Source organism: Dromiciops gliroides, chromosome 3 (assembly GCF_019393635.1).
Source record: "Dromiciops gliroides isolate mDroGli1 chromosome 3, mDroGli1.pri, whole genome shotgun sequence".
Lineage (NCBI taxonomy): Eukaryota > Metazoa > Chordata > Mammalia > Microbiotheria > Microbiotheriidae > Dromiciops > Dromiciops gliroides.
The window spans coordinates 414144622-414216710 of record NC_057863.1 but is presented as its reverse complement, the minus strand read 5'-3'; positions in this window follow the sequence as shown (position 1 = coordinate 414216710).

Below are 72089 nucleotides of genomic sequence, written 5' to 3'. Positions count from 1 at the left end.
AGAAAAAAGTGGGGATAGAAAAAGAAGGTGAAGGAAGGGTCTAATACTGGTGACATAATAATTGTGTGCCAATGCTTCCTAAATCTAAGAGGAAATTAAAGTGGAGTGCTGGAGTCAGGAAGATCAAATATCTAGAATATAAGGAACTGCCTTAAGTTGTTTTTAGGTAGTTGGGGATTGGGTGAGCCGTTTGTGGTATATGAGTGTAATAGTGTAATAGAAAATCATTGTATCATAAGAAATGATAAAATAGACCATTTCAGATAATCATGGGTACTATGAACTGACATAGAATGAAGGGAATGGAACCTGAAGAACAGTTATACAAAGATATTAGCACTGCAAAAAAGCACAACTTTGCAATTCTTAAGGACTCTGATCAATCAATGCAATATGTAATCATAGTTTCAAAAAGAACTATAACAGGGAAAGTTATTGATACTTAATTCTTGACAAGAAGGGGATGGATACATGATGCAGAGAAACAGACACTGTCTGTTTTACTAAACTTTGTTGTACTTTATTTATTTATTAGAAGGGCTTTGTTGTGGCTTTTCCCACACTTTTTAAAATTTATTTTAATTGGTAGAGGCCATTTTGAAGCAAATGAGTTTTCAATCATGATGCCAGCTCCCCGCCTCCAGGAAGAAAAGAGGACCTTGAAACATGTTTTGAATGCTTAAAATAAAAGATAAGCAAGGGAAAAGGGAAGAAAAGCTAAAGAGGACAGTTTTTTTTTTGGAAAGTAATAGAATGTTTTATATGCATTTTAATAAGCAAAAAGCTTAAAAATATTGACTGAAATACAGAATTTTCATTTTGTGTTCTGCTGTTCGCATGTAAGTGCACTTCTTGGAGTATTTAAGTCCAGAATAAATAAATTGATGTAGTTAATTAACCAAATATAATAGGGAAGAGCAACTGATATAAAGTAAGTCCTGAAACTTTGCTTAATTGCACATGAAGAGGACAGCACCATTCCGGTGGGGGGGTCATGAGGTATACTATTAGGAGAATGGCCAACCAAAGAGTACCTTTTGAGAGCAATAGAATGTGCTGGATCTAATTGTATATGTCAGTGTAGGTTGGGGGAAAGGGTGAGCCCAGAGGGAGGAAGTATTACATTTAAATATATGTGAACATATATATTTATGGGCATATTTATTTTAATAGACTGTGAACTCCATGATGGTTAAGAGTATATTTTATTTACCTCATATCTTCCATATGCCTTAGTTGGCAATCAATATATGTTTTTCTTTAATTTAATGGATATTATATGATACACATATTGAATATATTAGTTATTATAAGGTAAACAGTTTAATACAATTTGGTAGAAACTAAATAGGCTGATTTTATTATTGTTCATTCTGCACAACTTATTTGACAATCCATTCTCAAACTACTCAAACCATAAGCCACTCTTCCAATCAAAATTTTCAGGTTTCATTTAGGAAGTACTTTTTTTTTAGTTAAAATGAAATGTGCCAATTATTCAGAGTGGAGTATATGCTATTGACCATATATAATGAATGACTCTTTGACAGTATGTTTGTAATTGAAGGTGATAAACTGCTGTCAACATCAGTATATAAATAGGAATCAAAAGGAAAGAAGCAGGAATTTGTTGACGAATTGAGGGGAGTCTTACGTTGTTGTGCTATTTTTGTATTCAAAAAATTACTTTCACTCGCTACAGTGCCTGGTAGTCACTCAATAATTTTTTAATTGGATGACCAAAAATCAATTGAATGATTACCACAATGGAATTGTTTATTAAAAATTCTATGTGATGTCTGTCTCTACTTGGAGATGGCATTTCCCTAATACCAGACACAAAATTCTTCATAAGCCCACAAAACAAAAAAACAAAAAAACAAAACCAAAACAACAAAAAAACCTGATTCTATACATTGTGTAACACAGACCCCATCTGCTGTACTTCTGCTCAAATTCTGCTACCTTTATTATCAGCATTTTCTTATCTACATCCCACCTTCTGGATGTGTTCCCTTGATTTACCTTTATATCAAATCACTTTCTAGAGACAGATCTCTGACTTTGCATTAAACAAATCAACTTCTATAATTTCTCAGTGATGAGAAAAATTTCTGATCTTGGGCATACCCAATCCCTAACTGAGAAATGCTGATCTTTGCCTTCTGTAGGCCCTCTTTAATACTCTATGACATATACTTTTCATAGCTCCACTCTTGGATGGAACAATACATTTGGGTCTTCCGATGCATAATTTGTTACATTGCTCACTCTCTCTCTCTCTCTCTCTCTCTCTCTCTCTCTCTCTCTCTCTCTCTCTCTCTCACTCACTCACTCACTCATACACACACACACACACACACACACATTTTAAATCCACATATTAAAACGAGTCCTTTACGTGATTTGATTGACTAAGAAGGCTTACAAGAAATGTTCCTTTGTTAATGGGTATTATAATTATAGTATTTTATCCTCTTGATTTTTCCACTCTGACAACTTATATACATTTTTAACACATTTCAATATAATTATACCTTTCTTATTCTTTCTCTCTATTTGCTTATCCGTTCCTTGTAAAACTGACACACCTACTGATTTGGGAGAGTAAAGAGGCTTCATTACGTATTCCACCTTATGTCATGTACCTTTAAAAAGTAACAGGGAGTAGGTTGGAAAGACTATAGAAGATTCATGATTCAAGACCTCCTACCTTTAACCTCCTACTGGGACAGAAAATCCCAACAACTCTTTCTCAATGGATAACAAGAAAAAAAAGGAAGATTTGTAATAAGTGATGCCATTCATTAGCTGAGCTGAGGTAAAAAAATAGGTATGAGGCAACCCAACTTCAAATGAATAGCTAAAGCTAACTTCTCACAATTTGCTTTAGCTGACAGATATGTAGATGGAAAGAAAAGGAAGCTGATCAACAATGAAGCAATATATATATTTTTTTTCTCAAGGGCTAAATGAAATATAGAAATGCTTCAAGAATCATTATTGCCCTTCCATTAAAAATTGGGTTATCACTTTCTCTTCAGTTGTCTGTAAGTAACTTGGTTCTTCTTCGGAAGCTAAGGCCACATTGGGGTGAATCTTCAATTCAGCCAGTGACTAGCACCAATACAAACAAGTCTCTCCTCATCCATTTCCTGAAATGGCTGTCTCTGAGCTCACTTGCATTTCCTCTGCTCTTATCCTTCATGACTATGAGGTTATGGTCACAGATGATAAAAATTAATGCCCTCATTAAAGCACTAGGTGTAAATGTTGAGCCATTCTGGCCTGGATTATTTGCAAAGGCCCTGAACAATGTAAACATTGCAAGTCTCATCTACAATGTAGGAGTTAGTGGACCTACCCCAGCAGCTGGTGGTGTTGCCCCTGCTGGAGGTGCTGCTCTTGTTGGCACATATTCCTCAGCTGAGGAGAAGAAAGAAGAAGCAAAAAAAAAAAAAAAGAATCCAAGGAGTTTGATGATGACATGGGCTTTGGTCTGTTTGACTAAATATTTTTTGAAACATTAAATAAAAGGCTTAACTCAACTAAAATAAAAAGGGCTATCATACCACAAGAATGATTTAGTAATAGCTCTCTATCAATGTATTTTCCAAATAATGGATTTCAATGGACAGTGAATAAACAAAGGAGAGCTATGAGTTAAGCATTTTGTCTCTTCTGCCTCATTTTCTGTAACATCCCTATTTTTCCTCATAACTAAATAGGAGCCCTTGGTATGAAGACCAAATGCTACTTGATATCTAGTTTACAATATGTTCTTAGGAGATTTAATCCTATAGACAGACCTAAATGTGACCCTATCATTTATTTCTGAAAAACCTGTTAATGGAGTGAGTTAATTTTCTACATAACAATATTCCTTTTAATTGGCCCCTCAACAATACTCCCATGACTTTGGAAATTAAAGTATATCTAGTTGGTCAAAATGAATCCTTGGTCAACTTGATGGTCATAAATTGAATCACAGATATTCAATTAAGACTCAAGGAAATAGAAGAGTTCTTTGTGATTTTGTTGCACAAAATCTCTGGGATATGGAAAGAAAATTTGAAATGAGGAATAATGATGAGAGGATTATTTTTAAAATATGAATGTATCATTTATTAACATTGAAAAACTTGAACCTGGTAATTTTATTTTTAGACAAAATAATATCTCTTTTTTTTGTAATAAGGCAGTTTAATAGGAAGATCAAGTAACTGGAATTCAGAGAATTTGGGTTGTAGTCTTGCTGCACAATTAAGTAATTGCATATACAATTCTTGAATATTCTATTTAAGCATTCTGGGACTCACTTTCTCAGATTAAGGTAATATCCTAGATAAGCTCTAAGGTCTCAAACATCTCTGACATTTTATGAGTGTCCCATTTACTTGCACCATAAGCGATATGGCTAATTTAATTGTAGTGAGTTCATAATTGAGATCACTGCAGGCCAAGATCCTTAATTATCCTCAGACTTTCAATACCCCATCTTTCTAATGTGCTAGGACTGACATCCCTAATTGTCTTCATAAATTATATTAATCACAAGGTAAAAAATTTATCTGAACCAGATTTGAATTTATATTTAGACTAGTTACCTGTCCTTGGCTATACAAATGCTTAAAGCATTTTATGCTAATTATTTCTTTGAAAATTACCAAAGCATATACTATGGCTCACTATATTAAGATTATGCTAATACTTCAATGGATGCGTGATTTCATCAAGGTAGTCATTATTTTTGTTCACATTTTTTTCCTATAAATCTTTCACAAGGTATCTACCCACTATAACAGAGAACTGTGTCTCATTCTTTTAATGTCTGAATTGATTCAATATTACTTTTTCTTTTCAATGTTATTTTTTCCAATTAAATGTAAAAATTTTTTTTTTGATTTCCAAATTTTTCTCCTATTCCCCTTCCCCCTCCTGCAGTATAAAAGTATACAAGACTACAAATGTTGATTTACTCATGTTTAAGTGTCCTCTAGTCTCTTCAGTTAAGATATAATGTAACTTGTTCTCAATGTACTCTAGATATTCTTTAGTGGCTTAAGAAAATGCAGTCATATGTTATTATGTAGCAATTTTACAGTAAACTTATTTCTTGACCATCACTTTTGCATTGTGGAACCAGAGTACTAAAATAAATATTTCCTAAGCTGAAAGAACCAATCAGCATTTGGTATGATATGAATTATACTTCTTCAAAAAGGTCTGAGAAGAATCCCAAACTGGCTGGCTGCCAGGTATTTCTTTGACCCTGTTACCATCACTAAAATACATGTCCCCCACTATATAGTTTTGCTGTCTATTTCTTCCTGTAACTTACTTAACTTCTTCTCTAAAAATATGGATGCTGCTGTGCCACTTGGTGCATAAATATTTAGTAATTAGGTAAATTTTTGCTTTGCTACCCCTGCTTTTTTTTTTCTTTTTTACTTCAGCAGAAGCATAATATATTCTGTTCCAGCCTTTTACCTTTACTCTTTGTAGCATTCTGGTTTATAAACAATTTTGCTGTCTGCTTTCATTTTATAGGAGAGTTATTCACATTCACATTCACAGTTATGATTACTCACTGTGTATTTTCCTTCATTCTATTCCCCCCCCCCTTGTTTGTACTTTTCTCTTCCCTTTCCCCCTGTTCCTTTTCACTAGTATTTTGTTTCTGTCCACCTCAGTCAACCTGCCTTTCAATCAGCCCCATCTCCCTTTTATCCTTTCCCCTTTCAATTCCTAGTTTTGCCCTCCCTTATATCAATCCCACCCCCTTTTTGTCCTTTGCCCCTTTCCCCTCCTAGTTTTACCCTCCCTTCTATCAGCCCCCCTCCATACCCACACACGTTCCTTTCTCCTTTCCTTGTTTACTTCCATATAGGGTAAGATAAAATTCCATACACAAATGTGCATATGTTTTTTTTTTCCCATCTTTGAGCCAAATCAGATGAGAGTAAGGTAAAAACAATGTTCACCCCTCTCTTCTTTCCCTCTTTTGTAATAGGTCTTTTGTGCCTCTTCATGTGATGTGATTTACCCCATCCTGCCTTCCTTTTCCTCTTCTCCCAGTATAATCTTTTTTGTTTCCGCTTAAAGTTTTTTTTTAATATCATGACATCAAAAATTAATTGATACCCACACCTTCTATCTGTGAACTCCTCCTATCTCCCTTAATAAATGTACAGATTTCAAGAATTATAAATATCTTCTAATGTAGGGATGTAAACATTTTAATCTTATTGAGTAACATTTTTCTACCCCTTTTTACCTTTTCATGTGTCTCTTGAGTCTTGTATTTGTAGATTGAATTTTCTGTTCATTTCTGGGCTTTTCATTAGGAAAGTTTTACAGTCCTCTATTTCACTGATGCCCATCTTTCCCCCTGAATGCTTAATTATTTTCTGGGTAGAACATTCTTTTTATGGGGAGGTAGTACATTATTTTGTGTAATCACAGTTCCTTTACCCTCCAGAATATCATATTCCAAGCCCTCTGGTCCTTTAATGTTGAATCTGCCAGGTCCTCTGCATTTCTGATTGTTTTTTCTTGATGTCTAAATTGGTTATTTCTGGCTACTTGCAGTATTTTCTAATATACTTGATAGTTCTGAAATTTAGCTAAGATATTCCTTGGTGTTTTCCTTTTAGGTTTTCTTTCAGGAAGTGACTGATGGACTCTTTCACTGACGACTTTTTCTTCTAGTTGTAAGACGCTGGGGCAATTCAACTTGATAATGCCCTGAAATATACTGTCTAGGCTCTTTTTTTGTCATGATCCTCAGGTAGTCCAATTATATGTAGGTTGTCCCTCATAGATCTATTTTCCAGGTCTGTTGTTTTTCTGAAGAGGTATTTTGCATTTTCTTCTACTTTTATATTATTTTGTTTCTGCTTTACTTATTCCTTTTGTCTCATTGAGTCATTAGCTTCCATCTGTCCAATTCTGATTCTTAAGGAGTTGTTTTCCCCAGTAAGCATTTGCACCTGTTTTTTCACCTGCTTTGCATTTGGCCAATTGCAATTTCTAATTGATTGTTTTCCTCAGTCCATTTTTGTCCTTCTTTTTACAATCTATTGACTCTCTCTTGCATAACTCTTATTTATTTGCCCATTTTTCTTCAACATGTCTTATTTGATTTATAAAGTTCTTTTTGAACTCTTCCAGGAGGGCTTTTTGGTCTAGAGACCAATATTTCTTCCCCTTGAAGGCTTCACATGTAAGCATCTTATAATTGTTGACCTCTGAGTTTATGTTTTGATCCTCCTTCTCACCATAATAATTGTCAATGATGAGGGTTCTCTTTTACTTTTTTCATGTTTTAGCCTCTTTTTGCCTTTTAAGGTTGAGTTCTGCTCTTGGGGTACAGCATGCACTGTCCAGAACTTCTTTTGTTGGGGGCCAGGTGTCAAGTCACCAGCTTTCTGCTCTGAGGCATCAGCAGCTTGCAGTTTGCTCACTGCATTGGAGTGGCCCAGCCTAGTTGGTCCTCTAAGGTAGACAATACCCTAGTTGGCAGATTGCCTTCTGTGTTGTGGCTCACAACTGGCCTGCTGTGCCACTGTCTTGCTGAGCTAGGACTATGGGTCCTCAACTACTGATCTTGTGCTGTGCCCAAGAGCTTTTTACTGGCTTGCCCAAATGCCATCGACACTGAGCTGTGCTCCCCTTTTATGCAAATGACCTTTCCTGAAGATCATTCTGGTTATTTTAACTTGCAAGATTGTTTTGCTCTGTGTTTTTTGTAGGTTTTGCAACTCCAGAATTTGTCAAGTATCTTAATTTAACATTGTTTCTGAGGGAAATTTGTGAGAGCTCAGGCAGCCTCCTGGGTTCACTTCACAATCTTCCTGGGTAACCCTTTGAAAGATGCTGGATTAAATAATCTCTAACTTCCCTTTAAGATCTAAACCTATGATAGATGTTCCAGGGATGATTGAGGGTTAGAATCAGAAGTTTAAGGTTGAGGAGAGAGGCAAAATCTCAATGTGCAATTTCTCAGGAAAGGTCCTTTTCCTAGGTGACAAAGTTTCAACTGTTGTGTGTTCCAGGAGCATTTTCTAGGAGATCTTGTCAGATCTGTTTCTTTACCTCAAGTATCTCTTCATAGATAGCCATAACTGTGTGGTGATTAAAAGTATGAGAGACATAGTTTTGGGGTAATTTAATCATTTTATTAATAAGACTGACAGGTTATTACTAAAAGGCAGTCTACAGCTATCTCTCTTGGACTAAAGACCATTATGGGCCAATTTAGTATTTCTTCAAAATAATTTGAATTAAAATACAAAAATTAGTAAGTTGTTCATATCCTTTGATCCATATTTTCTTTCACTTATGCTTTCTTCTATGGTCCTTTTTCTGATGTATATGTATTCTTAAGATTTGTTTTTTTATTATATTAATTTTATCTGGTTCTTATTAATGTATATATTAGGTTTTTATTTGTTTCCTTATGTGATTATTAGACAAATCAAAAGGCAGTGGAATATTATAAAGTGAGCATAAATTCATTATAACATTAATGGCTTTCATGCAAGAAGAAGAAATTAAAAAAAAAAACATGACTGGAATAAAAATGGCCCAGTTATTTGTTAAGAAAATTACCATGGGTAGACAATATCATGCTACATTTGAAATTTCAGACATTAAAAGATTTAACTCAGGTCTTCTTGACTCCATGCCAATGTTCTATCCACTAAACCACCTAGCTGTTGTTGGCTAAAACCTAGTATCATAAATTTAAATGTCCTCTTACTTAACTGTCCTAAAAAAAACTACTATCATAAATTAAAATTTCCTCTTTACTATTCTATCATTTTAAAATAATAATGTTTCACTACTTCATGATAACTCTTCTTGACATTTTTTTCTACAGTCTCTATTTAGAAGCACAAATGTTAACATGTATATTAATCTGGTCTATTTATAGTTAAATATATGTTTAATATGTTAACAAGTTGAATTATTATGTTGCTATATCCTCTGGTTATATTATATGTATGTATATATCTTCTTTTTTTTTTTTTCCTTTTGCAGGCAATGAGGGTTAAGTGCCTTGCCCAGGGTCACACAGCTAATGTCAAGTGTCTGAGGCCGGATTTGAACTCAGGTCCTCCTGAATCCAGGGCTGGTGCTTTATAAACTGCACCACCTAGCTGCCCCCATATATCTTCAATATTCATTAGTAATATTACACTTATGATTTTCTTTCTCTGCTTTATTCCTTGCTAGCTTGGTTATTAAGTATTAGTACCTGTCTAACAGAAGAATTTCAGTAAAATGTCTTCTTCCTCTATTTTTCCAAATTTTGATTTTAAATAAAATTTGTATATATCTGTCTCAAGAGGCTTACCTTACACCTCAGCATTTCATCTATACTTTGTTGTAATTTACTTCCTAAGATAGAATTAAAATCTTTATATGCTGTTTTATTAATTTTGTTTTGTTTGTGAATATTTATTCATTCCATTAATTTTGAGTTTATTGGTCTATACTTAATATATTATATATTTTAAAATTCTTTATTTTTCCCATCCATTATAAAATTTCTTTTCTTACTTTTGATTGTAGTAATTTGCCTATATGTGTTTATATGTATGCATACATGTATACACACATACATGAATAGTTGCTATTTGTAAGGTGGCTAAGATTCTAGCTAGGCTTTCTAAAAATCTAATGAGTGGTCGCCAATGAATTAGAAGCTTTAGCAAGAGTTTAGACTTTTAAGCATTTATTGAGGAGTATAAGAATTTGGTGAGGAGAAAGAGGCCTAGATGGCTGCATCTATCTATCTAAAGGAGCCAGCATTTCAGCTCCACTTGAATTGAGGTTCTAGGTGAAAGAGAGAGAGAGAGAGAGACAGAGAGAGAGAGACAGAGAGAGAGAGACAGAGAGAGAGAGGCAGAGAGAGAGAGAGAGAGAGAGAGAGAGAGAGAGAGAGAGAGAGAGCAAGCGAGCTTTCTTCATCCCACAAGCCTCCTGTGAAAACTGGAAACATCCTATCCACACACACACAGCTCCAAGCTAATTGGCTGGTGGCCTTGATCGGCAATCCCCACAAGCAAATGTCACTTCCTGATGCCAAGGAACTGACCTTCCAAGCCACATGGCTTGTCCTCAGACACCTTATCCTCATGGTGGAGCTTTCCTACAGTATCTCTCCAGTAGGGGATGTCACTCCAATTGTCACATACATACATGTAATTTCTATATGTACTAACACATTTTGAAACAATTATAAGCAGATACTTTGAATTAGTTCTTCTTCCTCCTCTATTTTCTTTACTGTGGGGGAAGATATACTTTATCAGTTGATGTACCTTGATTTTATGAAATAGTCTTAAATTCTGGTCCTTCTTACATCTAAACAATACATTAATGAAGAAACTACTAAATTCAAAACAGAACCAACAAAACCCCCAAACAAAAGAGAAATTAGTGAACTAAAGAACTTTTTTTTAAAAAAGGTATAATAGGGGGCAGCTAGGTGGCATAGTGGATAAAGCACTGGCCTTGGATTCAGGAGTACCGGAGTTCAAATCCAGCCTCAGACACATGACACTTAACTAGCTGTGTGACCCTGGGCAAGTCATTTAACCCTCATTGCCCTGCAAAAATAAAAAAAAAACAAACAAATAAAAAAGGTATAATAAAATGCCAAGTCAGTAGTTAATCTGAAAAGGAAAGAGAAAATCTATTGCCAGATATTAAAAATTAGGATGGAGAGAAAAGAACAAATATTAAAGAAAAGAAAGAAGGTATAAGAGAATATATATGTGGTTTATGCCAACCACTATAAGAATATAAAATAAGTTTATGAGCACCTATAAAGAAAAAATAAAATATCTGAAAAATATATTCAATGGGACTCTACTAGACTACCAAGTAAATTTTTTTTTTAAGTAAAAACCCTCTAGGATCACATGAATTTGTCTATGAATTCCATCAGATACTTTAAGAAGTAATTCGTTTGATATGAAAACTACTTTTAAAAGTAGAGAATAATAGAACTTGCCTCATTTTTCTATGAATTAAATTCAATTCTGACATACAAACTATGAAAAGAGAAAGCAGTATAAATTATTAATTCATTTTAATGCAAACATTAAATAAAATACACAAAAGAATAAAAACCATGACAAAAGTATCTATTTTGAGAAAATCACATGTAGAACAGGAAGGCAAAGATGGTTAAATAATGGGAAAAGAAAAGAAGCATTTATCAAGTTCATATTATGTACCCAATGTGCTAGGTACTATGCTAATGACATATTATCTTGCCTTGGAGTAGACTTAAATTTATTTAACAGTATGTGGGTGTTGTTCTTGGCAAGGATAATTGAAAGGAGCACCTAGGCAAATAGGAGAGAGTAGAATGAACAGAATTCCCCATGGTCAAAAATCTAAAAACAAAACAACCAAAAAATCAAGTAAGAAAGAATATCCAGAAGGGAAGGTGGTATCAATTTATACACCGAATTCAAGAAGGATGAGGACCCAAGAAAAACTCTGAGTTCTCTTTTGAGCACGTTGTGCCCTAGATATATCTATCCAAGTGGAGACATCCAGCAGAGTTGATATTGTAGAACTGAAGCCTATAAGAGTTGAAGAACAGATATATAGATTTGTGTGTCATATTCAAAAAGATGCTAATTAAGACCATGGAAGGTAATGAACATTTTTAGCTAAAGAACCTGACTTCAAATCCATGATTTGTTATTTATTATCTATGTGACTTTGGAGTCCCTTGGACCTCCATTTTCTGATCCAGAATTTAAACTACATCTCTGCCTCTAGATACAGGAGTCTTTACACTATTCCACTATGGTTTATAACACCAGCCCACTATTCAGGCACTCTATGTTATACCACTGTTTTCCGTTGGACATATGTTTGGTATGATGTCTCTTTCTATCTGGCTTTCAAGGTACTTCCTCTTCCTACAGTAGATAGATTTCATCTAGTCTGTTTAGAAAGAGCAAGTATCAGGCAGATGAAGCCCTTTTAGTTCCAATATAAGGTATTAAAATCATGATTTACAAGTGTTTTATTTTTTTAACCTTTCAAATAAATGACATTTAGAAACGGAAATTATATATAATTTGATTAACCATATGTCTTACATAAATTTATAAAAAAATACAGAACAGGGTATTTTGGTGTTCTAAAGTTAATTAATGAAAGTATTAATCTCTAGAACATTATTCAGCATTACACAGAAGTAATGAAATAACTGAACTAACAATATTAAATTAATACATCAATAGAAGGGAACATAACATTAATTTAATGCTAATGATGATATAACACCAGTAGTTGATATGTTAAAACATGAAGGAATCTATAGTATTTAATGTAGAGGGAAATTAAAGATATATTAATATCTTGTTCATCTCTAATTTTAATATTTTTTAATGAATTAGGCCATGAAGTAATATCAAAATAGTAAGAATATAAAAAATGAGTCCAACCTCAGACACTTGACACTTGTTAGCTGTGTGACCCTGGGAAAGTCACTTAACCCCAACTGCCTCACCCAAAAAATAAATAAATAAATAGATAGATAGATAGATAGATAAACAAATGAATAAATAAGGAAAGTTAACATGCCAAATTTCTAACTCGAAAGAGAGTTGTAAATTTAAACCTAAGCACTGGGAATCCAAAAGTAGCTTCCCTGTCTTTGTTGGAGAAGTGAAAAGAAAAGAAGATAATCTATGAATGAAAGGAGAAGACCAAAATAAACTTACCTTGTGGGAATCAGGTAAAGTGGCCCAAGTTATTGAACACTTACATGATTATTATAAAAGAACAAAAATAAGAAGAACAAAGCCCTCCAACAGCTAACACATTTTCAATTACTTAATATATTGACAACATATTCAACTATGAAATTTTCATTCTGCATATTATTAGACATCACAATATATAACTACCACAGTAATAACAACAATAACAATAATAAAAAATAACTCACGTATAAATCTGAACATATTACACAGAACTGATTTCAAAACAACTTGGTGAAGTAGGATGTGCAAAAATTATCACAGTTCAACTGATGAAGAAACAGACACATGGAGAGATTAAATTGATTGATTCAGGATAGAGCCATAATAATTAAATGAAAGAAATGGAACTTAAAGTCAGCTGCTGACTCTAAATCCAGTCTTCTTTCTACAATGTGTCAGTCATCAAGTACTTTATCACTAAAAATATGAGAAAATTCTTAATGAAGGGTCTTTCTGCTTAAAAATATATAGTAGCAGGATGGGTAGTGGTGGCAAATTTTAAATCACTTCACTGGATATAAGGAATAGAGCAAAACCGATTATTTTAGAAAGCATAGATCTTTTTCTAAAGGGTCACTGTTTAACATTTTTATTTAAAGTTTGGAGTTCCAAATTTTATTTCTTCTTCCATCCCTTCCCTCCCCATTCCCTGAGACTGTAAGCAATCAGATATGTTATATATATATGCAATTATGTAAAACATTTCCCTATTAGTCATTTTGTCCAAGAAGACTTGAATAAAAGATGAATAAAAAAAGCAAAGAAAAAAATAGCATGCTTCAGTCTATATTCAAACAATAGCAGTTCTTTCTCTAGAGGTGGATAGTATGTTTAGCATTAGTACTTTGGGATTATCTTGGATCATTGTATTGCTAATAATAGCTAAGTCATTCACAATTCTTCATCAAACAATATTGTTGTTATTGTGTACAGTATTCTCCTGGATCTGTTTACTTCACTATGCATCAGTTCATGTAGGTCCTTCCAGGATTTTCTGAAATTATTCTCTTTGTCATTTATTATAGAACAAAAATACTATATTATAGTCATATTCCACAGCTGGTTTAATCATTCCCCAGTTGATTGATATCCCTTTGATTTCCAGTTCTTAGTCACCCAAAAAACTGTACAAATAGGTCTCCCCTTTTTTTAATGTATTTTGTATAATAACCTATCAGAGGTATTGTTGGACCAAAGGGTATGCAGAGTTTTACTTCTTCTGGTTGTCTCTATGTGATTAGCTCCTTTCTGCCCAATTCTGATTCTTAAGGAGTTATTTTCCCCAGTAAATTTTTGCACCTACTTTTGCATTTTTCCAACCGTATTTTTAAGGCATTCTTTTCTTGTTCAAAAATATTGACTTTTTCTCACATAACTCATTTCTTTTCCCAATTTTTCTTCTATATCTCTTATTTGATTTATAAAATCCTTCTGAGCTCTTCCAAGAGGGCATTGTTTCCCCTATTTATTTATTTATTTAGAATTTTCCCCAAGTTACATGGATAAAGAAATTTAAACATCAATTTTTAAAACTATGTGTTCCAAATTCTCTTCCTCCCTTCCCCCTTAAGAACTCAAGCAATTCAATATAAGTTATATATGTGAAGTCATGCAAAACAATTCCACATTAGTAAAGTTGTAAAAGAAAACAGACAAAAGAACTTTAGAAATAACTAACAAAAATATACTTTAATCTGTATTCAGCTATCATCAGTTCTTTCTCTGTAGATGAATTGCATTTTTTATAAGTCCTTCTAATAGAATCCTGCTCATTATTTGTTACAGCACAACAGTGTTCCACCCTAATATCATTCAACAATTTGTTCAGCCTTTCCCAAAGTGATGGGCATCACCCCTTGGCCTTAGTTTCAAATTGCTCTACAGAATGTTTGAATCTATTTACAACTTTTCTAAGTGTATTAATGTCTCATTTTCCCCATATCCCCACAACATTTGTCATTTTCCTCTGCTGTTCTATTTTCCAATCCCATAGGTATGAGGTAGTACTCAGAATTGTTTTGACCTTAATCTTTCCAGTCAATAGTGACTTAGAGCTTTTTTTCATATGGCTATAGGTGACTGATTATTTCATCTGAAAACTTTGTCTTTTGTTCATCTATCAATTGGGAATGGCTCTCATTTTTACAAATTTGACTTAGTTCTTTATGTGTTTTAGAAATAAAGTCCATCAGACAAACTTGCTTCAAGTTTATTATTTTTCACAGTTACTATTGCTAACTATATTACCATCCATCCTATTCCTTCCCCTTGATATTTACTCTATTTTCTATCTTCTTTTACCCTATACCTCACCAAATGTGTTTTGTTTCTGACTGCTATCTCCCCAAATCTGCCCTCCCTTCCTTAACCCCTCCCCCCCTCAACCCCATCCCCTCCAACTTTCCTGAATGGCATGATATATTACTTTACCCAATTGAGTGTGTATGTCATTCCCCCTTTGAGTCAATTTTGAAAATAGTAAGGCTCACTCACTTCCCCACACCTCCCCTATCTTCCCATCCCAATTATGTGAGATAATTTTCATCATTTCACCTCTTCCTTTCTCTTTCTCCAAGTATATTTTTCTTCCTCCTTAATTTTATTATTTTAAAGAAACCAACATGGAGCAGTTAGGTGGCACAGTGGGCAAAACACTAGCCCTGAACCCAGGAGGACCTGAGCCCAAATCTGGCCTAAGACACCTGAAACTCACCAGTTACCTAACCCTAGGTAAGCCACCCAGCCCTACAAAAAAATTAAATAAATAAAATAAATTATTTAAAGATATCATCCCTTAATATTCTACTCACAACCGTGCCCTCTGTCTAAGTAGCTTCTATTCAGCTGCACTAATTATGAGAAAGTTCTTATGAGTTAGAGGTATCATCTTCCCATGTAAGAATGTAAACAGTTTAACCTTTTAATATCCCTCATGATTTCTTTTTCCAGTTTATGTTTTTATGCTTCTCTATGGTTTCAAATATTCTATTCAGTTCAGGTCTTTTCATCATGAATGCCTGAGAGTCCTAACTTTCATTGAATTCCCACTTTTCCCTGTAAAAGTTTATACTCAGTTTTGCTGGTTGTAATCCCAGTTCTTTTAACCTCCAGAATATTATATTCCATGCCCTCTGATTCTTTAATGTAGAAGTTTCTAGATCTTGGGTTATCCTGGCTGTAGCTCCACAGTAATTGAATTGTTTGTTTCTGACTACTTGCAATATTTTCTCCTTGATCTGGGAGGTCTAGAATTTGGCTATAACATTCTTGGAAATTTTCCTTTTGCTATCTCTTTTAGGAGATGATAGGTGGATTATTACAATTTCTATTTTACCTTCCATTTCTACAATATCAGGGCAATGTTCCCTGACACTGTCTTGGAAGATGATTTCTAAGCTCTTTTTTGATCAAGGATTTCAGGTAGTCCAGTAATTTTCGAATTATCTCTCTTTAATCTATTTTCCAGGTCAGCTGTTTTTCCACAGAGTTATTTCACATTGCCCTCTATTTTTTCATTCATTTGGATTTTGTTTATTGTGTCTTTATTTCTCATAAAGTCAGTAGCTTCCATTAACTCAATCCTAATTTTTAAGCAATTATTTTCTTCAGAGAACATTTGTATCTCCTTTTTATTTGTCTTTTCAAGCTGTTGACTTTTTCCCATGACTTTTCTGCATCACTCTCATTTCTCTTTCCATTTTTTCCTCTACCTATCTTATTTTATCTTCAGAGTCCATTGTGAACATTTCTGTGGCCTGAGACCATTCATATTTTTTTCTTGGAAGCTTTGGATGTAGGATCTTTGACTTTATCTTCCTCTGAGGATGCATATTGATCTTCCTTGTCAGTATCTTTTCCTGTCTGCTCATTTGCCAGCCTATTTCTTGGCTTTGAACTCCTTCTTAAAGAGGGGCACTGCTTCCAAGGTGTACTGTCCCAAGCTTCAGGGTGTCCCACGTGGTATGATTTAAGGAGAAGCATGTTCTGCACTCCCCTGGCCTGTGCTCTGATTTGTAAGTAAACACAGGTCTGCTTGCTCTTTAACTCAGGAACAGATTTCTGTTTCACTGTGGTTGCAAGCTCAGGTGTGCCTGTGCACCTCCCCTAATTGGACCACCACCACTCAAGACTGCTTACTGGTTTTGAGCACAGGCAACACAACAGAGTTCCACCACAGTGCCAGCAGAGACCCCTGAAGTCAACCCTGGCCAACCATTCTACCCCCTCATCAGACTTTGAGCTGAGTTCCAGAAGTAGCCACCACTGTAGTCAATTCAGAAGCTCTGGAGGCCTGTTTCTCTGACGAGGTCTGGATCTGCACAACATGGCTTGTGGCTGCATCTGTGTTTGGCACAGCCCAATTCTGGGCTCCACACTTACTCTGGTACAACAGAGTTTTCCTGACTACCTTCTAAATTGACTTTAGCTGGAAAATTATCTCACCCCATCCTTTTGTGGGTTCTGCTACTCCAAGAATTGTCTTATGGCACTACTTTGAGGTATTTGGAGTGATCATGTGAAGAGGCCTGGAAAGTTACTACCAAGAGGACTTTTTGATTCTAGAGAGCAATTCTTTGCCCCCTTTAAATCTTCACATGAACGAGTTTTATCATTGTTGTCCACATTTGGGTTTATGTTTTGATCTTCCCTGTCACCATAGGAATTGTCAATGGTAGGGGCCCTTTTTTGTTTTGTATTCATATTTTTATTTTTATTTTAGCTTCTTTTGTGCCTTTTTAAGGTTGAGTTCTGCTCCTAGGGTACAGCATACACTGGCAAGAGCTTCTTTTGTGGAGGGACAAGGGTTATCAGCTTTTGCACTGAGACATCAGAAACTTGCAACTTGCCCACTGCACTGGAGTGGCCCACCTTGGTTGGGTCTTTTGGGGAGTGGATACCCCAGTTGGGAGATTGCCTTCTACATTGGGCTAGAGGCCTCACAACTAACTGGCCTGCTGTGCCACTATCTTGCTGAGCTAGGACCATAGGTCTTCAGCTGCTGATCTCTGCTGTGCCTAAGAGTCTTTTCCTGGCTTGCCCAGAAACACTTTGCAATTACCTGTGCTCCCCTTTTACTCAGATGATTTTTACTGAAAATATTCTTGTTATCTTAAGTTGGAAGATTGTTTAACTCCATTTTGTTTTGTTTTGTTTTGTTTTCAGGTTTTGCAGCTCCAGAATTTGTTGAGAGGCTGAATTTAATGTTGTTTCTGAGTGAAATTTGGATTGCTCAGGTGGCTTCCTGGGTTCACTCAGCCATGTTGACTCCTGGGTATGCAGAATTTTATAGCCCTTAGGAAATAGTTCCAAATTATTCTCTGGAATGATTGGATCATTTCACAACTCCATGAACAGTACAGTAGTATTCCTGTTTTTCTACATCCCCTCCAACATCCAACATTTTTTTTGAGATGTTAGCCACTCTGATAATTGTGAGGTGCTACCTCACAATTGTCTGAATTCATATTTCTCTGATCAATAGTAATTTAGAGCATTTTTCCATATTATTGTATATAGATTTGATATACTTATCAGAAAACATTGTTCATATCATTTGACCATTTATCAATGATTTGTGTTTTAAAAAGTTGACAAATTTTTCTAAACATTTGAGAAATGATATCCTTATCAGAGATACTTGTTGCAAAGTGTTTTCCTAGTTTTCTTCTTTCCATACAATTTTAATTTCATAGGTTTTGTTTGGTTATAAAATTACATTTTTTAAAACGTATTACTTTTTAAACCTAAAATATTCAGGCTTTAACTGGTTACCTGTTATGAAAAATGTAAAATGAAAATGAATGTCTATGATTTTAAGGTAAAAATGTTAATGTATGTCTAATGACTTTATTATAATTTATTTATTAAAAAGACTTAAAACTGTGAATTCATCATTACAGGGAAGATTCAGTGAGGAACTCTGGCCACTACATATCAACCATTTGTCAGCATTTTCCATATGTAGAGAGTTTAATGGATTATTGAAAGGCTGAGTTGCTTGCTCAGAGTCAGAGGGAAAAAAAACAACAAAGATGGGACTGTCTTATAGGTTAAATTATCTAATATGTTGTGCCATGAAATAATGCAAAAAAATTCCACAAATTTTGCTCATTATATTTCATAGGAGGGGAAGGCTGGGTAGCAAAGGAAAATACTTACCTGTAAGGCTTCACAATTTTGCAAAGGTCAATGTTTGTTTCTCTGTTTGTTTCTTTTTCTGAGTGACATTCCTGAAGTATCTAGTGCCAGAAAACTAATGCTTAATGTCACTCAGAATTGCAAGTTTTTAGAGGGCATCTTTGTATCTTCCTCCTGGATTTCTATATTAGCAATAAAGACTACTTTGGAACTTATATGAAAGTATTTTAAACATTTTAACAAACTTATTTCAGACTCAGTCCTAATGGTCCATAAATATAGAATTGCAATGTAAGCATAATTTAAAATGATTTTCCCTGAGAGAAAAAAAAAGTAATATAATCATGTGAATCATCTGTTATTTAATTTTTATTTATTTTAAGGTTTCATTACATATATGGAGACCAAAGTTAGAAATACTATGTTATATCCATTTCTTTATTCATAAAATATTATTTGTAGTAGGATAACTTTTTTGGTGAGGCAATTGGGGTTAAGTGACTTGCCCAGGGTCACACAGCTAGTAAGTGTTAAGTGCCTGAGGCTGGATTTGAACTCAGGTCCTCCAGAATCTAGGGCTGGTCCTTTATCTACTGGACCACCAGCTTCCCCAAGGATAATTTCTTCTTAAGTTGTTTTTTCTTACTTCTGTCCATATGTAATATTTGAATTGTCATAATCTAACTACCCCATATAAAATTCAGGTAATCAGAATATGGAAACTTTTGTAAATATTTTTACATATATAAACTAACTATCATTCCAGCTTAAGATAATTTGGAAGGACTTCAGGAAAGTTCTGTCTCATTTGAGTGAAAGGGGATTATAGCACAGCATGAAAGGTGTCTATGCAAGTCAGGGGAAGGCTCTTGGCCATAGCACAGATCAGCAACTGAGGCACCAAGCCTTCTTACTCAAAATTGTGAGTCCCCTCCCCCATCTCTAGCAGAGAAGGCAAACTGCCAGCTAGACAACCACCTACAGGATCGGGGCAACTAGGCCAGGCCACATCAGTTCAGAGAGCAAGCCAAGATGGTGAAGATCCCATGAGTCCCAGAGGTCTCAGAGCAGAAAATCAGTGATCAGGCACCTGGATCCCAGAATAAGAAACTTGGTACAGGGCCCCTTTTCCTCAGGAGAAGAGCTCAAATTTTAAAGTCATTAAAACTCCCTAAATTATGAGCAAGAAACAGAAAAAAAAACAACCCTTACCTTAGGGGGCTAATATAGCAACAGGGAAGATCAAACCACAAATTTAGGCAATGTCAACACTATCAAAATACCTACATATGAAGCCTTAAAGTAAAAGATAAATTGGTCTTAAGACCAAAAAGCCTCCTAAGAAGAGCTATAGAAGGGTGTAAAAAAGCAAATAGGAGAGGTAGAAGAAAAATTGGGGGGGGGGGGAATGAGTTATGCAAGAAAATTATATGAAAAGTGTTCTGTAATTGTGTCCATAGAGTTTGTGGGTTTATCTAAACAAGTAGACTCCCAAGTATTTTATATTGTCTACCATTATTTTAAATGGAATTTCTCTTTCTTTCTCTTGGTGCTGAGCTTTGTTGATCATGTATATAAATGCTGATGGTTTATGTGGATTTAGTTTTTATCCTGCTACTTGCTACAGTTGTTGTCTCATGTAATTTTTAGTTGATTTTCTAGGATTCTCTAAGCATACCATCCTGTCATCTGCAAAGAGTGAAAGTTTTGTTTCTTCCTTGCCTATTCTAATTCCTTTAATTCCCCTTTCTTCTCTTCTAAAACTAACATTTCTAGTACAATATTAAATAATAGAGGTGATAATGGACATCCCTGTTTCGCCCCTGATCTTATTGGGAAGACCTCTAACTTATCTCCATTACATATAATGCTTGCTGATGGCTTTAGGTAGATACCACTCATTATTTAAAGGAAAACACCACGTATTCCTAAATTCTTTAGTGTTTTCATTAGGAATGGGTGCTTTATTTTCTCAAAAGCTTTCTCTGTATCTATTGAGGTAATCATATGATTTTGGTTAGTTTGCTTACTGATATGGTTGATTATGTCAATAGTTTTCCTAATGTTGAATCAGCCCTGAATTCCTGGTGTAAATCCCGCCTGGTCGTAGTGTATTATCCTGGTAATCAGTTGCTGTAATCTCCTTGCTAATATCTTATTTAATATTGTATCATTAATATTCCTTAGGGAAATTGGTCTGTAATGGTATTTCTCTGTTTTTGCTCTGCCTGGTTCTGGTATCAACACCATATTTGTGTCATAAAAGGAATTTGGTAGAACACCTTCTTCACAGATTTTTCTAAATAATTTGAAAATATTAGAATTAATTGTTCTTAAATGTTTGTTAGAATTCACATATAAACCCATTTGGCCCTGGAGATTTTTTCTTAGGGAGTTGATTAAAAGCATGTTCAATTTCTTTTTCTGATATGGGCTTATTTAAGGACTTTATTTCCTCTTCAGTTAACCTGGGCATTTTGTATTTTTGTAAATATTTATCCATTTAAAATAATTTAGATTCTCAAATTTATTGGCATACAGCTGGGCAAAATAGTTCTTATTTACTGTTTACTGTTTCAATTTCCATTCCATTGGTTGTGAAATCACACACTTCATTTTTGATACTGGTAATTTGAATTTATTCTTTCTTTTTTTTTAATTTTAATTTCTTTTTTTTTTTTTTTGGTGAGGCAATTGGGGTTACATGACTTGCCCAGGGTCATACAGCTAGTAAGTGTTAAGTGTCTGAGGTCAGATTTGAACTCAGGTACTCCTGAATCCAAGACCTGTGCTCTATCTACTGTGCCACCTAGCTGCCCCTATTCTTTCTTTTTTAAAATCAATTTAACCAATTCAGTTTAACCAATGGTTTATTTATTTTATTGGTTTTCTCATAAAACCAGTGCTTACTTTTATTGATTAATTCTATAGTTTTCTTGCTTTCAATTTTATTAATTTCTCCTTTAATTTTCAGAATTTCTAATTGAGTATTTAATTGGGGATTTTTAATTGGTTCTTTTTCTAGTTTTTTAAGTTGCATGCCCAGTTCATTGATCTCCTCTTTCTCTTTTTTTATTAATGTAAGCATTTAGAGATATAAAATTTCCCTTAAGCACTGCTTTGGCTGTACCCTATAGATTTTGGTATGTTGTCTCATTATTGTCATTGTTTTGGTTGAAGTTATTGATTGTTTCTATGATTTGTTGTTTGATCCACTCATTCTTTAGAATAAAATTATTTAGTTTCCACTTAATTTTCAGTCTACCATTCCATGGCTCTTTATTAAATGTAATTTTTATTGCATCATGATCTGAGAAAGATGAATTTACTATTTCTGTTTTTCCACATTTGACTATGATGTTTTTGTGCCCTAATACATGGTCAATTTTTTAATATGTAGCATGTACTGGTGAGAAAAATATATATTACTTTTTCCCCCATTCAGTTTTCTCCAGATATCTATCATATCTAACTTTTATAACATTGCACTCACCTCTTTAACTTCTTTCTTATTTATTTTGTGACTAGTTTTATCTAATTCTGAGAGGGAAAGATTCAGATTCCCCCACTAGTAGAGTTCTTCTGTCTATTTCCTCCTGCAAGTCATTTAACTTCTCCTCTAAGAATTTGGATGCTCTACCGCTTCGTGCATACATGTTTAGTTTTGATATTACTTCATTATCTGTAGTACCTTTTAGCAAGATGTAGTTTCATTCCTTATCTCTTTTAATTAGATCTATTTTTGCCTTTGCTTTGTCAGAGATCAGGATTGCTACCCCTGCTTTTTTTACTTTAGCTGAAGCATAATATATTCTGCTCCAGCCTTTTACCTTTACTCTGTGTGTATATGCTTCAAATGTGTTTCTTGTAAACAACGTATTGTAGGATTCTGGTTTTTAATCCACCCTGCCATTTGCTTCTGTTTTATGGCACAGTTCATCCCATTCACATTCACAGTTATTATCATTCGCTGTCTATTCCCCTTCATTCTATGGACTCCCTTTGTACTTTCCCCCTGTCTTTCACCCTATCCCTCCTCACCAACATCTTGCTTCCTTGCCTCTTACCCTTGCCTCCCCCAATCCACCCTCCCTTTTTATCACCCATCTGCATTTTCTATACCTTTTTCTCCCTTGCTTTTTCCTCCCTTCTGTCAGCCCCCCCCTTTCCCCTTACCCTTTTACTTCGCTAAACAATAAGCTAAGTGTCTTTATCCAAATGAATGTATATGTTATTCCCTCTTTGAATTGAATCTAGTAAGAGTAAAGTTCAAACAATGTTCACCCCTCCCTTCTTTCCCTCTCTTGTAATAGTTTTTTTTACCTCTTCATATGATGTAATTCACCCCAATCCACCTGCCCTTTTCTATTCTCCCCATAAACTACTTTTTAACCCTTTGATTTTCTTTTTATCATCAAATCAAAGACAGTTGATATGTATACCTTCTGTGTATAATTCTTCTGTCTGCCCAAATATATATATATATATATATATATATATATATATATATATATATATATATATATACACTTCTCTGTTCCAATGTAGGAATGTAAAGTTTGACCTTACTGACTACACTCTTTCCCCTTGTTTATCTTTTTTAACTTCTCCTGATTCTTATATATTATGATCAAATTTTCTATTGCGTTCTGGTCTTTTCATAAGGAAACCTTGGAAGTCCCCTATTTCACTGAATGCCCATCTTTTTCCCTGAAAGAGAATGTTAAGTTTTCGGGTAATAGATTCTTGGCTGCAATCCAATCTCCTTTGCCCTTTGAAATATCATATTCTAAGCCTTTCAATCCTTTAATGTTGAAGCTGCCAGGTCATGAGCAATCCTGACTGTGGCTCCATGATATTTAAATTGCTTCTTTCTTGCTGCTTGGAGTATTTTTTCCTTTACCTGATAGTTTTGGAATGTGGATACAATATTCCTTGGAGTTTTCCATTTGGGGTTTCTTTCATGAGGTGATCAGTGGATTCTTTCAATGATGATGTTATAATCTGATTCTATAATATCAGGGCAAGTCTCCTAGATAATTTCCTTGAATATGGTGTCTAGACTCTTTTTCTGATCATGGCTTTAAGGCAGTCCAATGATTCTCAAATTGTCTCTCCTGGATCTGTTTTCCAGATCAGTTGTCTTTCCAATAAGATATTTCACATTTTCTACTATTTTTTCATTCATTTGATTTTGTTTGACTGATTCCTCGTGTCTCAAGGAGTCATTAGCTTCCAATTGTCCAATTTGAATTTTTAAGGCATTATTTTCTTCAAAAAAAAAAAAAAAAAGATTATGTTCCTCCTTTTCCATTTGGCCAAATGAAATTTGTAAGGAATTGTTTTCTTCAGTCAATCTTTGTGCTTCTTTTTCCAAGCTGCTGAATCTTTTTTCATAATTTTCTTGTGTTGCTTTCATTTCTCTCCCCATTTTTTCTTCTCCCTCTCTCAATTAATTTTTTAAATCTTTCTTGCGCTCTTCCAAGAAGGCTTTTTGGTCTTGAGAACAATTTATCTTCCCTCTTGAAGTTTCACATGTAGGCAATTTGGGAGTATCGTTGGCATCTGAGTTTGTGTTTGGTTCTTCCCTGTTGACACAGAACCTCTCAATGGTGAGAGCTCTTTTGTGTTTCTTGCTCATATTGCAGCTTATTATTATTGTTATTTTTAAGTTGAGGTGCCCTGATTGGGTACCAGGGTCACTGTTTCAAGCTTCTTGTGCTAGAAGATATGGGCTGTGATGCTGGCTTTCTACTCTGAGGTCTCTATGGCTTGCAGATTTCTCACCACCCTGAGCTTGCTCCTTGTGCTAGCTCCTGGAGTATACTGGGATGACCCATCTTGGTTATGCCCTTCCTGTGGGTGGACCCATAGCTGAAGTCTTTTAAATTATTATAGGTTGGAAAATTGTGTCTCTCTGTCTTTTTCTAGGTTCTGTAGAGGCTTGATTTAATGTTATTTTTAAGGGAAACTTTGCAGAGCTTAGGCAGCTTACTGGCTTCTCTCTTCCATCTTGGCTCCACATCCTATGCAAGAATATTATGAAAAAAAAGTCAACAACATGTAAAAGAAAGCACAAAAAATGACTAAAGAACTCATTAAAATGCACTTGGCCAAATGGGAAAAAATACATATTGAAGAAAACAACACTTTAAAGAGCAGAATTGTAGGTCAGCTAGGTGGCATAGTAGATAAAGCACTGACCCTGGATTCAGAAGGACCTGAGTTCAAATCTGGCTTTAGACACTTGACACTTATTAACTCTGTGAATGTGGGAAAGCCATAACCCTCATTGCCTTGCAAAAAAATAATTACTACTATGACAATGACTACAACTACTACTACTACTACTACTACTTCCTCTTCTTCTTTTACTAGTACTATTACTACTACTAATAATAATGTAATAATTATAATAATAATAATGCCTTAAAAATAGAATTGGGCAGGTAGAACCTAATGACTCTATGAGACATCAGGAATCAGTCAAACTGAATCAAATAAATGGAAAAAAATGCCTCATTGTAAAGGAAACTAACCTAAAAATAGATGCAGAAGAGATAATTTAAGAATTATTGGACTACCTGAAAGCAATTATAAAAGAAAGATCCTAGACAACATATTCTAGGAAATCACCAAGGAGACCTGCCCTGATATCCTAGAACCAGAGGATAAAATATTCATTGACATAATCCACCAATCACCTCATGAAAGAGACTTCTAAAGGAAAACACCAAGGGATATTGTAGTCAAATTCCAGAATTATCAGGTGAAGGAGAAAATATTGTGAACAGTCAGAAAGAAAAAAATTCAGTATCATGGAACCACAGTCAGGATTGCACAGGATGTGGAAACTTCAATATTAAAGGATTAGAGTGATTGTAATATGATATTCTGGAAGGCAAAGAGCTTGGATTTCAACCAAAAATCAATTACCCAGCAAAATTGATCATTGTCTTTCAAGGGAAAAGATGAATATTCAATGAAATAGAGGATGTTCATGCTATCCTGATGAAAAGACCAGAACTGAAAAGAAAATTTGCTCTTCACATATAAGGCCCATGAGAAGCATATAAAGGTAAACAAGGGAAAAACATGTTATTTAGTAATGTTAAACTGTTTACATCCCTACAAGGAATGATGATATTTGTAACTCTTGAGAATTGTATTCCTATTAGACCAGATAGAAGGAGTACACATAGAAAGAGGGTGTGGGTATAAGTTGACTTTGATGTGGTGGTATAAAAAAATTAGGGTTGAAAAAATAGAGTATATTGGGAGAAGAAGTAAGGGGTGCAATGGGGCAAATTATATTACATGAAGAGGCATAAATGACCTATTACATTGGAAGGAAAGAAGTGAGAGTTAAGCATTGTTTCAACCTTACTCTCATCAGATTTGGTTAAAAGAGGGAATAACATACACACTCATTTGGAGAAAGAAATTTATCTTACCGATATGGAATTATAAGAGTAAGGGGAAAATGGGAGGGTGCTGATAGAAAAGAGGGAAGAAATAGGAGAATGAAGTGGGAAGAAAAGGGAGGGGGGCTGATTAAAAAGGATGGCATATTGAGGGAGGTTGTGGTCAGAAGCAAAACACTGGTGAAGAGGAACAGGATGAAAGGAGAGAGAAAAGTATAAACAAAGAGAAAATAGGATAGAGGGCAAATACAGTTAGTAATCATTATTGTAAATGTGAATGGGATGAACTCTCCCATAAAAGGGAAGCAAATAGCAAAGTGGAGTAAAAACCATAATCCTACAATATGTTTTAAACACACAGACACACACACACACACACACACACACATACACATTTGAAGCAGAGAGATACACACAGAGTAAAGGTAAAATGCTGAAACAGAATATATCATGCTTCAATTGAAATTAAAAAAAAAAAAAGAGCAGGGGTAGCAATCCTGATGTGAAACAAAGCAAAAGCAAAAACAGATCTTAAAAGAGATAATGAGGGAAACTATATCTTGCTAAAAGATATCATAGAAAGTGAAGTAATATCAGTACTAAACATATATAGACCAATTGTTATAGCATCCAAATTCTTAAAGGAGAAATTATGTGAGTAAAAAGAAGAAAAAGCAAAACTATACTAGTGAGGGACCTCGAACTCCCCCTCACAGAAGTATGTAAATCTAAACACAAAATAAATAAGAAAGAAGTCAAGGAGTTGAATAGAAATTTAGAAAAATTACATATAATAAACCTCTGAGAAAATAGAGGATAGAAAGGAATGGACCTTTTTTCTCAGTGGAACATGCCACATACACAAAAATTGACCATATATTAGGTCACAAAAAACTCACAGTCAAATACAGAAAGGCAGAAATAGTAAATGCATCCTTTTCAGATGATGATGCAGTAAGGATAGACTAAAATTAATCAGGAAACCAAATAATCTCATTTTAAAGAATGAGTGGGGCAAAAAATAAATTGCAGAAACATCGATAATTTTATAAAAGAGAATGAAAATAAGGAGACGAGATACCAAAATTTATGGGATGAAGCCAAAGCAGTTCTTTGGGGGAAATTTTATATATCTAAATGCCTACATGAATAAAATAAAAAGGAGTTCAATGAATTGGGCATGTAACTAAAAAAAAAAAACTAGAAGAAGAACAAATTTAAAATCCCAATTAAATACCAAATTAGAAATTCTGAAAAACAAAGAGAAAGTAATGAAATTGTAAGAAAACTATAGAATTAGTAAATAAAACTAAGAGGTATTTTTTATGAAAAAAACAAAATAAAATAGATAAACCTTTGGTTAATTTTATTTAAAAAAAGAAGAAAACTAAATTATCAGTATAAAAACTGAAAGGGATGAATTTACCACCAGTGAAGATGAGACTAAAACAATAATTTGGAGTTATTTTCCCAACTGTATGCCAATAAATTTAGCAACCTAAGGAAATGGGTGAATATTTACAAAAAAATAAATTGCCCAGATTAACAAAAGAGGAAATAAAATACTTGAATACCACCATTTTACAAAAATAGAATTTGAACAAGCCATCAATGAATTCCCTCAGGAAAAAAAAAAATTCCAGGGCAAGATGGATTTGAAAGTGAATTCTACCAAACATTTTAAAAACATTTCATTCCAATAATATAAAAATTATTTGGGAAAAAAAAACATGCAAGAAGGATAATACACTAGGACCAGGTGGCATTTATAGCAGGAATACAGGGCTGGTACAACATTAGGAAAACTAACAGAATAATTGAATACATCAATAACAAAACAAAACAATCTTATGATTATTTAAGTAGATGCAGAAAAAGTTTTTTGACAAAACCAATGCAACCAAGATTAGAAGCAAAACAGAAAGTTAGGAAACAATGTTTTACAACTAGTGTTTCTGAGAAAGGATTCATTTCTCAAATATATAGAGAACTGAATCAAATGTATGATACAAGTCATTCCACAATTAAGAAATGGTCAAAAATATGAAGAAACATTTTTTCAGATGAAGAAATTAAAGCTATCTATAGCCATTTGTGGGAAAGTAATGGGTTTCTAGGGGACCCAGGCTTCCCAGAATGCACACTCAAGTGTTCCTCACTTGAGGGAGCTTTGCCTGTCCTCCATTCAGAGTCTGAGCTCCAACTTCACTGTCTCTGGCCCAGCCTTAAAAGAAGTAAGGTAAGGCTCACTTGGAAGATTAACGCATTGTTGGTGGAATTGTGAACTGATCCAATTATTCTGGAGATTAATTTGGAACTATGCCCAAAGGGTTATAAAACCATACATACCCTTTGGACCAGCAATACCACTACTAAGTTTATATTCCAAAGAGATCATAAAAAAGAGAAAAGGAGACACATATACAAAAATATTTATAGTAGCTCTTTTTGTAGTGGCAAAGGAAAGCAAATTGAGGGGATGCCCATCAATTGAGAAATGGATGAACAAGTTTCGGTGTATGAATTTAATGGAATACTATTGTGCCGTAAGAAATGATGAGCCGGTAGATTTCAGAAAAACCTGAAAGTCTTAAGTGGACCATTGTTGAGTCAAGTAAGAAGAACAGAGCATTGTACACAGTAACAGCAAGATTGAGTGATGATCAGCTGTGATAGATAGCTATTCTCAGCAATAAAATGATCCAAGACAATTCCAAAGGACACATGATGGAAAACACTCTCCATATCCATAAAACGAACTGTGGAATCTTAATGCAGATTGAGCCATATTATTTTCCCTTTTTTTTTTCCTTGAGGTTTTTCCTTTTTTTTTTTTTTTGATGTTTTCTTTCACAACATGACTAATGTGGAAATATGTCTAACACAAATGTATATATATAAACTATATCAAATTGGTTTCTATCTTGTGGAGGGGAAAGGAGGAGAAGAGAAAATTTGCAACTCAAAATCTTATAAAAATGAATGTTGAAAAGTATATGTAACTAGAAAAAATACTATTAACATGAAAAAATAAATTCCTAAATGACTCAACTTTTGTTAGAAAGCCACAGTTAAAAAACAAACAAAAACTGGTCTATTTTATCACAAATATGTAAGATACAACCCCATTTTTCAGGAGTATTCACCTCACTAATTGCTTTCTTTCATTTATATATATATATATATGTATATATATATATATATACATATATATATATACACACACACATATATATATGTGTGTGGGTGTGTGTGGGTGTGAAATTTAAATTTATTTATTTATTTAGAATTTTTCCCAAGTTATATGTAAAAAGTTACATTGAATTTTTAAAACTTTGTGTTCCAAATTTTCTTCCTCCCTCCCTTTTCACCCCTCCCTAGGAAATCAAACAATTTAATATAATTCATAATTTTTCAGTCATGTAAAATATCTTCACATTAGTTGGGTTGTGAAAGAAAACACGCAAAATAACTTTAGAAAGATGAATTACCAAACAAAATTGTACTTGATTCTGTATTCAGAAACCATCAGTCCTTTCTTTGCTGATGTTTTGCATTTTTCATATGTCCTTCTGATAGCATTCTGCTCATCCTTTCTTTCACAATTACTATTGCTAACTGTATTACCCTCTATCCTATTCCTTCCCCTTGATATTTACTCTATTTTGTATCTTCTTTCACCCTATCCCTCATCAAAAGTGTTTTGCTTTTTACTGGCCCATCCCCCAATCTGTCCTCCCTTCCTTCACAATGCCCCCCTCATCCCCTTCCTTTCCCACTTTCCCTCAGGGCAAAATATATTACTATACCCACTTGGGTGTGCATTTCATTCCCTCTTTGATCCAATTTTGATGTGAATAAGGCTCACTCCCTCCACTGCTCCTTCCCTATCTTCCCTTCCACTCCTTATGCTTTTTCTTGTTTCTATTATAAGAGCTACTTTACCACATTCCACCTCTCCCTTTCCCTTTCTTCCAGTACTTTCCTCTTACCCATTAACTTTATTTTAAAGATGTCATCATGAATCAGCTAGCATCACTCTTATTTCACTTTCCATTTTTTCCTCTACCTCTCTTACTTTTCCCTCTACCTCTCTTACTTTATCTTCAAAGTCCTTTTTGAGCTCTTTCATGGCATGCAAACAATTCATATTTTCCTTTGAAGCTTTGGATATAGGAGCTTTGGCTTATTTATATTCTTATGAGGGTGTATTTTGACCTACCTTGCCACCAAAGAAGCTTTCTGTGATCTGATGCTTTTTCTGCCTGCTCATATTGCCCACCTATTCCTTGGATTTTAATTCCTTCTTAATGTGGAGAGCTGCATCCAGGACACACTGTCCCAAGCTACAGGGGGTATCAGGTGGTACATTTTAGACTGTTTTTTAGCCCACCTCACCTGTAAGTAACCACAGGCCTGCTTTCTCTTTAATATGGACACAGAAATCTGATTGAAATCTGATTCTTTATGGTCGAAAGCTTGGCGTGCCTGTGCCCTTCCCCCACTGGGCCTCTGCCACTCAAATCTGCTTCCTGGGCAATATATTCTGCCTTTGCCCTTGCAGAGGCCCCCACTATTTTCCCCAAGGCAACTCCTGGACCCCCTCAGTGGTCTGTGAGCTGAGTTTCAGAAGAAGTTGCTTATACTGAAGATTATGAGGTTCTGGATGTGCTGCCTGCCTGGGGCTGGATCTGTGTCATGTGCTAAGCTCATCTCTCACCTTGTACAGCAGACAATCCCTTCCACCTGTTTAAGCTGATTTTGGCTGGAAAATAGTCTCACTCAGTTCTTTTGTGGGTTTTGTAGCTCCAGGAGTTGTCTTAAGGCATTTTTTTTTGTAGGTATGTGGACAAATTTGTTGGGAGCTCAGGAAGTCACAGCCTTTCCTCCACCATCTTGGCTCTTTCATTTTATATGCAAAATATTCTTTGTGCAAATTGAAAATTTATATGAAAAATTATGTTTTCCTACTATGTTATGGTGTTATTTCAGAGATGCATTCCCAAATCATGGTTTTAGGAGTTGATGGCAAAGAGAGGAATCTTTTCAGCTATGGAGACTTATCAAAGATCACTCGACAGTGTGAGTACATTCTTTCCTTTTCTGGCTCTCTCCTAGTGACTACAAGCACAGTGGCAACAGCCCCCTTCATCATTTCTTGTAACACAATTGTATGTCAACATAATCATATGCCAAAACTAGTTTAGCCATTCCCTAATTGAATTTCTACAATTTCCAGTTCTTCACGACCTCACAAAAAGAGCTAAACCAAAAATAAATGGATTGAAAGGTAATAGATAGACATACACACACACACACATACACACATACACAGAGTGAGAGAGAGATAGATTGATATATGGGTATTTTTTTTTCTTTCTTTGATCACTTTGGGATATAGATTTAGTAGTAGTATCATTGGGTTAAATGTTCTACAATTTTATAGCCATTTAAGCACAGTTACAAATTGTTCTCTAGAATGTTTGGAGAACTTCATAACTCCACCAAAAGTACATTAGTGTACCTATTTATTTCTATCCTCTCCAGCATTCATCATTTTTCTCATCCATAATGTTAGCCAATCTGGAAGGTACTTTAAATTGCATTTCTCTAGTCAATAGTGATTTAGACAATTTTTCATGATTATTGATATATTTTTTTTATTTCTTCTGTAAAATATTTTGTTTTATTCCTTGACAATATATCAATTGAAAAATGGTTCTTATTTTTTAAAAGAATGTGGTTCTGTTTCATGTATATTTGAGAAATGAGACTTATTAAGATATTCACTTTGAATTCCACCCTCCCCCCAAGTTTCCTATTTTCCTTCTATGTTTGACTGTGTCAGTTGTATTTGTACAAACATTTATAATTTAATGTAATTAAAATTATCAATTTTACCTCTTATGATTCTATCATTTGGTTTTAAACTCTTCCCTTATCCTTAGATCTGACAGATATTTTCAATCTACCTAATTTCCTTATGACATCACTCTTAAAAATATGTAATTTTTTAAAAAAATCACTCTTTATAGAGATAGCTAGGTGGAACAGTGGATAGAGTTTGAGGACTGAAGTCATGAAGACCTGAATTCAAATCCAGCCTCAGAAATTTACTAGTTATGTGACCCTGGGAAAATCACTTAATTCTGTTTGACTCAGTTTCCACATGTTTAAGATGAGCTGGAGAAGGAAATGGCAAACCATTTTAGTATATTTTCCAAAAAGACACCAAAAGTTGACAGAGTCAGACACAACTAAAATTACTTCTTAATTATGTACCCATATTGACCATATCTTTGTATTTGATGTGAGATGTTGGTCTATTCCTAGTTTCTGCTAGACTGATTTTCAGGTTTGTATGGGGGGGGAGGGGTTATTTGTTTTGTTTTGTTTTTTGTCAGTTAGTTCTTTATCCCAAAGATCAAATCTTTGGGTTCATCAAACAATAAATTACTGTGGTCATTTTCTTTTTATATTGTGTACTCAATCATACAACCTGAAATCCCATCTGGTCATAGTGTTCCATCCTTGTTACATCTTGATGTTTTCTACTTGCTAATATTTTTAAAATAACATTTTTCTTTAGAGTTTTGAATTCCAATTCTTATTTCTCCTTTCCTCCCTGCCCTCCCCCTTCCCTGAGGCAACAAGAAATCAGATATCAATTATACATGTACAATGATGTAAAACATTACCATTTTATTCATTTTGTACAAGAAAACTTGAATAAAAGAAAAAAATGAAAGTGAAAAATAGCATTCTTCAGTCTGTGTTCCATCAATATTTCTTTCTTTGGAGGATAGTATGTTTCGTCAAAGACCTTTGCAATTGTCTTGGATCATTTCATTGTTGAGAATAGTTAAGTCATTCAAGGTTCTTCAAACAGTATTGCTGTCTCTGTGCACAATGTTCTTTTGGTTCTGCACACTTCACTATACATTAGTTCATAAAAGTCTTTCCAGGCTTTTCTGAATAAATCCTGCTTGTCATTTCTTATAGCACAATAATATTCCATCACCAAAACATACCACAGCTTGTTTGGCCATTCCCCATTTGAGGAGCATTCCTTTGATTTCCAGGTCTTAGCCACTACAAAAAGAGCTGCTATAAATATTTTTGTACAAATATGTCTTTTTTCTCTTCTTTGGGATGTCTTTGGGATATAATCATGGCAGTGGGATTTCTGGATCAAAGGGTGTGCACAGTTATGTAGCCTTTTGTGCATAGTTTCAAATTTTTCTCTAGAATGGTTGGGTCTACACACAACTCCACAGTGCATTTAGTTGCCAAAATTTTTTTTTGAAAATGTTTGTATTAATATTCATTAGGGAAATTGGCCTATATGTTTCTTTCTGTTTTTGCTCACTCTGTTTTACTTATCAAAACCATATTTGTATTTTTTTTAAGTGAGACAATTGGGGTTAAGTGACTTACCCAGGGTCACACAGCTAGTAAGTGTTAAGTGTCTGAGGCCGGATTTGAACTCAGGTACTCCTGACTCCAGGGCCAGTGCTCTATCCACTGCACCACCTAGCTGCCCCCTACCCTTTTCATTTTTAACACTGGTAACATATTTTCATTTTTCTTTTTGTAAAGCAAATTAACCAATGATTTTTCATTTCTCATGTAAGCAGCTTTAGTTGTATTTATTAATTTATTTTTTACCTTTTAATTTTAATACTTTGTTGCTTTTCAGTGTTCAATTGAGGATCTTTTTCTTTACTACTTTTTAGTTGCATGTTTAATTCATTGATCTATTCTTTCTCTCTTTCATTGAGTATAGACACATAAAACATTCCCTACTTTGGCTATACCATCCAGATTTTGGTATAAATTTCTCATTGTTTTCATTATGTTTAATTAAAATATTGACTGATTCTAATATTTGCTTTTTTGACCCATTAATTCTTTAGGATAAGATATTTTAATTTACAATTAATTCTTTTTCTTTCAGGGCAATGAGGGTTAAGTGACTTGCCCAGGGTCACACAGCTAGTAAGTGTCAAGTATCTGAGACCGGTTTTGAGCTCAGGATCTCCTGAATCCAGGGCCAGTGCTCTGTCCACTGTGCCACCTAGCTGCCTCCCCTTCCCCCAATTAATTCTTAATCTATTCTTCCATGGCGATTTATTGAATATTTTAAATTGTTTTATTGTTTTAAAATGGTTCTTTTAATGTTTCTGCTCTTAGGCATTTGGTTGTAAGGTTTTTTTATCGCATAATACATGACCACTTTTTGTAAACATGCTTTATTCAGCTGAGAAAATGATATAATACTTTTTGTTCTTCAGTTTTCTCCAGAGGACTATCATAACTAACTTTTCAAAAATTTTATTTCTTTCCTTTTATTTTTTGTTGTGTCATTTTTCATTTGTGTCTAACTATTCATGATCTCAATTAAGGCAGAGTTAAGTGACATACCTAAGGTCACAGAGCTAGTAAGTATCTGTCTTAGGCCATATTTGAACTCAGGAAAGTGAATCTTCCTGACTCTAGTCAAGGCAATCAATTCACTTTGCCACCTAACTTCCCAATTAATTTCCTTTAGCTTTTCTCTTATTTATTTTACAGTTTAATTTATCTATTTCTGAGAGGAGTAAATTGAGATTGCCTTCTAGTATACTTTTATTTTTAATTTCCTCTTATTTTATTTCCTCTTTAACTTTCACTTTGAGAATTTGGATGCCCTTTGGTTCAAGTATATTTGTATTTCTATGACTTCATTTTGTTTGGAACATTTTAGCAAAATTCAGTTTCCCTAATTATGTTGTTTAATCAGATCTGGTTTTTGCTTTTGCTTTTTCTGGGAGCAGAATTCCTACCACTGCCTTTTTTTTTTTTTTTACTTTATCTGGAGCATAATAGATTACTCTCTAGCTCCTTATTCTGACTCTATGTCTGTCTTTTGATTTCAAGTGTATTTCTTCTTAACAATATACTAGTGTATGAAAATATGTTTTGAATGACTACACATTTATAATCAATATCAAATTACTTGTTTCCCCAATGAGGGGTGTGGGAAGGGAGGGAAATAAACAATTTGGGACTCAGAATTTTAACAATGAATGTTAAACATTGTTTTTACATGTAATTGGTGAAAAATAAAATACTAAATTATATATATAAATGTATATACATACACATGTATAAGAGGATATGTATATACATGTATATGTATACATGTATATTGTACTGTTGCATTAAAAATAATTACTACAGATACCATTTTGATGTAAACATATTATTAACCTATCATTATTCTACCAGTAAAAGATTGACCACGTGTTTCCCAAACTTCTCAAGGTCTCAGGGTTAGGGTTAATAGAGAAATCAGTGAGAGAGCATGCCAGTTAGCATGAGCAGGAGAAAAGCCACAAAAGATCCATGTGGTCTCCCAGAGAGATAGAATGTGGTTTCTAGGAGACCAGAGAGAGTGAAAGAGACCATGTGGTGTCAGAGAACCAAGAGTGACTGGGAAGATACCCCAGAAGCCCTTGTGTGGTATTTTCCAAAGGTTTTTATCCTCTTTTGATAGATGTGGGTCATTATACACTGATCAAAGCTAACTGTGTCTTTATATATGAAACAATTCTAATTGTTAGCATCATTCAACTCTATTGGTGACTTGGCTTGAAGGTGGTCTACATTAACATGAATTCTAGGGATAACATCAGGGAAAAGAATGCAAAAGAAATCCCTCACTCAAGTTGCTAAAGGCAAAGTATGTGGTTTAATCTTATCAATCCTTCTACAATTTAGACAAAATTATCTATCTCCATTCCTTTTGTTCAGATGAGAATTGATAAAGTTTCTCAATGAGAACTAAACTTTCTGGAGTTGGGGGGGATTGATGATTTCCTTGGGTTACTAAGAAATCAATTATTAATAATTATTTTCTCACAGTATCTGTATATGTATATTTTTGTGCATATGTATGTATGTATGTATGTGCATGTTTGTGTACACACACACACATATATTCATAGTTATGATTAAGTCTGTATTTCCCTCTAACCTCTTTTCTTCTGTTTATACTTTTTCCTCTTTTTTTGAACCATCCCACCTCAAAAATCTGTTTTGCTTATGACCACTGACTCTTAATCTGTCCTACAATTTGTTTCCCTTACTTTCTCTTAGCCACTTCTATTCTACTTCCTTCTTGGGTAAAATGAATTTCAAAACTCAACTGAATGTGTAGACGTACTTTTCCCTCTATGAACAAGTTCAGATGAGAGTTAGTTTGAACATTGTTCACTCACCTCCATTTCCCCCTTCATTGAAAAAATCTTCTATTCATGGCTCTTTTTTTTGCAAGATAAATTTCCCCACTTCTTCCATCCCCTCCCTCCATCCCCCAGGACTTCTTCTTCTTCTTCTTTTTGGTGAGGCAATTGGGGTCAAGTGACTTGCCTAGTGTCACACACCTAGTAAGCATCAAGTGTCTGAGGTCAGATTTGAACTCATGTCCTCCTGACTCCAGGGCTGGTGCTCTATCCCTTGAGCCACCTAGCTGCCCCTACATGTCCTTTTAAGAATAAAATCCCCCTCATCATATTAGTTACTTCTCCCATTGCAAACATTATAGAGGACTAGAAATAAAGGTCATCAAACTCTTTGAACCTCATTTTTATTTAGATTTGAATTTAAGCTTCTTGAGGGTACATGAGAAAATTAATTATAGGGTGTTTTGGGTTTCTATGAGATCCAGAGAGCCTGATCAGGGTCTCTCTTGGGAGCAGCCCAGAGTCAGGAAGATTTCAAAGGAAATGTGGTTGAACCTTGGACTGTGAATAGGGATTAAAACTGCACCTACCTAAAAGCTTTTTCCCTTTAGAGGGTTCTTTACTTTGACACCCCCCACACACACACTTTTTATATCCTCCCCTTCCTCAAGTTTCACAATGACTTTCCAAAGCTAGTCATTTTTTTCTCTGTTCTAGGTAAAACTTTCCTCTTAAATGAAAACATTTCTAAAATTAAATTCTTTCTTTTCTTTTTTTTGTAGGGCAATGAGGGTTAAGTGACTTGCCCAGGGTCACACAGCTAGTTGTGTCAAGTGTCTGAGGCTGGATTTGAACTCAGGTCCTCCTGAATCCAAGGCCAGTGCTTTATCCACTGAGCCACCTAGCTGCCCCTAAAATTAAATTCTTTATCATCCTAACTATACCTACATCCCTGTGTCTTAGCTTCCTGCTTATATGAAAAATATAGGTTGGGGGTAAGTGTTAGACTAGATTATTTCTAAGGTTGATTATACTAAGATTTGGTCTCCTCCTATATTATATAACTAATAGGTTTCTAGGTTCACATAACTCAGCCACCAAGAAGTCTCACAGTTCTATATACAGCAAAGGAAGGACTTGAACCGAAATCTTCATAACTACAACCCTTGCTTACTACCCCTTCACACTGTACATTGTCTTTCATGTAGATATATACATAATATTTATTATTATTATTTCATATAATAATCATTGTTATGTCTGTGCTGCTTTAATACTGCCCTTTGGCAATCCAAAAGAATTTAAGACTAAGCCTAAATATCATATAACACAATAACGGAAATAATAGATTTATTCTTCTCTACTTAAATTATTATTCTATTTAGTTTCAAAATGAATTTTTTGAGAAGAAATGTCACATAAAGGATAGAAAGATGGCCTTCTAAATTGGAGGAAGCCTTAGTTTCTAGTTCTGCCTCAAATTATTTGTGTGAATCTGAATAAGTCTCTTCATTTCTCATTCTCTCTTACCCCGCCCCCCCCAACTCCTTAAATTTTATAAATTAATGGTTGTGGGGCGGCTAGGTGGCACAGTGGATAAAGTACTGGCCCTGGATTCAGGAGTTCCTGAGTTCAAATCCAGCCTCAAACACTTGACACTTACTGGATGTGTGACCCTGAGCAAGTCACTTAATCCCATTGCCCCATAAAAAAAAAGAAAGAAAGAAAGAAAAAATAAATGAATGGTTGATCAGTATTTTCAAAGGGAGTGCCAATACCTAAAATTCATCAAATTTATTAAATAATAAAACCAGACCTTTCTAATGGAGAGAGAGAGAGAGAGAGAGAGAGAGAGAGAGAGAGAGAGAGAGAGAGAGAGAGAGAGAGAATTAGGCAAATTCAGCTTTCTTTTCATATTTACTCTATCTCTTGCTTTTATTTAAGTTGTTTCTTTCTATTTTCACACCTTGCTATCACTTCTGCTCTAGCTATTTCTTTTCCTTCACTTAATGATTTTAGTGCCCAAGTCTTCTGACCTACAAAAGCAAGGAGAAAACAAGGTACATAACTCATCCTTTCCTTCTTTTTAAAGGGATTGGAAATTCAGCTCTATTAACTCATGTCCCCAGGGTTTTTAATCCTAGATTGAATTGGTGATTTGTATGTTTTGACAACACTTTTGTCTCATGCAGTTCCATAGATAGAAATTATCATGCCTTTCAAAAGAGGAATAAATGTATAATAAGTGGGAAGCAAAAGTGAAGGAAAATTAGATTAGCACTAGATATTAGTGTTCTCTGGGTCTTAAATTTATTTTGTTACTTTGTACAATTGATTACTTTTTAATGCCCTCCATAATCTAACCCCTTCTTATATTTCCTGTCTCTTACCACTTATACACCCTTTTTTACTCAAAGAAGACTGTGACATCTTGGTGATGTCATGAATTGCACTGAAATGGACTTAAGTGTGGGAGAGCTGCACCAGGTCACCAAACTCACTTTCCCAACTAGATTGCACAATGGATAGAGCATTGGTCCTGAAGTTGGGAGGAATTGAGTTTGAATCTCAATCTTGACATTTACTTAACTGTCTGACCCTGGGCAAGTCACTTAACCCCAATTGCCTTAAACATCTTGAGCCATCTCCAGTAATCCCAATATAAATATTACCACTTTACCCAGATGGCTCTGGAGAAGAGAGTGAGGCTGGTGACTTTGCACCACTTCCCTTACTTAAATCCAATTAAATGCAAGTCAGGACATACAGATGTCCACTGATGTCATGGTCCTCTTCTAGAAGGAAGGACAAACAAATACAACAACTGCACACTGCTATCCCCACACACCCAGATACAGTAACAGTAGACTTCTTGCTTTTCCTGCCACAAGTCACTTCATTTCTAAATTTTGTACATTTTCACTAGTTTTCCCCTAAGCCTAGAAGTCTTTCCCTCCTTATCTCCTTTTCCTGACTTTTCAGGCTTCTTTTGAATCCCAGTTAAATTTTTACCTTCTACAAGATAGCCTTTACTGATTTTCCTTCAGCCCTACCTCACTTAAATCCAATTACAAGTCATAACATCACCCCTATGCCCTGCTCATCTCTGAAATGAATGGCAAACAACAACTGATTCTCCTTAATACTGCTTCTTTTCCTTTGTTGATTATCTCCAGTTTCACCTGTCTATTATTCCTTAGTTATTTTCCAGTTGTTTCCTCCATTAGGCTTTGAGCTCTTTGAGAGCTAGTACTGTCTTTTGCATTTATTTGTAGCACCTGGGATTGACATAGTGTGTTTCCCATCTTAAGTGCTTTTTGAATGACTACTTTTCTATGTAAAGGTATCCCTTTCACCTTTTTAGAGTATAATCTTTCTAAGACTATTCAGGTCTTTCTTTATCTAATGCATTGTAAAAAGTAGGTGCTTGGGGGCAGCTAGGTGGTAACAGTGGTTAGAGCACAGTCCTTGGATTCTGGAAGACCTGAGTTGAAATCCGACTTCAGATGCTTAACACTTACTAGCTGTGTAACCCTGACCAAGTCACTTAACCCCAATTGCCTCACTAAAAAAAAAAAAAAAAAGTAGGTGCTTAATAAATATTTGCTGAATTAAATTGCTTAGTACATACTTTTTGTTTGTTTGTTTTGTTTTGCTTTGTTTTTTGTTTTGGTTTTCAGCACCCTGAATATCACTGTCTTTAAATGGAAAATGAAGGTGTTTTTTAAGTGTTCCTTTTAGCTCTAAATTTGTGATTTATCATTTTCTACAATTTTATTAAATAGCCTGGTTGTTGTTGTTGTTTTGATTGGCATTCTGTTAAATTTGTCATTTTCAAGGACATGGCTGTTTTTATTATATTTGTTCTATTTAATAATGAACAAAAAATAACTCCATTTGCTCATTTGCTTCTTAATTTCTATTGGGACACAAATGTTCTACCTACACAGAGCTTTGAAGCTGAGGGAGGATGTTTCAGGAATGTGCACTGAGATCATCTGAGGAACTTTACAGTGGTACAGGATTTGAAGGAACTGGTGAGTAAGACTGAGAGAAACTTATGGCCATATGTGTGAAATTATATAATTTATTTCCCAGATAGGAAAACACCCCAAAACTGCCCACTATCACAGATAGAGGAACATTAATTAACTGTATAGCTAGATTGATATTAATGTGAGTTGGGATATGGTTAAAGTCAGGGCAGCTAGGTGGCACAGTGTATAAAGTACCAACCCTGGATTCAAGAGGACCTGAGTTCAAATTTGCATCAGACACTTGACACTTACTTGCTGTGTGACCCTGGACAAGTTACTTAACCCTCATTGACTGACAAAAAGAAAAAGAAAAGGAAATAAAAAAAACAGTTAAAATCAATGTAATGTGAATTATAAAATGATACTGAAACATTTAACATAAAGCAAATTTTACATAATATGACTCTTATGAACTAGTTGAGGATTTTAACAGGCTTTTGCATTTTTAGACTGCACTTGCCTATTTGTTATGTGTGGACATGATATTCTGCTGCTAAGTTTAATAAAATGAACAAAATAATAATTTTAAATCAATTAACAAAATATTAAAATAAACAAAAGGAAGAATTTTTCATATGGAAACACTGCCAGTACAAAACATAAGGGACATGATATTATATTAGACATCACCATGGTCATAAAAATCCTATAACAGAAAGAAATGTTGAAAGGCCTGAATATATGGTATGGGATATATTAAAACACATTGAGCAAAAGGCATTTTGTTCCTATTAATCCTGGGTCTCAAAAAATCCATTTGGATAATAAGGCAGTTCCATCAAAGCTAGGTGATCTATACATTCATATTAACATTATCAAAGACTTCAAACTGAAACCTATTTACTTGTCCCAAGAGAATAAAGAAATTTAAATTCCCCTTTGAAGTTCTTATTCACTGTCTTCTTTCCCAAGAAAGTGAATAGATCTTATAGTTCTCCTGATCAACTATCTAGACCTCCTTGTTTTGATAATACCCCTCCTGTTTCCACATAATCTAACCATAGCATCTGCTTTAAGTTGAACTGGTAAACTGATTTGTATTGTTTAACTGATTTACATTTATAGTATTTGCTTTGGGTTGCTGTATCATGCTAATGAAGTTATTCTGTAACCTATTGGCAAACAAAACTTTAAAAACCCTCAGAAAGAGGGAATCTTTGAGCTCCCCTCTTTGTAAGTGTCTACAGCATAATCATGCTTTTATTTCTTCTTGTAAGAAAATAAATTAGAATTATGTTTTTTCTTGTCTGTCTCTGATATGGGTTATCCTGTAAAATAAATTATGTTCTCTGATCTGGTTTTGATATGTAGGAGATGAGGTACATTTGTTTTTTGTTTGTTTTAGTTTTGGTATTGTTTGTTTTTTTTTTTGTAGGAGATATTATAAAATTAATTTCTCTGATCTGTTCATTATATTTTTGTAGGAGACAGGCAGATTAAAAAAAAACTATATTTAATTTTCAACAATAAATAAACAAAAAGGACAAAATTACATCAGCTTTTTTTAGTAACATATATCCCATGCACATACATGCACACACAGAAACGCAGAGAATTTTCTTTTTTCTTTTTAATTTTGGCTAGATTAGTTTTGTATATTCAAAAGCTTTATTTTTTGTTTAATCATGTAAACAAAAGCATTTCTCTTGGTCTCTATCTCTTATTTGGTTGTAAACTTTTACTTAGCCATAGATTTGACAGGTAAATATTCCATACTTCTTTAATTTACTTATAACATCATCCTTTTTGACTAAATACTTTTTATATATTTGACCATATGTTGATATATAGGGTGAGATATTGGTTTATGCCTAGTTTCAGTCAAACTACTTTCCATTTTTCCCAATATTTTTTGACAAATCATTAGTTCTTACCCCAAAAGTTTGGATCTTTGAGTTTATCAAATACTGAATCACTATGGCCATTTACATTTTTTGTTCATGAAAACAGTTTTGATGGCCAAGTGAATCAGCATAATCCTTTTGGAAAACAATTTGAAATTATGCAAATAAAGTGATTAAAATATTCATACCTTTTATCCCAGAGATTTTATTATTACTATTAAACTCATATTGCAAAGAGAACTAAGAAGAAAGTTCCCACATGCAGCAAAATATTTATACCAGGCTTTTTTCTGGTAGCAATGAGAAACAAATAGATGCCCATCAACCAGGCATTTGATAAACAATTTAGAGTACATGGATTTAATAGAATATGATTGTGTTATAATAAAAGAAATATATACATATATATATATATATATGTGTGTGTGTGTGTGTGTGAGAGAGAGAGAGAGAGAGAGAGAAAATGGGTAGTTGTCTCCTCTCAATGATGACATAACAGTCAATCATACTCCTGGCCTGTTGGGTATTTTTAAAAATTTTCGAGGGGCAATGAGGGTTAAGTTGCCCAGGGTCACACAGCTAGTAAGTGTTAAGTGTCTGAGACCGGATTTGAATTCAGGTCCTCCTGAATCCAGGGCCTGTGCTTTATCCACTACACTACCTAGCTGCCCCACTGACCTGTTTTTAGGACAAAGGTCTCAGATCCCCTCCTCCCCCTCTGGCTAACAAAATCACATGGTTCAAGGAGCCCTGGTTTCAATAATGTCTGCTCCTGAATTGTGTCCATATAAGGAAGATTAAGGTCTACTCCTGAGTTATGCCCATATAAGGAAGAGGGATGGGAATACTGCGTTCTGATTAGCTAGTTTTTGCGCATATATTGTAACCCTTGAGTAATCAAAACAATGATGAAAAAGGGGAGGGTCCATTCATGTTAGGGAATAGGGTTTAAAACAGGGACTACGAGCCCCTTTCTTTGCATCCACTAACTGCACACTAGGATGTCTCCTTCTCATGAGAAGGAAGTAAAAGAGCTTTTGTCACATAGCTGCTGAGTTCCTGAGAATTATTGAGAAGAGGATGGTTTTCCTTCAAAACTGGAGGTCCCCCAAGATTTAAGGAGCTGCAGGGGACCCTCCGTGTTACTGCACTCTTCGACAGGATCATTGATCCAGCGATTGTCGGACCCCAGAGGGGCCCTCCCTTCAATTCCTTAGCATGAGGAACTCAGCAGAGACATTGCAAATGGAGGGTGGAGCACACTCACCGAAGGGGTAAGAATTTATCAGAACAGGGGAGAACCTTATGTCACAAAGGGGAGGAGAGGGCTGTCGAGTAGTTCTTGTGTGGTTTCCCTGGGGAAAAGGCATCGGCATGCCAAGCAGTGTGCCATGAGGTTTGAGTCTGTAGGTAGGAGTGCCAAGCAGTGTTCCAGGCAGTTTGTATCTGTAGGCATTGGCATGCCAAGTGGTGTGCCCGGGAGGATGGTTCTGAAGAATTCAAAGGGTTCATTAGAGACTGCATTGAAGGAACTAATTGAGATGGAGATTGCCACCTCTAGTGATACAGAAAAAGAAGAAAGTATATCTCCTGAAATTCCCAAACACAGCCCTTTGGGAGCCAAGCTAGAAAGCTGGGATAAACTTGAGAGGTATAGAGGAAAATGCAAAAAGAGAATGATAAAATATTGTTGCCTATTATGGGCTGGGGTTCCTCTTGAGGGAGGGTCAGTCCTTTGGCCTAATTTTGGGTCTAATGAAAAACAGGTATTTCAAGCTGTAAATGTATATGTGAATCATAAAAAAAAAAAATCAAGAAGAAGGGGAATATGCTAATTTATGGCTTTCTGACACTAGCCTGTTTCCCATATGGAATGAAGAAACTAAGGACATGGAGAATAGCTCAAAGTGGAATCCATTAGAGTACTTGCCCCCTCCCCCCCCAGTTGTGAAAGCATCTGGAATACAAAAGGGGGAGAGGGCCTTGAATTCTATGACCCCCTAATCCCCTGGAGCCTTTCCTAAACCACATGGAACTCTCCAGAGAGTGATCTGCCAACTTCATAAGGATATCCAGAATCTCCCTCTGTGATCAAAAGTAGAGGAAGCCAGTGTTAGTAAACAAGAATGATTGTGCCCATTAAAGGAAGTTCCATTAGGAGGGATGAAATAGGTGATGTAGATGCTCCATTAACCAGCCTAGACATAAAAAAACCAAAAACAAACAAAAAATAACTTTTAGAAAGAATTGAGTCCCATATTGTAAAACCCCATTGGATAAGTAGAACAGTTTGGTCAATTTCTAGGTCCCAGTATATATACCTGGAAGAAATTAATGGCAATTATGAGCATTCTATTTTCTGGGGAGGAAAGACAGCAAATCAGAAATTTAATATGGGGGAATTAATTGGGCAGCTCGCTTTAATATTGGGGTAAGAAAGGAGATTAAGAGCCTCTTTCAGAAAAAACAAACAAAACAAAACAGGGTTTATTGGTGGAAACAAATTTAAGACACAAGTAAGGATAATAAAAATAGGGACAAAGAAAAAATGAATAGGAGAAGGAAAATTATACAACCTGCAATCACACCACTGTCCAGACTCAGCAGTTCCCAAAGAGCACACAGTTGTGTCCTGTCTCTCTCCCTCTCTCATGCCAGAACAAATCTCTCTTCCCTTCTCCTTCCCAGAAAGCCCCCCTCCCAACAGGATAAAACCGGGCTGTCTACACATAGCCCCAAGGTAATTGACTGGCAGCCCTGATTGACAGAATTAACAGGTAGCTGTAGAATTTCTAGCCTCCCCAGTTTCCTCAAGCCAAAGATCACCTGACTGCCATCACCAGGCTTCTAAACATGGTAATTTGGCCATGTCCATGTAGGCATCAGCACTTGGTGATGACGTGAGCTACAGTGCCATGGCCACAGTCAGTGGGTGGAGCATCATGCCAGCATGGAGGAGGCCTTGCCTAAGGCTGGGCAGGGCTTCTAATTTTAGCCAAAGTTGGGGTAATAGAAACTTCAAATCACAATTAATTCCTTACATTACCAAGAGCCTGGCCTGGGGGTAGTCCCGGCTGATAAGAAATTCCCAAATATAGATCCAGGGTGGGATAATAATAATGAGAATCACTGGAATAATATGTGGAACTTAAGGGAATTGATAATAAAGGGAATAAAAGAGTCAGTCCCTAAGAATAAGAATCTTAATAAAGCATTTGAAATACAGCAAGGGAGAGATGAATGCCCTTCTGTGTTTTTAGAGAGACTGTGAGATCAGAAAAAACTGTATGGAGATATGGACACTGAAAGTCAGCTAGCAAAAGGAATGCTTAAATTAAACTCTGTAACCAAGTCCTGGCCAGATATTAATAAGAAATTACAAAAAAGTTGAGGGGTGGAGTGAGAATCCATTGGAGGAATTATTGAGGATTGCACAAAAAGTGTTTGTAAGGAGGGAAGATCCACAGATGGAGAAAGCAGCAACTCAGGTGAACTGTACTCCTGCAAGGTTATATTGAGTCGCCAAACTTGTTTGGTCAGATTTTAGATGCAGATAGGGAAACAGCTTTCAGAGTTCTGGTACAAGTCTGGGGAGGACAAAAAAGACCACTGGCCTTCCTGTCAAAATTATTAGATACAGCAGCAAGGGGGTGGCCTGAATGCATCCAGGCAGTAGCTGCAACCACCCTATTAGTAGAAGAGAGAAGGAAACTGACATTTGGAGGAGCCCTAGTGGTGGGCATATGGGCTGCAATCTTCATAAGTCCTTCAAGGTTATATTGCTGAAAATAACCACGTTTCCCAGCAGATCATCCCCCCTATTGCTGTTATTTTGTATACGGTACATTTCACTCTGCTTCAGTTCATGTAGGTCTTTCCAGGTTTTTCTGATGGTATTCTGTTCATCATATCCTGTATATAGTACCTTAAGCTTGACAGAGAACTTTCTTCATAAAAGCCCAGGTCTTCCAGAATCCAGGGCCAGTGCTCCCCCTATCCTTTTAAGACTCCAGAAATAATCTCTCTGAGTCCAGAGTGGTAATTAGGAAACCCAGAAATCCTGAGTTACAGGTGACTGAAGTTAAGGATGTGAGACAGACAGTGGAGACAAAGATCGGTTTGGAGATTCACATGCTTGGATGGAATGGGTCAGCACTTTGGGAAGACCAGTTTTTCATACTCTAAGTCCAGATTTTAGCCTGGAGGGGTTCCTGTGTCTTCTTCAATGCCAAAACAGGTTGGCAAAGGATAAGAGTTGCTGGGATTTGTATCTAATCTTCCCTGTAATAAGGACAGCAGGAAAGATCATATCAACCTTTGTTGGAGTCTCAGGAAACCATTCCACCTGTCTCTCCAGACAGGTGAGAGAAGGTTTTCTGGTCTTGGGTAATATGAGTTGTGTCTAAATATGGGAAGTAACCAAGAATATCTTGGCTGATTTTTCATCCATGATCTTCCCCCAAGCTGACCTATGTTGGTATTGTGGTAGAAAAGTGTTAAGACCAACCTTACCACCTAACTGGGCTGGGACTTGTGGGTTGGTGTGGCTGGCTATCCCCTTTACCATGGCATCTGAGTATTTCTCTGAATCTGAGTCTAAATCAAGAAAGAAACACAGCCCAGAGGGGTAAAAAGTGTCATGTGATACTTCAATCTACCTAGATAGCATAGGAGTCCCATGGGGCATGTCAGAATCTCTCCTTTGGTAGGTGACCATAACTAAAAATGTAGTTTACAACCAGCAAAGGTTCATCAATTACACTAGGGATATGGTACAGGGTATTTCTGAACAAATGGCTGCAGGTAGCAAAATGGCTTGGCAAAACAGAACAGCCCTTGATATGATGTTAGCAGAAAAAGGGGTGTGTGTGTCATGCTGGGTGGCCAATGCTGCACCTTTATCCCAAATAATACTGCCCCCCGGTGGTTCAATAACTAGAGCCTTGAAAGGCTAAAGTACACTGGCTGAGGAATTAGTAGAAAATTCAGGGGTTGACACCACCTGGACAGGATGGATGGAATCCTTGTTTGGGAAATGGAAAGATTTCACTGCCTCAATCCTCACCACTCTCATAGAGGCAGGAGTTTTATGCTGTATCCTTCCCTTCCTTCAAGGGTTAAATCAGAGGCTAACAGAGACTTCTCTCACAATGGTTACTACATTCGGTAAAGGGAAACACTCAAATGCTAATATTCACAGATTTAGACCAAGAGGCAGAAGGGATATTCAATAAATGGAATGAGAGGAGACCAATAGTCATAAATAAAGAGGAGAGATTGTGAGAAAATGGGTAGTTGTCTCCTCTCAATGATTATAGAACAGTCAATCATACTCCTCCCTACCTGTTTTTAGGACAAGGGTCTCAGATCCCTTCCTCCTGCTCTGGCTAACGAAATCACATGGTTCAAGGAGCCCTGGTCTCAATAAGGTCAATTCTTGAGCTGTGTCAATATAAGGAAGAATATGGTCCACTCCTGAGTTATACTCATATAAGGAAGAGGGATGGGAATACTGCTTTTCGATTAGCTAGTTTTTGCACATAGATTGTAACCCTTGAGTAATCTGACCAATGATGAAAAAGGGGAGGGTCCATTCATGTTAGGGACTAGTGTTTAAAACAGGGCCTGCCAGCCCCATTTCGTTGTGCCCACTAGCTGCACATTAGGGTGCCTCCTTCTCATGAGAAGGAAAGAAAAGAGCCTTTGTCACATTGCTGCTAAAGTTCCTGAGAATTATTGAGAAGAGGATTGTTATCCCTATATATATAAAAATATAATATAATATAATATAATATAATATAATATAATATAATATAATATAATATAATATAATATAATATAATATAATATAATATAATATAATATAATATAATATAATATAATATAATATAATATAATACAATACAATACAATACAATACAATACAATACAATACAATACAATACAATACAATACAATACAATACAATATAATATATATACACACATATATGTCAGAGAAGAATGAAAGAAATGCATAAACTAATGCAGAGTAAACAGAACCCCAAATAATAGACAATGATTAGAACAAGGTAAAAGGAAGAATAAATATTTACATACATTTAAAAAAGCAAATGTGGCAAAAAGATAAAAAATAAGCATGGATCAAAAGAAGAGATATGTGAGGACACCCCCACCACATATTGTGTCAAAGTTGAGAGGTCTACAAGTCTTGTACATTGCACATTTTTTCAGACTTTTTCAATGTAGGGTAAATTATGCTGATTTTTCCTCCTGTTTCATTGATCTTCAAAAAAATACTATTTGCTTTCTTTGAATGGATATCTAGGGGGTAGTAAAGGAAGAATACTGGGCTTATTATGCTGATGTAAAACAAACAAAAAAGGCATCAATCAAAACATTTCTAAAAAAGAAAAACTTGTATCAACATAACTTTTTAACATATATTTATCTAATATTCAAAATTTGACTGTTTAATAAAGAATAAAAATTTTTAATAAAATGTAGAAAATAACATCAGCCAGGAGAAATTCCATATGAATTTCAGGTAAAACATAGCTTATATTTTAAATCCTGTCACCTAGGTCTCATCATCCTATAGAAGTTTCCTAACTATCTTTTAAGTTTCAATCTTTTAAAGGTTAAATATGAACAAAAGCAAAACGAAGGAGGGAAAGTTAGGTGGTACAGTGGATAGCGTGCCAGGACTGAAGTCAGGAAGACTCATCTTTCTGAATTCAAATCTGGCCTCAGACACTTACTAGCTGGGTGATCTTGAGTAAGTCACTCAATCATGTTTGCCTCAGTATCCTCATCTGTAAAATGAGCTGGAGAAGAAAATGGCAAGATACTCTAGTATCTTTGCCAAGAAAATAGGGTCATGAAGAGACTGATATGACTGAAATGACTCCTAAACAACAAAATTGATTAAAAGAAAATAAAAAGTCTTCAAAATTCTAAAATAAGTACAATTGTATTTTTTAATTAAAAAAGTATTTTATTTTTGTCCCGTTACATGTAAAGATAGTTCTCAACTTTTGTTTATACAAGCTTTCCAATTTCAGATTTTTCTCCCTCCCTCCCCTCCCTCCCCCCTCCCCTAGACAACAGCTATTCTGATATAGGTGTTATATATATATATATATATATATATATATATATATATATATATATATATATATATATATATATATATATATATATATATATATATATGCACACACACATAATAACATTAAACATTTTTCTGCACTAGTCATGTTTTAAGAGAAAAAGCAGAGCAATGATGAAAAACTTCAAAATAGAAAAACATCAGCACCAAAACCAAAAGAAATAGTATGGTTCATTCAGCATCTATACTCCACATTTCTTTTTTTTTTTTATTTTTCCTGGATTTGGAGATGCTCTTCTATCATGAGTTCCCTGGAACTCTTCTGTACCATTGCATTGGTGAGAAGAATATAGTCCATCACAGTAGATCAACACTCAATGTTGATAATAATGTGTACAATGTTCTTCTGGTTCTGCTCATCTCACTCATCATCAGCCCACACAAGACCCTGCAGGTTTCTCTGAACTCCTCCTGCTCATAGTTTCTTACAACACAATGGTATTCCATTGTATTCATATACCACAACTTATCCAGCCATTCATCAATTGATGGGCATCCAATCAACTTCCAATTCCTTGCCACCACATAAAGAGCAGCTATCAATATTTTTGTACATGTGGGTCCTTCTCCCCTTTCCATGACCTCTTTGGGAAAAAGACCCAAAAGTGGTATTGCTGGGTCAAAGGGTATGCACAGCTTTATAGCTCTTTGGGGATAATTCCAAATTGCTCTCCAGAATGGTTGGATCCATTCACAGCTCCACCAACAATGCATTAGTGTTCCAATTTTTCCACAGCTTCTCCAACATTTATTATCTTTGTTTTTTGTCATTTTAGCCAATCTGATAGGTGTCAGGTGGTACCTCAGAGTTGTTTTAATTTGCATCTCTCTAATCATTAGAGATTTAGAGCATTTTTTCATATGGGAATAGATAGCTTTGGTTTCTTCATCAGAAAACTGCCTGTTCATACCCTTTGATCATTTCTCAATTGGGGAATGACTTGGATTCTTATAAATTTGATTTAGTTCCCTATATATTTTAGAAATGAGGCTTTTATCAGAAGTACTGGCCATAAAATTGTTTCCCAGCTTTCTGCGTCCCTTCTAATTTTGGATGCATTGCTCCTGTTTGTACAAAAATTTTTTAATTTGATGAAATCAAAATCATCCGTTTTGCATTTTATAATATTCTCTATCTCTTGTTTGGTCATAAACTGTTTTCCTTTCCAAAGATCTGATAGGTAGACTATTCCTTTCTCTCATGACTTACCTATGGTATCACCTCTTATGTCTAAATCATGTATCCATTTTGACCTTATTTTAGTATAAGGTGTAAGATGTTGGTCTATGCCTAATTTCTGCCATACTATTTTCCAGTTTTCCCGCAGTTTTTGTCAAATACTGAGTTCCTATCCCAGAAGCTGGAGTCTTTGGGTTTATCAAACACTACATTACCAGTGTCATTTACTACTGCATTTACTGTGCCTAGCCTATTCCATGGATCCTCCACTCTATTTCTTAGCCAGTACCAGATAGTTTTGATGACTGCTGCTGTATAGTAAAGCTCCAGGTTTGGTACCACTAACCCACCTTCCTGTGAATTTTTTTTTCATTATTTCCCTGGATATTCTTGATTTTTTGTTTTTCCAGATAAATTTTGTTATTATTTTTTCTAGCTCTATAAAATGATTTTTAAGTAGTCTGATTGGTATGGCACTGAATAAGTAAATTAATTTAGGCAGTATTGTCATTTTTATTATATTAGCTCTGCCTATCCATGAGCAATTGATATCTTTCCAATTATTTAGATCTGATTTGATTTGCGTGAAGAGTGTTTGGTAGTTGTGTTCATAGAGTTCCTGGGTTTGTCTTGGCAAGTAGACTCACAAGGATTTTATATTATCTATCGTTATTTTAAATGGAATTTCTCTTTCTATCTCTTGCTGCTGGACTTTGTTGGTCATGTATAGAAATGCCGATGATTTATGTGGATATATTTTATATCCTGCTACTTTGCTAAAGTTGTTAATTGTTTCAAGTAATTTTTGACTTGATTCTTGAGGATTCTCTAAGTATACCATCATATCATCTGCAAAGAGTGATAGTTTTGATTCCTCCTTGCCTATTCCAATTCCTTTCATTCCTTTTTCTTTTCTGATTGCTGAAGCTAACATTTCTAGAATAATATTAAATAATAGGGGTGATAATGGATATCCCTGTTTCACCCCTGATCTTATTGGGAAAGCCTCCAATTTAATTCCATTGCATATAATACTTGCTGATGGTTTTAGGTAGATACTGTTTATTATTTTAAGGAAAGCTCCACCTATTCCTAAACTCTCAAGTGTTTTTATTAGGAATGGGTGCTGTATTTTGTCAAAAGCCTTCTCTGCATCTATTGAGATAATCATATGATTTTGTTTGTTAATAGTTTTCCTAATGTTGAACCAGCCCTGCATTCCTGGTATAAATCCTATCTGGTCATAGTGTATTATCCTGGTGATCACTTGCTGTAATCTCCTTGCTAATATCTTATTTAAGATTTTGGCATCAATATTCATTAGGGAAATTGGTCTATACTTTTCTTTCTCTGTTTTTGCTTTGCCTGGTTTTGGTATCACTACCATATTTGTGTCATAAAACGAATTTGGTAGCGCTCGTTCTTCACCTATTTTTCCAAATAATTTGTATAATATTGGAATTAATTTTTCTTTAAATGTTTGGTAAAATTCACCTGTAAACCCATCTGGCTCTGGGGATTTTTTCTTAGGGATTTCATTAATGGCCTGTTCAATTTCTTTTTCTAATATGGGTTTATTTAAGGATGTTATTTCCTCTTCAGTTAACCTGGGCAGTTTGTATTTTTGTATATATTCAATCATTTCATTTAGATTGTCAAATTTATTGGCATACAGTTGGGCAAAATAATTCCTAATTACTGATTTAACTTCTACTTCATTGGTGGTAACATAACCCTTTTCATTTTTGATACTAGTAATTTGGTTTTCTTCTTTCTTTTTTTCATCAAATTAACCAATATTTTATCGCTTTTATTGTTTTTTTCATAAAACCAGCTCTTAGTTTTGTTGATTAATTCTATAGTTTGTTTGGTGTTCGTTGCTTTCAACCTTATTAATTTCTCCTTTAATTTTCAGGATCTCTAGTTTAGTATCTAATTGGGGATTTCTAATTTGTTCTTTTTCTAGCTTTTTAAGTTGCATGCCCAATTCATTAATCTCCTTTTTCTCTTTTTTATTCATGTAAGCATTTAGAGCTATAAATTTTCCCCTAAGCACTGCTTTGGCTGCATCCCATATATCTTGGTATGTTGTCTCATTATTGTCATTCTCTTGGATATAGTTATTGATAGTTTCTATGATTTGTTGTTTGGCCCATTCATTCTTTAGAATGAAATTATTTAATTTCCAGTTGATTTTCATTCTACTTTTCTCTGGCTTTTTCTTACATGTAATTTTTATTGCATCATGACCTGAGAAGGATGCATTTACTATTTCTGCCTTTCTACATTTGACTATGATGTTTTTGTGCCTTAATACATGGTCACTTTTTAAAAATGTGCCATGTACTGCTGAGAAAAAAGATATATTCCTTTCTATCCCCATTCAATTTTCTCCAGACATCTATCATGTCTAACTTTTCTAGTAATCTATTCACCTCTTTCACTTCTTTCTTATTTATTTTTTGTCTAGATTTATCTAATTATAAGAGGGGGAGATTCAGATCCCCCACTAGTATAGTATTACTGTCTAATTGCTCTTGTAACTCATTTAACTTCTCCTCTAAGAACTTGGATGCTATACCACTTGGCACATACATATTTAATATTGATATTACTTCATTATCTATAGTACCTTTTAGCAAGGTGTAGTTTCCTTTCTCATCTATTTTAATGAGATCTATTTTTGCCTGTGCTTTGTCTGAGATAAGGATTGCTACCCCTGCTTTTTTTTTTTTTTACTTTAGCTGAAGCATAATATATTCTGCTCCAGCCTTGTACCTTTACTCTGTGTGTATCTCTCTGCTTCAAATGTGTTTCTTGTAAACAGAATATTGTAGGATTCTGGTTTTTAATCTGCTCTGCAATTCACTTCCATTTTATAGCAGAGTTCATCTTACTCACATTCACAGTTATTATTACTCACTGTCTATTCCCCTCCATTCTATTTATCCCCTTTGTACTTCCTCCCCCCTTCCTTCACCCTATTCCTCCTCACCAATGTTTTACTCCTTACCCCTGCCTCCCCCAATCTGCCCTCCCTTTTTATCACCCCCTCTCTTTTCTTTGCCCTCTTCTCCCTTGCTTTTGTCCTCCCTTCTATCAGTCTGCCCCTTTCCCTTCCCCTTCTGCTTCCATAAAGAATGAGCTAAGTTTCTTTATCCCAATGAATGTATATGTTATTCCCTCTTTGAAGCAAATCTAATGAGAGTAGGGTTGAAACAATGTTCACTGCTCCTTTCTTTCCCTCTATTGTAATAGGTTTTTTTTCAACTCTTCATATCATATAATTCATCCCATTCCACCTCCTCTTTCCTCTCCTCCCCATAGACTCCTTTTTTAACCCCTTAATTTTTTTTTGTATCATCACATCAAAGACAATTTATATTTATACCCTCTGTGTAAAGTCCTTCTCTCTGCTCAAATGCATTTACAATTTTTAAGAGTTATGAGTATTATCTTCCTGTGTAGGGATGTAAACAGTTTAACCTAATTGAGTAACTTTTTTTCCCTCTGTTTACCTTTTTAAACTTCTCTTGAGTTTTATATGTTAAGAACAAATTTTCTATTTGGTTCTGGTCTTTTCAGCAGGAAAGATTGAAAATCCCCAATGTCATTAAATGTTCATCTTTTCCCCTGAAAGAGAATGATCAGTTTTGCTGGGTAATGAATTCTTGGCTGAAATCCAAGCTCCTTTGCCTTCTGGAATATCATATTCCAAACCTTGCGGTCCTTTAAGGTCGGAGCTGCCAGGTCCTGAGCAATCCTGACTGTGGTTCCATGATATTTAAATTGCTTCCTTCTGGCTGCTTGGAGTATTTTCTCCATCACTTGATAATTCTGGAATTTGGCTACAATAGTCCTTGGAGTTTTCCTTTTTGGGTATCCTTCAGGAGGTGATCGGTGGATTCTTTCAATGATGATTTTATCCTCTGATTCCATGATATCAGGGCAGTTTTCTTTAATAATTTCCTGGAATATGGTGTCTAGATTTTTTTTCTGGTCTTGGCTTTCAGGCAATCCATCGATTCTCAGATTGTCTCTCCTGGATCTGTTTTCCAGATCAGTTGTCTTTCCAGTGAGGTATTTCACATTTTCTTCTATTTTTTCATTCTTTTGATTCTGCTTGACTGATTCCTGGTGTCTCATGAATTTCTTATCTTCCAACTGTCCAATTTTAATTTGTAAGGCATTGTTTTCTTTAGTGAGATCATGCACCTTTTTTTTTCCCATTTGGCCAGATGAATTTTTTAAGGCACTGTTTTCTTCAGTGAAATTATGCACTTTTTTTTCCCATTTGGCCAGTCAATCTTTGTGCTTCCTTTTCCAAGCTGCTGATTCTTTTTTCATAATTTTCTTGTTTTGCTTTCATTTCTCTCCCCATTTTTTCTTCTACCTCTCTCAATTGATTTTTAAAATCCTTTTTGAGCTCTTCCAGGAAGGCTTTTTGTTTTTGAGACCAATTTACCTTCCCTTGTGAGGCTTCACATGTAGGCAATTTGAGGGTATTGTCCTCATCTAAATTTGTGCTGGCTTCTTCCCTATTGATATAGAAGCTCTCAATGGAGAAGGCTCTTTTTTGCTTCTTACTCATTATTGCAGCTTTTTTTATTTTTTAAGGTGAGGTCTGCTCTGGGGGCACCAGGGTCCCTGTTTTGGGATTCTTGTGCAGGGGTATAGGTGCTGTGTGACCGACTTTTTACCCTGAGGCCTTTATAGTCTGTGCAGTTCGCTCCCCTGCACTTCCTGTCTGAGTCAGCTCAGTCAGGCGCCTGATCCCACCTGTCCTGTTTGTGGCCCTACAGCTGGCCACTTGCCCTCTCGGCTGGTTCAGGTAGGTTTTTCCACTGTCTTTCTTGGCCACCAGATTTTTGAGCCAGGTTCCAGTGGCCTCAGTTGTTTAGCTGTGACCCGCAGCTCCTGCTGACTTGCCCCAACCCCCTCGGCACAGGGCTGCCCTGTGCTGTGCCTCCCTTTTGCCTGATTCATACGACCTTTTCCTGAAGTCTTCTAAATTATCTCTGGTTGGAAGACTGTGTCTCTCTGTCTCTTTGCAGGTTTTGTAGTTTCATAATACATCCAGAGGCTTGATTTAATGTTCTATTTGAGGGAATAGAAGGAGAGTTCAGGAAGCTTGCTGCTTTCTCTCTGCCATCTTGGCTCTGCCCCCCTGTACAATTGTATTTTAAGAGGAAATCTTTTTAATTGAATTTGTCTAAAGACTTAAAGCTAAGTATAAAAATGTTAATAGTAGGTAAAATTAAAATATTGCCTAATAATTTTGTGTTATTTCGTTTCTACTATAGTCTTTTCTGATGCTAACATGATAGTGTGTGAATTAGGACATTCTATATTCACTCCCAACGATTTTTTTGGGAGGGGCAGGGCAATGAGGTTAAGTGACTTGCCCAGGGTCACACAGCTAGCAATTGTCAAGTGTCTGAGGCTGGATTTGAACTGAGGTCCTCCTGAATCCAGGGTCAGTGCTTTATCTACTGCACCTCCTAGCTGCATCCACTCCCAATGATTTTAAAGAAGAAACATAAAAGTATCTACAGATATTTCATATATATATATAAAATAAATCAGGTTCTCTGTGTTGTAGTTGGTGAAAAAGTCCAGGAAGGAGGGTTAAAACAGTGTTTTATAATCAGTATCTTACTCTCCTATAGAAATTTTTGGATGTGTAATGGTGATGATATGTAAATGTCAACAAAATCATGGGGATTTTTTAGTTTTTATTCTTACAAGAAGAAAAATCAGTTTTCTATAATTTTGCAATGAGGTCATTAAGATAAGTAAGAGATAGAATGGTGTATGTAAAGTCAGGAAGGCCTCAATTCAAATCCAGTCTCAGACACTAACCAGCTGTATGACCCTACATAAATCACTTATCCTCTGCCTGCCTCAGTTTCCTCAAATGTATAGTAGGGATTATAGTAGCACCTATCTCCCAATGAGGTTATGAGGGTAAAGTGATATGTTTATAAAATGTTTCATGATCCTTAAATTGCTATATAAATTCAAAGGAGTAACCATAGCACCAATAGTAAGGGAATGATAGGAATAGGACCTGTGATTTTATTAAAATAAGGAGCTCCTAAGTGAGAAAATTCCTATGCCAATGTTGGCATCACTACAATTGGAGCAGATAGATGACACAGTGGATAGAGAACTGTCCCTGGAGTAGGGAGGACATGAGTTGAAATATGACCTCAGACACTTACTAGTTATGTGACTCTGTAGAAGTCACTTAACCCTAATTTCCTTAAATGTCCAGGGCTTTCTCCAGTGTTCCTGATCTATATCTTGCCACCAGAACCAAATAACTCTGATGGAGAAAGTGAAATAAGCGACTTTGCACAGCCCTGCCTCACTTAACTCCAATTCACTGCAAGTCATGACATCATCCCAATGTCATGGTCCTCTTTGAGAATGAAGGATAAACAACAATCACTACAACTTATAGTTTTAGAGAATGTCTTAGAGTATGTGATGTTCTTTGATTTACCCAGGGTCATAAGCCAACCATCAAAAGTGAGACTTGAATCCAAGTTTCAAAGTCATATTTGGTTGAAACTCTATCCACTATGCCACACTGTGACTTCTATTATTTAGAAATTGTGTATGAAATTTTCAAAAGTATTATCAAAGATTTTAGTATTCTAAATAGAGATTTTATGAAAGCATGAGAATTCCTTTTGTATTTTCATTGTGTATAACATAGGAAAATAGTATTTAAGAGCCTTATTACTTAGTTTCTACCTAATATATATCTAAATTTTATTTAATTTTATAATAAAACATATCTTCAAAACAACAAAATAATTTCCAATATTCAAAATATGCATCATTATCTTTTCTGTTTTTAGCATGGACTAATTTTTTGTGATTATTCATCTTCAACTTTTTATCCTTTTTTGGCATGTGTGGGAGAGAGAATAAGGAAGAAGGATGTCCTACATCCTAACCATATAAACAATATTCATATTCAGTTTAACATGAATGAAAAGGAAAAAATACATAAAAGTTAGAAAATTGTAATTGCAACACTTATGATGTGTACAATTTAAATCCTTGCTCCTTGATGAGTATAGCCAAGGATCTATATGAGAAAAGAAAAACATATAAGCAGTAAATAAAGAATTTTATGTTACACTTGTAGAGCTCTTGTTACTTGATCAAGTCAAAGAGAATAGTGGTGTTTCATTATCTGATGGCTCACAGGTTCTAGTTAATATTTGAAGGAATAATATAATTTTGGTTCAAAAACCTATGTATGTGTTAATGAAAAGTAAGAGGAAAATAAAACATTTATGACTTGCTGCTAACAAAGGAAAAAACTCTACAGTTTATTACAGTTGGATGAATACTAGAAAGGAGTTGGAAATTAATGATATTCGACTTTGAAACCTGTAGCAAGGATAATAGAATTACTGGGGCAAGTCCCTAGATGTCTGTTATTTTGTGTTATCATAAGAAGTAACATGTAAACTCTCAGTCACCTTCACTGACCTACCCACTAAGAAAGAAAAATCTGAAATAACAATTTTGTGTAAAGGAAGAATAAATAGAAATGTGTAATTTACAAATTCTGTTTGAATGGTAGTTTCTGTTTTATATCCCATTTTTTTTGTTCACAAAATACTTTTTAATACAAATATTTTCCTGATGATGGCATATGACTCAAACACTGAACACCATATCTAAGAAGAATTAAAATTGTTATTTGCCCCAAAGGTCAGTGGAGAGGCACATAATGACTGGGAACAAGCTGCATTCAAGAAAAGTCATTAGAAGTTTACAAAGGAAATATATGTTTAAAAAAAAGGGAGGGCTCATCATGTAGCAAGAGGGAAGATTTTGCTGAAAGCCAAATGTGAAAAGAACTAAAGATCTTGAAAAGTATTGCTTCACTATTTCCTAAAAAAATGCTAAAAGAAAGACATAGAGGGAGACTCCTAGAATATATTTAAAGTATAATGGGAGGATGTGGAGAAAAACTGAACAGGAAAGAAGGCATGGGTAGATAGTGTTTTGTACCAAATGTGTAACTTCCTACATCGGTGAAATCAAACTACTTTTGAAGGAACTAAATACTGAGATATTTGTCCATATCAACATTGTGCATCTTAGATTCTGAGTTCCTACAAAGAATGTTCAATGAACATTGTGTTATTTGCAAAAGCAAAGTTGACATGGCTATTTGTCATTTCCAGGTTATATAATTTAAGTATGGTTGCCATACATATACTAATCATACCTTGTAGAACATCATGTACATGTGGATTAATATGAATTTTTTCTCACAATGGTAAAATAAGATCAGATTCATAGGAAATAAGTTTCAAAGTTTCAAAGTGTTAGAAAAATCCATTATGGAGAAGTAGGGGCAGCTAGATGGCACAGTGGATAGAGCATTGGCCCTGGAGTCAGGAGGACCTGAGTTCAAATCTGGCCTCAGACACTTAACACATACTAGGTGTGTGGCCCTGGGCAAGTCACTTAACCCCAATTGCCTCACTCCCCCAAACCCCCCAAAAGAAAAGAAATATATACTATTTTGTCTTCATTATAAATCATATATGTGTTCTCTTGTCTTTTCATACTTGTACTCCATTTCATTTTAAATACTTTTGACTTTTCCTCTTGCTTTGTTTCTTATCTCTAAGGATAACATTATTTGGCTTCTGGTTTAAGTTTGAGCTCTTCTTCTACATGCATCCTTCTGCTTAAACAACCCACATCTAAGAGAAAAGAAATGAGGTTGGACAACATGTAAAACCGTGACCTTCCTGGTTCAGGGCTCTTGAAATTATCATCATGTTTTCACCATTACCTTAAAACTACATTCTACATATCTGGCTGGTCATGTTAGAGGTAAAATTTCTCATCCAAACTATGGAGTGTAGGAAAATTGCAAGCATAGTCTTTTTTCTTCTTTCTTGCTAAGACATGCCTGAGGACATGAAAAAAGAACTGAACAGAGATGTATAATATTCTTTAGGCTATGAAAAATGGGCAATAGCAAGAGGGAGAACTGACTGTCATGGCTGTATATTTATTTTGAGCAAAGAGTTAGTAACAAGTGGTGGCAGGCTCTGCAAGTGATGACTATATGCTTAAACCAAATAAATCCATATATATGTCTTTTAGTTTTATGTACACATAGTATAGAGGCACTATCTGATAATATAAAATATAATAATATTCATTCCTAATAAAGGAGAGAAGGGACTTTTTCATACCAGTTTTTCCTGTCTTAAGGGAGAATACATTTAAAGCCTGGTATAATTTTTCTATAATAATGGAAAATTAATAAGTTGATTATATAGCATATTTTATTTAAATGCAAAGGGCATAACATGGTCCTAAATTTGGGCTTATATAAGAATTTTGTATATCACTCTTTTTTAATGTACAAATCAAATAATATAAAATCACCTAACCTGGAAGATTAGTATAATTTTAGAGAAGTATAAAAGGTAAGGTTTAAGCTAAGATTTCAAAGATGTGAGGTAAGCTAGGAGACAGAGGTGAAGAAGGAAATTATTCTAGGCATGGGTGAGGCTGTACAAAGACAGGGATAGAGGAGGAATACAAGAGAACGAGTTCTCAGTGATGTGAGAAGAGAAAGGAAGAAATAATGGATAAACAGCAAGATGCTGGTTTCTATAACCAAGCCCGTTTCTGTGCCATATTAGACATAATTTCATGGAGTTAAATATTTTATAACATCTGTTTTAATTTTGATCCTATTCTTCATATGAACTGAGGTAGTATAAAGGAGAATAACCTCCTATGTATGTGTGGGGAAAAGTTTGGCAGTTCTGTTTATACTCTATCCCTTGGGTAAAGCTAATCGATGTTATTAAAATGCTATGGTGAAGAAAACATATTGGAATTGTAGCCCAGTATAGTAGCATTAGCAAGACATTTCAAGCCCTCATGGGTACCATATAATCTTCAGTACAGGGATCTGTAGTTAGCTATTTGCTGGGGACCTGACTTGTCAGTGAGAATGGGAGTTGAGAAAAGGATCCCTGAAGTTTATATGATTAAATTGACAGAAAAAAAGAAAGCTCAAATTGCTACAGTAGCTTTTTTCTGTATCTGAGTCATTCAGAAGAAGACATAGATAGTTGAAGTCCAAGAACCTATTTCCTTATTGTATAGACATCAAATAGAGATTTGCTTCTAAGAATAGGAAGAATTTAAATAGGTGGTATGGGGTAATTATCTCTAATGAAGATTACTTTTCAACAGCATCTTCAAAGGTAGGATATAGTAAGCTTCACAGATATGAATGTAAGTGAAATGTTAAAGTATTATAATGTATTGTCAGAGAACATCCTATCATAAATATAGAGACAAAATAATAGCAATATGGATAACACAAAATGATTATGCAAGTTCCACATACCTTAGACTTTAACTATTATCTTTGCTCTTAAAGGATGATTGCAATTATAAATTAGATTGACAATAGATAAAGAGATAGATGTACATATTCACGTGTATATGCATGCTATGCATGCATATATATATATATATATATATATATATATATATATATATATATATGAGAAAGAGTATGCTTAAGCTTATTAAATATTTTTTAAATAGTGATACAATCTGAAGATTCTCAAAACTACAACCTGAAAAGTAGAAGCAGTGCTTTTATTATCAAAAAGGAATGGGCACAGCTAGGTGGCGCAGTGGATAGAGCACCGGCCTTGGAGTCAGGAGTACCTGAGTTCAAATCCAGCCTCAGAACATTGACACTTACTAGCTGTGTGACCCTGGGCAAGTCACTTAACCCCAATTGTCTCACCAAAAAAAAAAAACAAAAAAGCAAAAAAACGTAATGGGGGGGTATGTAATCAAGTGTTATTCTGATCAAATTAAAGATGTGTTCCCTGAGCCCAAAGTGTGAAATGTAGAAGGGTTGTTAAACCCATATAGAATAAAAGCAATATTCGAAATCAATGTATTCATGTGAAAAGGAAACATAGGTGTTTCCTCTTTTGACAAGTTTATGAAAGGGAGCCTGGTGTAGTAGCAAGAAGACTTGGAGAAAAGAAGTGGATACGTTTTGCTTTCATTATGTTAGTTATGTGACCTTGGGCATGATAACTACTTTGTTCTTTTTATCCCTGGTAAAAAATAGAGATAATATTTTAGAAAGGTTATAAATTAAGTAATTTTTAAAAAGTAATGCCATATGTGTAGAATATATTCTATTTATATACCCCATTCCAGGCATGATAGACAGCTTATGCAAAAGCATAAAAATGAGACAGAGAATAACAGATTTCAAGATTGGCTACAGTGGTATGGGAAGTGATTAGGACAAAACATAGGTGGATAGATAGGTAGATAGATAAATGGATGGATGGATGGATAGATAAAATAGATACATAGATAAAGACAGGTAGATAGATAAAATGCACAGCATTTAGTTTTTTATTGTCTTTTACTATGCAATATGCACTTTTCACTTACTTATTTAGTTGACATGATTTAGCATCAAATTTGCACTGTTTCTGACATGTTCTTTAATTGTGATATTTGACATGGTATAAGGTTGTGTTGTGTGACCTTATTTCCATTATTGCATGTCTACAATTCTAGAAGAAATTCCAGTTTTTAATGTCTATATAAATGCATATGGACTCATTTATACATAGACAAATATATACATATATGTACATGTGTGCCTTTCTAGTAACTGATCTTATTTCATTTAAGCTTGAATAATCCTTGAAAATTTTAACTTTTCCTCACTAAGAGGGGCCATAATCTAACAGTCATTCAATTGTATACTATATGAGGTACGATTTTTGCACATTTCCTTTTATATATATGAAAACGCCATAGAAATATAAAACATATATATAAGACAGCAATATAATATGTTTCAAAAAAAAATCCAACATTCAGCTGACAAGAGGCCAAATTAAAAGTGAAGAAGTTAGGTCATTGCTTTCATCTGATCGAGGTCAAATGATACAAAGCCAGCCTAGTTTCAGTACAAGCACATATTCATAAATGTTGATTGTCCCAGGTAATTTCTACCCCATTATAGTAATTTATTTGGTTGAGGCAAAAGACTATAAAAATGTGATCATTTTAAATATCTGGAAATGTAAGTGGGACCCAGATTGTGAAGGCTCTTAAATAATATCCTGGGAAGAAGTTACTAAGTGAAATTTATAGTATGAAGAGAAAGAGGAAAGGAAGTTCTGGGAAGGTAGAAGGTGTGTGTGTGTGTGTGTGTGTGTGTTTGTGCACACACATGCACGTGTGTGTTTGACTATATAGATAATCTATTATACAAGCTCCTAGAGGAGACAAGATGTTAATGAATGAGGGTTACAAATAGAAGTTGGTCTTGACAAGGAAAAGGGCCACTTTCTCATCTGAGATGGGTATAAAGGAAGAGAGGATCAAGGAATATGTGAAGGGTGCAGAGGAAATGAGAGCTCATGGCCTCCAATTATCAGAGACAGATTTTTTTTTTTTAAAAAGGAAGAAGTAAGACTTCAACTCAAAGTACCACTGCTACCACTTATGACCACCTTCAACCTTCTCTGCTACAGTAATAACTCAATATTTAAGTCCTCTACCTTCTGTGTAGTTTATTTTTAGTCCACTAATTACTACAATCCTGAATCTTATTCTGTTTCTTTCTATTAACTCCTTTTATGTAATTCAATTTTAATTCAGATCTTTTTTCCCTAAGGCACTGGTCATTCTCCCAAGCTTGGCATGATCTACAAACTTAAGGAACATATTTTCTGTTTCATTAGCCCAGATATTAATGAAAACATTAAATCCTGGGCTTAGAATCCCACTTATTTGGCATATTCCCCCAATTGACCCCACAACCAAATGATTAGTACCGTGACTACAACCTTTAACCAGTTATGTACCTACATAATAGATATGTATTCTAGACTATATTTATAAGAATATTGATACATTTATTATGCAAGAATTTATTATTTAGCAGAGAATCAAAAGTCTTGCTATTCCAGCTTTAATCTCAAAACATCTTTCATTTCACAATGACATCTATGTACACCCCTAATCCCATGGAGTTATGCTTGGCAGTAGTTCAGCATACAGTATTTCTGTCACCAACCATCTGTGAATACAGGTGGCTGAGGGCAACAAGTTCATAACAATGGGGAAAAAGTGAAAACCAACGTGTAGTTATTAGTGACACTCCTCCCTCCCCCCCAAAAAACATTCTGGGCTGAAGTACACTTTTGCTTAGGTCCAAATACTTTTCCCAGAACATTTAATTAATTCCTTCTTTCTCTGTTGTTGATCATTCTGATAAAATATTTTAGTTAATCATTTCATAATGATAGAAAAGTGACCCAATATTCTTCTGGGCTTTCTTTTTTCCCCTACAGGGAATTTTAATTGGTATGTTTTCTATCGTAAGTAAATTTGTCTTCATTCTTAATCTTTTCATTTCACTTTTTTCCATTAACTGAAACTGAGCCATCAATGGGGAATAATTCTATTTATCTGAACATGATTCATTTGAGAGCAATCATTCTACATCTTTACCCCAAAATAAAGGACCAGAGGAGAAATAACCATGTTTCTTTCTCCATACTCTCACTTCGAAGCTATTTCTCTACTCACATCACTGATTAAACTCTTCCCCTTGGAAGGTTATTTTATCTGTTTATATCATCCTTTCTCCATTCTTGTTGCAGCCATCTGTTGAATCTCCAGGATACTTTCCACCTTCCTCAGCAACATTAAATCTTGGCTTTGATATTTCTGTCTCATCCCCTGCTATCATTCTCAATGACTTCCAGTTTCATGATCTTTCTAAAACTCTGTGTTTATAATTCCAATGATCTCTCTTCTTCAGTAGCTTAAAATTTCCATGACATAATCACTCAGAGCTTTTGACTTATAAAAAATCCTTCACCCTGATTAGTCTCTTCTCCATCCTATCATCTCTCCAATACTCTCTTCTATTGAAATTGCACTTTTCCTCTTATTTTCATGCCTGGTTTCTCAATATTATCCTAATCCTCTCACTCTATTATAGCTCCTTTTACTTCTCTAACCAGGACTGATACCATGATAAATCATTTTACCAACCCTTGAATCCACTGCTCCATCAAAATACTAATATTCTTATCCTTTTACTCCCCCCCGCAAAAAAAAAACAAACCAGATAACTGTTACCATGAAGCTTTTTTCCTCCAACCAATTGACAACCAAGATTTTTAAAGAAAGTCCTCAATCCCTGTTAGCTGATTCTATTGCAGATTCATGTTTCATAACCTCAGCATGGGCCTTTCTCCTAAATGGAAAACCTTGGGAAATCCTATAAATACCTTTAGGGAAAAAAACCAAAAACAACTCTGTGGTATGTTACAAAACTTTACTATTTACCTCAAGATTCGATTTCAGCCAGACTAGTCCTAATCAACTTATTTTTTCCCCTCAAAAAATGGCTATGTCTACTCCTTATATGAATAAAGGAGACATTGCATTATCTCCCTTAACTTTTCTTCTGTGTATCTCAAAACCATGATTTCACCTTTCAGTTTTTCCTCCTTCCATTTTATCTAGAATCATAGAATCAAAATGTTGAGAGTTAAGAAGTTACCTAGTCTAAACTACTTCAATTAGAGATCTCTATTTTATCAAATTTAAACCATGTGACTCAGCAAACACAAAGTCTAAAGGTATTTAAGACTATATAATAAGTGAAGCATAATATCCAGAATGAGGTAAATGTTAATTTCATCAAATTTTGCCAAGGTATTGTTTTCTCATTCTAAGAATGGCACCAATAAAGCTAGTTCAGCAGTTCTCAAAGAATGTGGCTATGGTACACTTTTTTACTCATATATTATTCAGGATCCTAAAGAGGTTCTATTTATTTGGATTATATCTATCAATATTTATTATAGAAAATAAAATGAATACATTTTACAACATGCTTCATTAATGATTAAAATGAAAATTTAAAAATCCATGAATGATAGCATAAATAACATTTTATTGAAATAAACTATAACATAAAAATAAACAAACAGTGGGAAGAGAGGCATTATTATACCTATTCTAGTGAAGCTCTGTGATGTCTTGCTTAGTAGAAGACAGTTGTTGTAGTAGAAGTAAAGGATGAAAATCTGGTCCTATACAGATAAATATTTTGGTTTAATGAGCAAAGTTTGGCCCTTCCTATTTTTAAGTATTATTGTGAAAATGCTTTTGACTTCATAGCTAGGTGAAGGGATCTCAGGGAACACAAAGGGTCCATGACCATACTTTGCAAATCACTGAGCCACAACATATCCCAAAGACGTAAAGATAGTGAGGAGCAGGCGCTGAGCTGAGAATGCTGCTGAGGAGATGTTCTTGGTGGTCTTTAAAAGAGAGACTTATGAGGCCTGTGGGAGCTGTCCCCTTATCACAGTCACCCCAACTGATGCCTCTGTCATGCCTTCATCACTTATGTGAGTGGCTGTAGTGTGCTCAAGTAACCAGAACCGAAGCATGGAGGCACACAACATCCTCAGCAAATGAGAATTTAGTGTCAGATCTTTTGAAACAGGAACTCATGTGAAACTCTAAGGACCAGCACCAGACAAGACAAATGTTTATATTTCAAAACAACATATGATCAGATCAACAACGATCTTCTTAAGAAAGAAAAAGAACTGTATCCTAGTGGAATGCCCTTTTATAAAACGCACTATGGTCATCTTTGGAAGGTGTAATTCATTATTTATCAAATGGAATAATAGATTGTCCTTAAGTTTGTAGGGAGGTATTCTACATGAAAAGGGAGAACTTATTAGTCATTTTATACCTTCCTACAGTTAAATAGTGCATGCAATCCAAATACACTGCCCCCCTTTTTTAAAGCAGAGTGATATATTTTATTCTTTAAAAAAATATAGTGAGGAGCCTGGTTATTGATGAATACATGGATTGATTGAAGGAATGGAGAATAGTAGGCATAGTTATTTTGGAGAAAAGATATGTAAGAAGGGTTCAGATGCTGTCGGAAGGGATTTTTAAGGCCTATCTTATAGGAAGAGAGATTGCACTTGACATTCTTGACTCTGGATGGCAAAATACAAAGTAATATATATTACCTGAAAACAGTCATATTTAGGCTTAACGTAAAGATGGAAAAACTAATGGAACTATTTAATGTATCCAATGTTTTTTGTATTCTTTTCTTCAATTCACTTCATCCTTTGTTAATTCAACTCTAATCAATAAGTATTTAGGAAGCCTAACTTTATTGCTGAAGTAAAAGATATTATACCATCTCTACGAAATTTATAGTACACAAAATACATAGTAAGACACCATGTTAGGCAAGGCCCCATATGTTGTGAGGACTGTCTACTATTTATAACATGGGAGTTTTATTGTGTAGTGCAAAAGGAGGCAAAATAGACAGCTCTAGCCTTTTTCTTGCACCCCTTTTTCCAAAAGAAGACTTTAATTCTTGCCAAAAGGAAAAGCAAAAAATATTGGGGTCAGAGACCAATACTCTACTTTCCTCATAAACAGCAAGTCCCAGGATAGAATTATGTCCATCTATTCCTTAAATATAGTTAGTGTAAGGGATATGCTATGATCAGTTTCATGTTAACTTCTGATTACTCTTTCATTATTTTTTGTTTGTTTGATTTTTTTGTTTTTGTTTTTGCAGGGCAATGGGGGTTAAGTGACTTGCCCAAGGGTCACACAGCTAGTAAGTGTCAAGTGTCTGAGGCCGGATTTAAACTCAGGTACTCCTGAATCCAGGGCCAGTGCTTTATCCACTGTGCCACCTAGCTGCCCCCCTACTCTTTCATTATTGAGGCGTAGAGCACCCTAAGCTTGAGGCTTGAGCCCTTTCCCATGAAATACTGGTTTTGCAGTGAACACACATAGGAATTAAAAATAAAATCCATTTATTCAAATTAGTATTGAGACAACAATCAGAGAAGGTATAGAGAGGAGAATATATACCAAACAATACAGAGTGTAAGAGTGAGGTAACTCAAGTTAACCAAGAGAGAGTCTTATCTCTCACCCTAATGTGACAAATTGGGGATAGGTACATGATAGATACAGCCATCTTCTCATGTCTTGCCAGAGTCTTTTCCTTCAATGACCTAAAGTAGGATTAGCATTATAAGTCTTCTCTTTCAAAATTGGAAGACAGAAGAACACAAAGTGACTGCAGAGTCCAAAGAGATTAAGCCACTCAGAAACTCTCCTAAAGAACTCAAGATTTAAGTTTTCTTGTTCAAAGTCACTCCACAGTGCTTCACGCACATGGCATGTCATTCATATAGCAACGAGCTTTTGGATTAATGCTACAAATATGCATAATGCATTCTGGCATTTCATTATATATTGCTTTATCTTGTTATCCAGCTTCAAACAAACATATTGTGACTCTCCCACTAGAAAGCAAGTTGCTTTATAGCAACAGCTTCTCATCTTCTAAAAATGACAATGTAGTTCTGGACACTCAACCGACAATTTTAAATACTTATTTAGGATGGCACAATCTGACCATCAGCTTTACCACATTCAGATACATATGCTACACTCTGTAAAGAAAGGGGAGAATAAGAGAGGAGAGGAGAGGAGGGAAACAAAGAACAATTTGATACTTTAGAAATTGTGAATTCAAGAGAAAATGTGGATTACACTGTGTTAAAACTTAAACAGCATTTTTTTGGATTTTTAAAAATAAAAATATTATATTCCCATTTGAAATCTAAGGAAGCATATTATATTAATATGTTTTTTGGGAGAGTGCATCTGGATAAAAATTGGAATGTTTGCCACTATTTCAGACAATATGTCCCTATTTATTTTTAGAGACTTTAGGAAGTCTTAAAAAATTGAACATTTTAAAAATTAGGTCATAGTTGATGAAATGCATCAGTCAACTTGAAAAGATAAAACTGATTTTGGTATATAGGCAGACCATGACAAATAATTTGCATTCATTTAATTGAATTCAAAGGAAAGGAATTAATTATAAAGCAAAATCTTTATAATAAGGTGACAGGCATTTTTTCTGCGATGGTGAATGAACATTTGTTTCCCTAATAACTTCAGTTCCACTAATTCTTTCTCCATTGTTTTAAATTTTTTTTTCAATAAAAAAGAAAGTCCTAGAGAAAGATACAGAATAAGAGATTCATTAGTTAATAGAAACATTTATTTGGTTTGCTTGTCATTTGGATACATTTTTAAAAAGAGAAATTGTCCTAAAAGAAAGACTTTTGGGGGGGAAAAAAAAAAACAATGATTAGCTAGCAAATTGAAAATCCCAACCTAATCTGTGACCTGGAAATTTAGATGTTTAAAAAAGTGTGAAAGGAAAAAAAAAGTTTCCCCTGATAATGTAAACATAGTAAGAGAAATAAAATTATGAAATGTTTTCTGATATGGAACAATCATCTTCATTTAGATATTTTCATTAAGATATTTGAGCATGTCAACATCCATTCCTGAGGAAACAGGCAATAAATGCCAGCTTCACATAGTATTGAGGGGGAAGACGGATATGCATAGATAGATATGAAGATAGAGATGATAATGATGATGATGATGATGATAGAGACAATCATTTATGTTTAGGTCAAATTTCTTAATTCTATAATGAGTTTTTTTTTAATATCATGGCTTTTTTTCCTTTTTCTATTTCTTCCTTCCTTCCTTCCTTTTTTCCTTTCTTTCTTTCTTTTTGTGGGGAAATGAGGGTAAAGTCACTTGCCCAGGGTCATACAGCTAGTAAATGTCAAGTGTCTGAGGCCGGATTTGAATTCAGTTCTTCTTGAATCCACAGCCGGTGCTTTATCCACTGCACCAGCTAGCTTCCCCTATCACTGCTTTCTTAAATTAGATCTGTCATGTTGTATTTAAGATAGTTTTCAACTATATATGGGTTATACTCATGCTAAAGTTAGGTAGGTGATCAGTGAATAGTGCGCTAGGCCTGGAGTCAAGAAGAACCGAGTTTAAATGCAGCCTCAGATACTTACTAGTTGTGTGGACCTGAGCAAGTTATTTAGCCTCAGTTTGCCTTAATCTATTGGAAAAGGAAATGACAGACCACTCCAGTATCTTTGCCAAGAAAACACCGTGGAAACTGTAGTCCATGGGGCCACGAAGAGTTGGATACAACTGAATAACTGGACAACCACTCACTGTGTGGGAAAGGTGATATGGTTCACTAAGCAATGCCCATAAGTAAAAGTAAGACACCTTTATGTGAATTAAAGACAATGCACATTCTTTAAATTATAAAATATTATCAGTATGAATAGGAAATGGGTCTATGAAAAAGCCAAATTTCAAGAAATGTTAGTGAAATATTTTATCCAAATATAATCACAGCAGTAGCAATAGTAATACTAATACAAATAATGATAATAATAACAATAATTATTAAAAATAGCAACAATAATAAACAATTTAAAAGTTTATAATACATTGTTTTAGAATATATCTGAATGCTTAATTGGAGCTGTAAAAGTTATTTGTGTAATAAAGTTGGAATTGTGTCAGGCTTTGGGCACAATGACCTATAAGGTCGCTTTCAACTCTAAGTGTATTATCAGTTATCTGTGAATTATAACATGAAATGAAGCAAAGTTAAACAAATGTGTAATTGAATAGGAACAATATTTTAAAATGTGAGCCCCAAAGAACTTAAGATTTAGAATTCAAAGGGAACTTGGACTCCTTACATTATAGATAAAGATGCTATAGCCCAGAGATCTTAAGTGACGTGTTAAATGCATAATGAAAGAAAGTTGAAATTTGAACCAACACTCTACAATGACAAATTCAAGGCTCTGTCTGTTAATAACATTGCCATAATCCTGAAGAGTGACCAATTAATACTGCCAATGTTTAAAATCTCCCACTCTTCATAGAAACCTAAGAATAAAAGTACTGGGATAAAGGAAATGGAACAGAATTAGCTGAAGCTGATTGTGCTTCACTGTGTTATACTGGGAACTATGAAGACTACTGCCTATACATGCCAAAGTTAGCCAGAGTAGTTAAGCTGAGTGAAAGAAAAAGTAAAATAATAGAAATAGTAATAGTAATAGCAATAGCACATACACATACACATACACACATACATATACAATATATATATATATATATATATATATGCATACATTTTTCAGGGATAATTTTGTTTTAAGATTTCCTAATTTCTTTGGCTTGACAGCAAAGCAGGCCTTAAACTGCTAAAATATAATCAGTACAACAAGGGTCTTTGTAAACCCCAAATTTGCCAAAGTGAGTAGGGATCCTACTATAGAAACTCTGCTCCCTCTATAGATGTTACTATTGGATAACTCTTTTAAATGGTCATAGTCTCTTAATTTAGAGTTAAGAAGCCCTTCTTAGAATGACTTACCAAATGGCAAAGCAAAAGAAGCTGCTATGTAACTTTCTTTTTAGAAAAGAAGTTATATAGCTAATATCCTGGTGTCACTCAAACAAGTTATTCTGGGGTTTTACAAAATTAGGGTGGGGTTTCATATTAATAAATCAATGCCATTACTCTGAAATATTGTAACAGGGGACATGTTAAAATGAGAGAAGTGAAAGAAAAATATTTTTTGGCAAAAGGCATTATTAATTGAAATAGATGAAGCAATATTTACACTAAACAATGTGTTTTTATGACCTTATTTCACATTTTCCCTCCTTCACACATTATTCATTCCAGTAAAACTTATCCTTTTCTTGTACTTGACATAAATATCTGCCACCTCTATATAGTTATACAAGTTGCCTCCCAAACCTAGAATGCACTTCCTTCTCCTCTACATCTTGAAGAATCCTAATCTTCCCTCAGTGCTCAATTCAGCAATATCTGCTGCATGAAACCTTCTCCTTCCCCTTTCACATGAAGGTATTCTTTCCTGCACCCTACTCCAAAATTCCTAAGATGCTCCCTTTAGATCTCTCTTTTGTTTACATCTCTCTTTACCCTTTTGTGGTGATGCTCTATGTCTTCCAATATAAGTTCATTGAGGGCAGGGACTGTTTAATTTTGTGATTAGCATAGTAGGTAGATAATGAATGTTGAATGGATTGATCAGCTTATCAAGAATATGTGCTGGAGCAGGCATTCATTATTCAAAGCTTTCTGGTTTTATCTCAATACATCAGAAAAAAATAGAGGGGCAGCTAGATAGCGCAGTGGATAGAGCATTGGCCTTGGAGTCAGGA